Source organism: Grampus griseus (genome assembly GCF_964374135.1).
Source record: "Grampus griseus genome assembly, chromosome: 1".
NCBI classification, from domain to species: domain Eukaryota; kingdom Metazoa; phylum Chordata; class Mammalia; order Artiodactyla; family Delphinidae; genus Grampus; species Grampus griseus.
This window is the reverse complement of record NC_139017.1, coordinates 77,314,304-77,375,251: the sequence shown is the minus strand read 5'-3', so window position 1 is coordinate 77,375,251 and position 60,948 is coordinate 77,314,304. Positions and strand designations below refer to the sequence as shown.

General features: G+C 38.9%; 1 protein-coding gene across 1 annotated transcript; it reads left to right on the top strand.

Moving 5' to 3' along the window:
- Positions 1–24,988: 24,988 nt before the first annotated feature.
- LOC309839056 (flavin-containing monooxygenase 5-like) lies at positions 24,989–54,303 on the top strand. The gene is made up of 9 exons (XM_082680561.1): positions 24,989–25,096; positions 25,249–25,426; positions 35,809–35,997; positions 37,935–38,097; positions 39,651–39,793; positions 42,678–42,877; positions 46,597–46,949; positions 52,567–52,639; positions 53,795–54,303. Exons 2-9 carry the CDS (start codon positions 25,292–25,294, stop codon positions 54,138–54,140), a joined length of 1,602 nt encoding a protein of 533 aa, XP_082536687.1. The 5' UTR covers positions 24,989–25,096; positions 25,249–25,291; the 3' UTR covers positions 54,141–54,303.
- The last annotated feature ends 6,645 nt before the right edge of the window (positions 54,304–60,948 follow it).

Below are 60,948 nucleotides of genomic sequence, written 5' to 3'. Positions count from 1 at the left end.
TTGCGGTACGCGGGCCTCCCACTGCCGTGGCCTCTCCCGTCACGGAGCACAGGCTCCAGACGCACGGGCCCAGCTGCCCCGCGGCACGCGGGATCCCCCCGGACCGGGGCACAAACCCGTATCCCCTACATCGGCAGGCAGACTCCCAACCACTGCGCCACCAGGGAAGCCCTTCTGCTCATTTTTTGATTGAATTGTTTGTTTTTGATATTGAGTTGTGTGAGCTGTTTGTATTTTGGAAATTAAGCCCTTGTCAGTCACATCGTTTGCAAATATTTTCTCCCAGTCCATAGGTTATCCTTTTGTTTTGTTTATGGTTTCCTTTGCTGTGCAAAAGTTTTTAAGTTTGATTAGGTCCCACTTGTTTATATTTGCTTTTATTTCTATTGCCTTGGTAGACTGACCTAAGAAAACTTTGGTACAATTTATGCCCTAGAGTATTTTGCATGTGTTCTTTTCTAAGACTGTTATGGTGTCATGTCTTATGTATAAGTCTTTAAGACATTTTGAGTTTATTTTTGTGTGTTGCATGAGAGTGTGTTCTAACTTCATTGATTTACATGTAGCTGTCCAGCTTTCCCAACACCACTTGCTGAAGAGATTTTCATTTCCCCATTGTATATTCTTGCCTCCTTTGTCAAAGATTAATTGACCGTAGGTGTGTGGGTTTATTTCTGGGTTCTCTATTCTGTCCCATTGATCCATATGTCTGTTTTTGTGCCAAAAATACTATGCTGTTTTGATTACTGTCACTTTATAGTATTGTCTGAAGTCTGGAAGGGTTTTACCTTCTGCTTTGTTCTTTTTCCTCAGGATTGCTTTGGCAATTCTGGGTCTTTTATGGTTTCGTATAAATTTTAGGATTGTTTGTTCTAGTTCTGTGAAAAATGTCATGGTATTTTGATAGGGAACGCATTAAATCTGTAGATTGCTTTGGGTAGTATGGCCATTTTAACAATATTAATTCTTCCAACGAAGAGCATGGGATATCTTTCCATTTCTTTGAATCATATGCAATTTCCTTTACCAGTGTTTTATAGTTCTCAGCACATAAGACTTTCACCTCCTTGGTCAGGCTTATTCCTAAGTATTTTTTAATGTTATTTTACTTATTTATTTATTTTTGGCTTTGTTGGGTCTTTGTTGCTGTGTGTGGGCTTTCTCCAGTTACGGCAAGTGGGGGCTACTCTTTGTTGTGGTGCGTGGGCTTCTCATTGTGGTGGCTTCTCTTGTTGCAGAGCATGGGCTCTAGGCGCGTGAGCTTCAGTAGTTGTGGTGCATGGGCTCAGTAGTTGTGGCACATGGACTTAGTTGCTCCGCGGCATGTGGGATCTTTCTGGACCAGGTATTGAATCTGTGTCCCCTGCATTGGCAAGCAGATTCTTAACCACTGAGCCACCAGGGAAGTCCCTGATGTGATTTTAAAAGGGATTGTTTTTTTACTTTCTCTTTCTGATATTTCATTGTTAGTGTAAAGAAATGCAACAAATTTCTGTAGTTAATCTTGTATCCTGCAATCTTGCTGAATTCTTTCATCAGTTCTAGTAGATTTTGTGTGGAGTCTTCAGGGTTTTCTCTATATCGTATCATGTCATCTGCATATAATGACAAATTTTACCTCTTCCCTTCCATTTTGGATAACTTTTATTTCTTTTTCTTGTCTGATCGCTGTGGCTAGCACTTTCAGTCCTCTGTTGAATAGAAGTGGTAAAAGTGGGAATCCTTCTCTCATTCCAGATTTTAGCAGGAAGGTTTTCAGTTTTTCATCAGTGAGTATTATGTTGGCTGTGAGTTTGTCATAAATATCTTTTATTATGTTGAGATATATCCCCTCTATACCTACCTTGGTAAGAGTTTTTATCTGGAATGGATGTTGAATTTTGTCAAATATTTTTTCTGCATCTATTGAGATGGTCATGTGGTTTTTATCTTTTGTTTTGTTGATGTGTTGTATCACACTGATTGATTTGCATATGTTGAAACATCCTTGTGACCCTCTGATTCATCCAGCTTCATCGTGGTATATAATCTATTTTATGTGTTGTTGGATTTGGTTTGCTAAACGTTTTGTTGAGAATTTTTGCATCTATATTCATCAAAGATATTGGCATGTAATTTTCTTCTTTGGTATTGTCTTTGTGTAGTTTTGGTATCAGGGTGATGGTAGCTTCATAGGATGACTTTGGGAGTGTTCCCTCCTCTTCAGTCTTTTGGAAGAGTTTGAGAAAGATTGCCTAAATTCTTCCTTGTATGTTTGGTATAATTACCTAGTGAAGCCATCTCGTCCTGGACTTTTGTTTGCAGGGAGGTTTTTTTGTGTTTTGTTTTTTGTTTTTATTACAGATTCTATTTCACTTCTATTGATTGGTCTGTTTAAATTGTCTATTTCTTCTTGATTCAGTTTTGGTGGGCTTCATGTTTCTAGAATCTTGTCAATTTCTTCTAGGTTGTCAAATTTGTTGGCATATAATTGTTCAGAGTATTTTTTTTTTTTGGTATTTCTGCAGTATCAGTTTTTATTTCTCCTCTTTCTAAAGGTTTTTTTTTTTTAATATTTATTTATTTACTTATTTGGCTGCACCAGGTCTTAGCTGTGGCACAAAGGATCTTTGTTGCCACATGCAAGATCTTCATTGTAGTATGTGGGATCTTTAGTTGCGGCATGTGGGATCCTTTAGTTGTGTCATGCAAACTCTTAGTTGCTGCATTTGGGATCTAGTTCCCTGACCAGGGATCAAACCTGGGCCACGTGCATTGGGAGTGCAGAGTTTTAGCCACTGGACTACCAGGGAAGTCCCAGTATTCCTCATCTTTAATTTCTCATTTTGTTTATTTGGGTTCTCTCTCTTTTCTTCTTGGTGAGCCTGGCCAGAAGTTTGTCAATTTTGTTTACCCTTTCAAAGAACCAATTCTTGGTTTATTGATTATTTTTCTACTATTTTTTAAATCTCTATTTTATTTATTTCCTCTCTGATCTTCATTATTTCCTTCCTTCTGCTGACTTTAGTTTTTGTTTGTTCTTCTAATTCTTTTTTTTTTTAACATCTTTATTGGGGTATAATTGCTTTACAATGGTGTGTTAGTTTCTGCTTTATAACAATGTTTGTTCTTCTAATTCTTTTAGGTGGTAGCAAAGTATAACCCCAAGTCCTGTTTCATTCACTTCTCAGGTTATATAAGCGTGGCATTCATATTAATTCTTTGATTACACCACAGAGATGGTACACCCTCTGCCAACGGCAACCTGATAAGATTAATGGTATCCAAATCATGTCAGTGATGGGCTTTGGCATATGCCAACCCTACCAAAACATGCATGATCGAGCACAGGTTAGTGAACAAGTTGTGTTTGCTGTCTGTTATGTCCCTGCTCTGTTGGGTCACAGCAGGACACTAGCTGGCAACATCTAGTGAGTCAGATATGGAGCTTAAGTAAAAGTTGTGACCATGGGTGAAAATTTGTACAGACTTCTTCTTGAGTACATGGACTTAGACTTTTGGGCTCATGTTAGGATTACGTCAGTGTCCTAGGATAGAAAATCACTGCACTAGGATGAAAGAGGCTGCAATCTTAAGAACCCCCTTCTGCTGTGGTTGACAACAGCCCAAAGCCAACTCATGCTCTAACCCCACAAAGCTGGGTCTTAGGTTTGAAAAATGAGAACAACTGTTGCAGACATGTATTCCTGAGACACTGTTATAACACTGATGCAAGGGAGATCTCCCAACTCTATCCCTTCACACTACTCAAAATTGGCATGCACAATAAATATTCATAATCAAAGAGTTTTAACAATAAGAGAGTGCTTCTGGAAGGCCTATGATACACAGTAATTCATCATGAGGATAAAATAGCTACCCTATAATGGTGTTGTTAAAATTAAATGAAATAATTTTCTACAAGGAACAAAACACAAATTTGAATGTCCAGGATATTGTGAAGGAACAAAAACGTTAAGCTGGGAATGAGCCTGGTGATCACCTAAGTATCTACATCTTACCAGTGGAGACACAAGAAATCAGGATTTATCTCTCATTGTTGAGGTCCCATTGTAACCTCATTTGCTCGGGGAATCCACAGGCAAATGTTCCATAGTGTTTTTCTCATATGTGTGGCCATAGATACGGATTCTGAAGGTAAATAGAAAACACACACAGAGTATGGGATGCCTACTCAATGGTGGGGTCATGGATAGCCAGCTTTGATAGATTGTATTACTGTTCCCAACTATTCACTTTCTCCCCTGTAAGATGACTGTACATCCAGCCCTTAGGTAATAGACTTCAGTGCCTCCTAATATGCAGGGTCCGTATGATCTGCTTTGGTCAGTGGAATGCAAGTGGATGTGATGTACTCAATGTGAGCTAAAGCTTTAACTGTGCTTGTTAGATTGTCCCTACCCTTTGCCAAGAGAGCTACAGAAACCAAACAGGGGCTGTGCTGGTTAAACTCCTTGCTAATCTTTCCATGTCAGTACAATAAATTCACCTCATTCAAAATAAATTTTTAAAAATATACTTAAAAAAATATGTATATATTAGTCCAGGGATCCCAAATCCCCTGGCCGCTGACGGGTAGTGGTCCATGGCCTGTTAGGAACTGGGCCGCAGAGCAGGAGATGAACAGCAGGTGAGCCAGTGAAGCTTCATCTGCTGCTTCTGATCACTCCTCATCACTCCGCATCACTCACATTACAGCCTGACCCATGCTCCCCATCCGTGGAAAAATTGTCTTCCACGAAACCAGTCCCTGGTGCCAAAAAGGTTGGGGACCACTGTATTAGTCTCTAGTATGGTGTCCCATAATAGAGTCCTTGCCCATCTTGATGAACATTTATGAAGTTATTTCAAACTTTTCACTATTGGGCTTCCCTGGTGGCGCAGTGGTTGAGAGTCCACCTGCCGATGAAGGGGACATGGGTTCATGCCCCGGTCTGGGAAGATCCCACGTGCCACGGAGCGGCTGGGCCCGTGAGCCATGGCCGCTGAGCCTACGCGTCCGGAGCCTGTGCTCCGCAACGGGAGAGGCCACAACAGTGAGAGGCTCGTGTACCACAAAAAAAAAAAAAAAAAAAAAAAAATTCACTATTAATACCACCTGATACTTGAACTCAATGTGCCAGGCCATGTGCTGAGCACTTTACATGTATATTACTTTCTTTGTTCCTCACAACAATATACAGGGTAGGTAATATTCTATTCCTCATTTTACAGATGAGAAAACTGAGCCACAAAAATATTAAGTTGCCTGAGGTCAGAAAAGTAGTTAGTGGTAGAGTCCACATAGTCCGGCTCCAGCACCTAAGCTATACCCCAAACAATGCTACAATAAACATCTTTGTTCATACACATGTAACTATTTCTGCAGGAAATCCTGGAAGGGAATTGGTGGTAAAAGGAACTCACAGACCTGTAGCACGTGAAGGCTTAATCAATTTATCTTCCATCCACAGTAGATGAGCATGCCCACTTCCACCACTTCTCCAGTTCTGAATATGACCAGTCTTTTTGTTTTGTTTTCCAATCTGATGAGGAAAACAGATATCACATTACCTAAAATTTCTTTGGTTACATGTCTGATTGAAGATCATTTTATAAACTAATTGGCTGTTTTTAGCTCCTTCTATTTGAATGGCCTGTTCATATCATTTGCTTATCTTTCTATTGTCTTACTTGTCTTTTTTTAATAGTTGTGTGAAGCTCTTCACACATTTTGAATTTTAATCTTTTGTTGAATTCCTTATTTAGTATTATTTATATACAGAAGTTTTGAATTTGTATGTATAAGACTTTTCCTTCACTGTTCTTGGATTTTTGTGTCTTACTTATAAATGCCTTCTTTTTCTCCCAGATTATACAAATATTCTCTTATATTTTCTCCTAGTAGTTCTCTAGTTTTGTTTTTTATATCTATCTCTGGAATTTGATACAATGCAGAGTCAGGATCTAACCTTACCTTTTTCCCCAAATAGATAACAAGCATTATTTATTGATAATTCATCCTTTCTTACAATGATTAAAACTAACATCTTTATTGCAAACTAAATTCCTTTATGTACACGAGGCTATCTTTTTACACAACTATACCACACTTTCAATCACTATACTGCTAGTTTGTTTTTAAATATTTCTTTTCAATTTTTGTCTTTCTTTTAATTTTTTGACACATTTTCTTTTCCAGTATTCAATATAAATTTGAGAATCAACTCATCAAAGTCCATAAAAATTCAACTGAAATTTTGATTGGATTGCCTTGACATTACCAATTAATGTTGGGAGACTGGCAAACTTAATAATTTGTACAATACTAAGATTTCCTACCTGGGAAGAAGATATTTATTCAAGTCATATTTTATGTCTTTTAGTCAGGTTTTATTGTTTTCTTCAAATAGGTCTTGCATATTACTTTTTTGTTTATTCTTAGGAAATGTTTAGTTTTTCCTGCTATAGGTTTTATCCGTTTTTGTTTTTTTATAATTTTTATTTGAGCTGCTACTTTTTCCATTGCACCTGCAAAGATAGGGACTCTTTTTTTTGGCTGCACTGCACAGCTTGTGGGATTTTAGTTCCTTAACCAGGGATCGAACCCGGGCCCTCAGCAGTGAGAGTGTGGAGTCCTAACCACTGGACCGTCAGGGAATTCCAGGGACTCTTTTTCATTTATTATTATTTTGTTTGGCTGCATTGGGTCTTCGTTGCTGTGTGCTGGCTCTCTCTAGTTGTGGTGAGTGGGGGGCTACTCTTCATGGAGGTGCGCAGGCTCCTCATTGCAGTGGCTTCTCTTGTTGTGGAGCATGGGCTTTAGGCGCGTGGGCTTCAGTACTTGCAGCTCGCAGGCTCAGTAGTTGTGGCTCGAGGTCTCTAGAGTGCAGACTCAGTAGTTGTGGCACACAGGCTTAGTTGCTCCGCAGCATATGCGGTCTTCCCAGACCAGGGATTGAACCTTTGTCCCCTGCACTGGCAGGCGGATTCTTAACCACTGCACCACAGGGGAAGCCCCCTTTCCTGCTATTGTTAATGAGATCTTTTATTCTCTTACTTTTTTAACTGGTATATAGGAAAAAACGTCAATTTGTGTATGTTGATCTTATATTCTGCCCCTTTATTGAACTGTCTTTTTAGTACAAATAGTTATTCAGTTGATTCTTCTAGATTTTTTAAATTTCCACTTATAAAAAATGTTACTGCATGTTACTGTGACCTTTAGTAAATGGCTTAAAAGGTAAAATAAATGTGTTTTCAGCGTAAGAATGAGTCAGTAATGCCTAACAGAATGACAGATAACCATTAAAATATACTGGCATATATGGGGCCAGAGAGGATAAATAGCAACTATCTTATTTTACTGCACTACCAGCCATAAAATTGTAGGCTATTTGGACTTTCAGTCTGACCCAAGATGATGAGTCTAAACTCTCATGTTACCGAACCCACGTCCGACTGCTTGCCGCTTGAAAGCCAGTTCTTGAGAGACAAGTGTTGGTAGGAAAGGAAAGGTGCTTTATTTCAGAGCCCGGCAACCGGGGGAGACGGTGGGCTCCTGTCGGAGAACCAACTCCCGACTGCTGCTCAGGGGAAGGGGCTTTTAAAGGGGAGTTTCAGGGCTGTATAGGCAGAGGGAGGGAGCAGAACAGCACAGTCAGCTCTGTGACTGTCAGCTCTGACAGTCATCTTGAAACCGGTAATGTGCTGATCAGTGTCACCTTGGTTGTTTTAAGTACAGTTAGTCTTTAGTTCCAGAGTTTGCTCCCATTTCTTTGAGACCAGTTCTCGGAACTGTGGCAGCTTATGTCATGGCTTCAATTTGGTCATCATGTAGTCATCCTCCTCCACCTGGTGGGGGCTTTGGTATTTGCAAAACAGCTCACAGGACATGGCTCAGAGTATTGTCTATAGCCCTTAAGGAGGAACTAAAGGTCCTTGACTGTGCTTAATGATTAAACTATTATTATTTGGTCTCCTTTGACTGTTTTCCTTGGTTTCTGCATTTCCTCACTTCTCTGATCAAACCTATTATTTGGCTAAAGATTTTCCACAGACAAAAGGCAGGCTGAGGACAGGGAGTGGGGCAAGGACCATAGGGTCCTGCTCCGTTTCACTAATACAACTTATTTATCTATTAAGTATTTTAAAGTTTAGACACAGCAAATTCACTCTTTTTTTTTTTGGTTTACTGCTTTATGAGTTTTAATAATGCAGAGATCCTTATAACCACCACCACAAGCAAGATAAAGAACAATTCTAACACTCCTTAATCAGTCTCTCAACCCACCCCTAATCCCCAGAAACCATTGATCTGTTTGCCATTACTACAGTTTTATCTTTTCCTGAATGTCATATAAATGTAAATATACATTATATTAAATTTTGAGACTGGCTTCTTCCACTTAGCATAATGCATTTCAGATTCATCCATGTTGTTTGTGTATTAATAGCTTATTCCTTTTTACTGATGAGTAGCACTCTATTGTATGAATACACCACAGTTATTTATCTAGTCATCTGTTGAAGGCCATTTTGGGTTGTTTTCAGTTTTTGACAGTTACGAATAGTACTGCTATGAACCTTTATGTACAAGTTTTTGTGTGGACATGTGTTTTCATTTCTCTAGACTAAATACATAAAAGTAGGATTGCTGGGTCACATAGGTATTTGTTTAACTTTATTAGAAACTATCAACATGTTTTCCAGGATGATTATTCCATTCTTACAAGCAATGTAGGAGAGTTCCAGTTGCTATAGATCTTTACCAGCACTGGGTATTGTCATTATTATTATTATTATTTTTTTTTTTTTGCGGTACGCAGGCCTCCCACTGTTGTGGCCTCTCCCGTTGCGGAGCACAGGCTCCGGACGTGCAGGCTCAGCGGCCATGGCTCACGGGCCCAGCCGCTCCGTGGCATGTGGGATCTTCCCGGACCGGGGCACGAACCTGTGTCCCCTGCATCGGCAGGCAGACTCTCAACCACTGCGCCACCAGGGAAGCCCCCCCCCCGCTTTTTTTTAATTGTATTTTTTTTTTCACGTTTTAAGAGTTCTTTATATATTCTTGGTAAACGTTCTTTGTCAGATTTATGATTAGTAAACTTTTCTCCCAGCCCATGGCTTTTCTTTTCATTCTCTTAATGTCTTTTGAGAAGAAGAAGATTTAAGTTTCAACAAAGTCTAATTTATAAATTTGTTCTTCTATGGATTATGCTTTTGGTTTTGTATTAAGAAATTTTTGCCCCACCCAATGTCATGAAAATTTTCTCCTATAATTTCTTCAAAGAGTTTTATAGCTTTACATCTTACACTTAGGTCTATTGTCCATTTTAAATTCATTTTCTATGTGGTGTGAGATATAGGTCAAGGTTCACTTCTTTTGCATATGGATGTCTAATTTTTCCAGGATCATTTGTGCAGAGGACTGTCCTTTCTCCATTGAATTGCCTCTATATCTTCATTAAAAATCAATAGACTGAATTTATGAAGGTCTATTTCTGGAGTCTATTCTGTTCTACTGATCTATGTGTCCATCCTTTCACCAATACCACCGTCTTCTTTACCGTAGCTTTATGATATATCTTAATGTGTAATGTGTCTTCCAACTGTGTTCTTGTTTTTCAAAATTGTTTTAGATACTTCAGTTTCTTCACATTTCCATATGAACTTTAGAATTATCTTTTCTATATTTGCAAAGAATTCTGCTGGGATTTTAATAGGGATTCCATTAAATCTTTATATCATCTTAGAGAGAATTGACATCTTAACTGTATTGAATTTTTCAATCAATGAAAAGGGTATGTCTCACCATTCATTTAGATCTTCTCTGCTTTATTTCATCAACATTTTTTGATTTTCAAAATAAAGATCCTGCATGTCCTATTATAATTATACCTAGTGCTTCATTTATGATGAGCTATTGGTACCATTTTTAACTTTTGGATTCCAATTGTTTATTACAAATATATAGAAATGCAAGTTAATTTTTGTATGTTGACCTTTTTTATACTCTGACCTTGCTAATCACTTGTAAGTTCTAGTAGCTTTTTGTGTAGATTCCTTGGAATCCTCTACATGGACAAATGTGTTCTCTGCAAGTAGGGACATTTCTTCCTTTCCAGTTTAAATATCTCTCATTTCTTTTCCTTTTTAAAAAATATTTATTTATCTATCTATCTATTTCTTTATTTGGCTGTTCCGGGTCTCAGCCGTGGCACACAGGATCCTTGTTGCAGCATGAGGGATCTTCAGTTGCGGCATGGGGGATCTTCATTGCCATGTGTGGTATCTTTAGTTGAGGCATGCGGGATCTAGTACCCTGACCAGGGATTGAACCCGGGCCCCCTGCATTGGGAGTGCAGAGCCACAAGCACTGGACCACCAGGAAGTCCCAGTTCTTTTTCTTATTACACCATCTAGGATTTTTTGTACATTTATGTCTATAAATTGGAATTCGTATTTTGTAGAATATTAAGTAAGAATCAAGCTTTGTGGGGTTTTTTCCGCCTAACACCATTTATTGATAAGCTATATTTTCCAAGTGCTTTGCAGTGACAGCTTCATCATAAATCAAATGTCCTTGTGTGCATGAACCACTTTCTAGATTCTCTGTGGTGCCTTATTTCACCTACTTGACTATTCTTAAACCAACACAAGACAGTTGTAGCTTAGTACAGCAAGTCTTCCACCTTGTTTTTTTAACAAAAAGAATTACTGACAAAAATTTTTTGATTCCATTTTTTTAGGCTTTTTAAATTTTAGAGCAGTTTTAGTTTCAAGTTAAATTGATGGGAGGTACAGAGACTTCCCATGTACTCCCAGCCCCACACAGGCATAGCCTACCACATCATCAGCATCCTCCACCAGAGTGTTACATTTGTTACAATCAAAGAACCTACACTGACACGTCATTATCACCCAAAGTCCATACTTTACATTAGGGCTCACTCTTGGTGTTGTATATTCTATGGGCTTGAACAAATATAATATAATAACATAAATCCACCATTATATTATCATACAGAGTATTTTCACTGCCCTAAAAATCCTCTTTGCTTCACCGATTCATCCCTCCCTCCCCTCAAACCCCTGGCAACCAGTGATCATTTTACTGTCTTCATAGTTTTGCCTTTCCCAGAATGTTATATAGTCAGAATCATGTACTTTGTAGCTGTATTAGTCAGGGTTCTCCAGAGAAACAGAACTAATAGGATATATATACACATAGATAGATAGATAGATAGATAGATAGATAGATAGATAGATAGACAGATAGATAGATAGATAGGTAGATAGTAAGAGACTTATTATGAGGGATTTGTTCACTGATTATGGAATCTGAGAAGTCTCCTGATCTGCCATATGCAAGCTGGAGCACAGGAAGGCCAGTGGTGTAGTTCCAATCCCAGTTTGAAAGCCTGAGAACCAGGGAAGCCAATGGTTTAAGTCATAGTCCAGTTCAAAAGCCCAAGAACCAGGAGTGACCATGTGTGAGGGCAAGAGAAGATGGATGTCCTAGCTCAAGTAGAGAGTAAATTTGTCCTTCCCTCACCTTTTGGTTTTATTCAGGACGTTAATGGATTGGGTAATGCCCACCCACAAGGGTAAAGAGTGATCTTCTTTACTCAGTCTGCCAATTCAAATGCTAATCTCGTCTAGAAACACCCTCGAAGACACACTCAGAAATAATGTTTTACCAGCTATCTGGGCATACCTTAGCCCAGTCAAGTTGACACTTAAAATTAACCATCACAGTAGCCTTTTCATTTTAGTTTCTTTCACTTAGTAACATGCATTTAAGTTTCCTCCATGTCTTTTTATGGTTTGGTAGTTCATTTCTTGTTAACACTGAATAATATTCTGCTGTCCAGATGTACCACAGTTTATTTATCCATTTGCCTACTGAAAGACATCCAAATTGCTTCCAAGTTTTGGCAATTACAAATAAAGCTGCTATAGGGACTTCCCTGGTGGTCCAGTGGTTAAGACTCCATGCTCCCAATGCAGGGGGCATGGGTTCAATCCCTGGTCAGGGAACTAAGATTCCACATACAGCAACTAAGCCCATGCACCACATCTACTGAGTCTGTGCACTCTAGAGCCTGCGCGCCGCAACTAGAGAAGCCCACATGCCACAACAAAGAGCCCACGTGCTGCAACGAAGACTCAGTGCAGCCAAAATAAATAAATAATTGAAAAATGAAAAACAAACAAACAAATAAAGCTGGTATAAACATCTGTATCAACAAAAGACTCCAAATAGCCAAAACAACCTTGAGAAAAAAGAACAAAGCTGGAGGCATTACAAGTCCTGATTTCAAACTACATTAAAAACCTATAGTAATCAAAGCAGTATGATACAAGCATAAGAAACAGACACATAGACCAATGGAAGAGAGTGGACAGCCCAGAAATAAATGCATACATATACAGTTAACTAATCTTTGACATGGGTGCCAAGAATATAAAATGGGAAAAGGATAGTATCTTCAATAAATGGTGTTGGGAAAACTAGATATCCACATTGCAAAAGAATGAAATTAGACCCCTATCTTATACCACTCACAAAACTAACCTGAAATGGATTCAAGACTGAAATGTAAGACCAGAAACGATAAAACTCTTTGAAAAAAACATAGGGAAAAGCTCCTTGACATTGGTGTTGGCAATGATTTTTTTAGGTCATCCAAAATCGCAAGCAACAAAAGCAAAAATAAACAGCTGGGACTACATCAAACCAAAAACTTCTGTACAGCAAAGGAAACAAGGAAATGAGAAGACAACCTACAGAATGGGAGAAAATATTTGCAAATCATATATCTGATAAGGGGTTGATATCTAAAATATATAAGAAACTTATGTAACTCAATAGGAATAAAACAAATAATCCAATTAAAAAATGGACAAAGTACGTGAATAGATATCTTTCCAAAGAAAATATACAAATGGCCAACAGATGGATAAAAAGGTGCTCAACGTCAATAATTATCAGGGAAATGCAAATCAAAACTGATGAGATATCACCTCATACCTGTTAGAATGGCTATTATCATAAGAAATATATGTAAGAAATAACAAATGTTGACAAGAATGTTGCAAAAAGGGAACTCTTGTACATTGCTGGTGGGAATGTAATTTCATACCGCTATTATAGAAAACAGATTGGAGGTTCATCAAGAAATTAAATATAGAACTACGGTAAGATCCAGAAGTCCCACTTCTGGGTATGTGTCTGAAGGAAGCAAAATCAGCACCTGGAAGAGATGTGTGCACTTCCGTATTCGTTACAGCATTATTCACGATAGTCAAGATATGAAAACAGCCTAAGTGTCCACCAAAAGATGAATGGATAATGAAACTATGTTATGTGCACATACAATAGAATATTATTCAGCCATAAAAAGGGAATGCTGTCATTTGTGACAACATAGATGAACCTAGAAGGCATTATGCTAGGTGAAGTAAACCAGAAGGGAAAGACAAGTACTGTATGCTATCACATAAAGTAGGATGTGGAATTATTATGTGTGGAATCTGAAAAAAGAAAACAGCTGAACTCATGAAAACAGAGTAGATCAGTGGTTACCAATACCAAGGGCTAGAAGGTAGGGAAAATGAGGAGATGTTGGTCAAAGGGTATAAAATTTCAGTTATAAGATGAATAAGTTCTGAGAATCTAATGTACAGCATGGTGACTATAGTTAATAATGCTGTATTGGATACTTGAAATTTGCTAAGGAAGTAAATGTTAAGCTTTCTCACCACACACACAAAAAAGGTAACTGTGTTAGGTGATGGGTGTGTTAATTAACTTGATTGTGGTAATCATTTCACAATGTAAAAATGTAGCAAATCATTGTGGTGTACACTTTAAATATATATAACTTTATCAATTATACCTCAATTAAGCTGGGTGGTGGGGCATGGAAATCTGAGTGCAGGTTTATGTATGGACATAAGTTTTCAACTCCTTTGGGTAAATACCATGACTCACGATTGCTGGATGGCTGGATGTATGGTAAGAGTATGTATAGTTTGTAAGCAACCTCCAAAGTGGCTATACCATTTTGCATTCCCACCAGCAATGAAAGAGTATCTGTTGCACCATATAGCCTTGCCAGCATTTGGTGTCATCAGTGTTCTTGGTTTCTGGCCATTCTCATAGGTGTGTAGCGTTACCTCATTGTCACTTTAATTTGCATTTGCCTGATGACATATGATGTGGAACATCTTTTCATATGCTTATTTGCCATCTGTATATCTTCTTTGGTGAGCCTTGTTCTTCTTCAGGTGCCTTGGCTAAGATTTTTAAATCAGCTACACACATACAGACAGACACAGACACACACACACAGTTCTACACATTGAGATTTTGACTGGCATTGCATTGAATCTGAAGACTAAATTGCAGTGACCTGACATCCTTGCAGTATTGACTCATAACACATAAACATGGTATTTCACTCCATTAATTTAGGTCTCTTTAATTTCTTCCAATATTATTTCTCACTTTCTGCATAGAGGACTTGTATATCTTTTTTTAGGTTTATTTCTAGGAATTTGATATCTTGATATGGTATCAATGGTAAAATTTTAAAATTTTCACTTCATACTCTTTTTAAAAGACTATTTGCTGTCTAAAACAATAATACTGTCAATGTATTGTGGGGTTCATAACATTTGAAGTAACATATATGACAATGATAACACAAATTTCAGGAAAGATAAATAAAATTATAATTATACTGTTGTAAGGCTCTTACACTGTATGTGAAGCAATTAAGTACTAATTCAAGATAGGGCTTCCCTGGTGGCACAGTGGTCAAGAGTCCGCCTGCCGATGCAGGGGACACGGGTTCGTGCCCCGGTCCGGGAAGATCCCACATGCCGTGGAGCGGCTGGGCCCGTGAGCCATGGCCGCTGGGCCTGCGTGTCCAGAGCCTGTGCTCCGCAACGGGAGAGGCCAAAACAGTGAGAGGCCCGTGTACCGCCAAAAAAAAAAAAAAGACAGTAATAAATTAAAGATGTATATTGTAATCATTAGAGTACTAAATATATAAGAAATATATGTTAAAAGACAATAAAAGAGGAAAAATGGAGAATTAAAACATATTTGACTAACCTGAAACAAACTTGGAAAGCAGGAACAAAGAAAGAAGTAACATATGGAACAAATTAAAAAACAAATATTGTATACTTAAAGCTAACTATATCAGTAATCACAAAAAATTAAGTGGACTAAAAACTCTTTAAAAGAAAAAGATTGTCAGACTGTTTTTTATAAAACAACCAACAATATCCTGCCTGCAAGAGATACACTTAAACATAATTGATTTAAATATAAGTAACTGGAAATAAAACATGGGAAAAGATAGTCCGTGAAAACAGTAACCATATGAAAACTGATATGGCTATATTATTAATGGTCAAAGGAGGTGTTGAGGAAGAAGTAACAGAGAATAAAAGGAAATTCATAATAATTAGAAGATCAGTTCCATAGGAGAAATACATAATCCTAAATGTATATGCACCTAATAATATAACTTCAAAATTTATGAAGCAAAAACTTGACAGAACTGTATGGGAAAGACAAATATAGAATTAGAGTTGGAGATTTTAACATATCTCCTCAGTAATCAATAGACAAGCAGGCAAAATATTAGTAAGGATATAGGACATTTGAGCAACAATACTAAGCAACTTAACTGACACTTGTAGAAAACTGTACTCAACAGCTGTAGGTTGCTCCATCTTTTCAAGTGCTTATGGAACAATGAACAAAATATATGCTGAGCCATAAAACTAGTAATCAGTGTCAAAGGATTAAAATTATACAAAATATGTTCTTTAACCACAGAAAAATTAAACCAGAAATCAATAACAATAAGATATCTGTTATCAAACCAAAACGTGGGTCCACTCGCCTGGTGGGTTGTGGTGAGGGAAAGTGCAGCATTTATTGTAAGGCACCATATAAGGAACCCGGGACAACTAGTGCTCAAAAAGCCTGACCTCCCCAATGGGTTTCAGCAAGGCATTTTTAAAGGTAAGGTAAGGGAGGGGCATCCCAGTGTATGTGATGAGCTCCTGCCAAATTCTCTGATTGGTTGATGGTGAGGTAACAGGGTGGTGTCACAGGGGTTAACATTATCAATCCTCAGGCTCCAGTAGGTCTGCAGGCTATGTGCTCACAGTCATCAAGTAGTTAATTTCATCCATTTGGTGGGGGGTTTAGCATTTATAAAACAACTCAGGAACTGTGTGTCAGATACAGTCATCTAAGTACAATACTTCAGAGGAGCTAAAGCAGAGGATATAGGGAAGAGGTCTGTTAGGGGAAGGACCCATAGGATCCTGTTGGTTACATATCTAGAAAATCCCAAATCATTTGGAAATTAAGTAACTTACTTCTAAGTAACTGATTCATCAAGGATGAAATTACAATAGAAATTAGAAAATATTTTGAAAGTAACAGTAATGAAAATACAGCATATCAAAATTTGTGAGATGCAGCTATAGCAGCTCTTAGATGGAAATTTGATGAATTAAGTATCTATCTCAACAAGGTACAAAAAAGAGAAGGTAGAAAGAAAGAAATAAAATTAGAGATTTATGAAATAGAAAAGAGATATAAAACAGAGAAAGCCAGGGACTTCCCTGGTGGCGCAGTGGTTAAGAATCTGCCTGCCAGTGCCGGGGACACAGGTTGGATCCCTGGTCCGGGAAGATCCCACATGGTGCAGAGCAACTAAGCCAGTGCGCCACAACTATTGAGCCTGCACTCTAGAGCCCGCGAGCCACAACTACTGAAGCCCTCATGCCTAGAGTCCATGCTCTGCAACGTGAGAAGCCACCACAATGAGAAGCAAGTGCACCACAATGAAGAGTAGCCCCCACTCTCCACAACTAGAGAAAGTCCGTGCACAGCAAGAAAGACCCAATGCAGCCAAAAATAAATAAATTAAAAAAAAAACAACAGAGAAAGTCAATGAAGCCAAAAGATGGTTCTTTGAAAAGATTAATAAAATTGACAGAATTGATCAAGGAAAAGAGTAAGAGAGAAAACAGATATACCTAATATCAAGGATGACAGAGGCAACATGACTATAGATGCCACATACATGAAAAAAATAATATGAGGATTCATGAACAACTTTATGTCAATAAAGTTGACAACCTAGAAGAAATGGGCAACTTTTTAGGAAAACACAACTTACAGAAAATTTGAATAATCCTGTATCTTTTAATGAAATTAAATCCATAATTTATAACATTGCAACAACAAAAACACCAGATCCAGATGGCTACCCTGGTAAATTCTACCAAACGTTTAAGGAAAAAGATAAACAATTCTACACAAAATCTTTCAGAGAGGCCAGCATAACCTTGATACAAAAATCTATCAAGGACATTACAAGAAAAAAAAATTACAGAGTAGTATCCCTTTAGAATACAGGTGGAAAAAAAATCCAAATGACATAGCTGGCTTAACACTTAAAAAGTCATTCAATATAATTTTAACAATGTGATCATTTTAAAAGATACAGAAAAAGCATTTTATAAAATTCAAAACCCATTCATAATAAAAACTTAGTTGACTAAGAATAGAGAGAAACTTCCTCAATTTGATAAGATTATTTACCTAGGGCTTCCCTGGTGGCGCAGTGGCTGAGAGTCCGCCTGCCGATGCAGGGGACATGGGTTTGTGCCCCAGTCCGGGAAGATCCCACATGCCGCGGAGCGGCTAGGCCCGTGAGCCATGGCCGCTGAGCCTGCACATCTGGAGCTTGTGCTCTGCAACGGGAGAGGCCACAACAGTGAGAGGCCCATGTACCGCAAAAAAAAAAAAAAAAAAAAGATTATTTACCTAAAACATACAAATAATATCACACTTAATGGTGACATAGTGTATGCTTCGCCCTAAAAAGACAAGGATATCTGTTATCACCACTTCTATTCAACATTGTATTGGAGTTCCTGCCAGTGCAATAAGGAGAGAACAAAAAATGTAAAAATTGGAAAGGAAATAGTAAAACTGTCTTTATTCATAAATGACATGATTGTGTACATAGAATATCCAAGGAATGTACAAACTACTAGAAGTAATAAGTGAATTAAGCAAGGCCATGTGATACAAAGTCAATATACAAGTATCAGCTGTATTTCTTTATACTTGCAGCAAACAATTGAAATATGAAAATGTAAAAATAATACCATTTACAATAGGATTTAAAACATAATAAGGTACACAGGACTAAATAAAATGCATAAGATTCTACAGTGAAAATCATAAAACAAGGAGAAATCAAAGAAGACCTAACGAAAGAAGAAAGAGCCTATTTCACAGAGGAAGATTTAATTGTTATGATGTCACTTCTCCCCAGATGGTCTATACATTCAATGCGATCCTAATCAAAATCCCAGCAGGCTTTTTTGGTAGAAATTGATAGGCTAATTTAAAAATTTAAATGTAATTGCAAAGAAACCTAGAATCATCAAAATCATCTTTAAAATAAGCATAAAGATGGAAGATTTATGCTACCAATTTTCAAATTGATTTTACTATCAAGGTAAGTAATTAATACACTATGGTATAGGCATAAGGATAAACAAATAGATCAGTGGAACAGAATAGAGTCCAGATATAGGCTCACACAAATACTGTTACTTGACCAATGGAAAAGACACCAATGCAATTCTAGGGGAAAGAAAGACCTTAGAATAAATGGTGTTGGAAGAACACAGCATCCAGATAGAAAAAAAAATAAACCTTGACTCTTACACTCATACCTCTCACAAAAATTAATTTCAAATGGATTGCAGGGGACTTCCCTGGTGGTCCAGTGGTAAGCAATGGCCTTCCAATTCAGGGGATGCGGGTTTGATCCCTGGTCAGGGAACTAAGATCCCACATGCTGTGGAGGAAATACACTCGAATGCCGCAACTACTGCGATCGCAGGCCTCAATGAGAGAGCCTGCGTGCCTCAGACTACAGAGCCCACACACCCTGGAGCCCAAGCACCCACAACTAGAGAGAGAAAACCCACACGCCACAACTAAAGAGAAGCTTGCATGCCACAACAAACAGCCCGTGCCGCAAAGATCCCACATGCCTCAATGAAGATCCCGCATGCCACAGCTAAGACCAGATGCAGCCAAAAAATAAAGAAAATAAATTTTTAAAAAATGGATTGCAGATCTAAATGTGAAATCTAAGTTATAAATCTTCTAGCTGGAAACACAGGAGACTATATGAGCATGGCGTGGCAAAGATTTCTTATAAAAGAGCAAAAAGTACTAACCATAAAGGAAGAAAAGATAAAATAGATTTCATCCAAATTTAAAACTTCTGCTCATCAAAAAACACAATTAAGAAAGTGAGGGACTTCCATGGTTGTGCAGTGGTTAAGAATCTGCCTGCCAAGGCAGGGGACACAAGTTCCTGCCCTGGTCTGGGAAGATCCCACATGCTGCAGAGCAACTAAGCCCGTGTGCCACAACTACTGAGCCTGTGCTCTAGAGGCCGCAAGCCACAACCACTGAGCCTATGTGCCACAACTACTGAGGCTACATGCCTAGAGCCCGTGCTCCTCAACAAGAAAAGCCACCGCAATAAGAAGCCCACACACCGCAATGAAGAGAAGCCCCTGCTCGCTGCAACTAGAGAAAGCCCACGCACAGCAACGAAGACCAAACACAGCCAAAAATAAATAAATAAATAAATATATATTTTGAAATACATCTGCAAAGGATTTGTAACCAGATAGTATAAAGAACTCTTAAAACTCAATAATAAGACCACTCAGCTTTCAAAAACGGGCAAAACATTTTCACAAACACTTTGCAAAGAAGATATACAAATGGCCAAGAAATTAAATGGAAAGACATTCAGCATCATTAGTCATCAGGGAAATTCAAATCAAAAACACCATGAGAGGGGCTTCCCTGGTGGCGCAGTGGTTGAGAGTCCGCCTGCTGATGCAGGGGACACGGGTTCGTGCCCTGGTCCGGGAAGATCCCACATGCCGCGGAGCGGCTGGGCCCGTGAGCCATGGCCGCTGGGCTTGCACGTCCGGAGCCTGTGCTCCGCAGCGGGAGAGGCCATAGCAGTGAGAGGCCCGCATACCGCAAAAAAAAAACAAAAGAAAAAACACACACCATGAGATAATACCACACACCCACAAGAATGACGAACAGTACCAAGTGCTGAGAGGCTATGAAGCTACTGGAGCTTTCATATATTGCAGGTGAGTGTATAAAATGGCACAACCTCTTTTGAAAACTTTTTGGCAGTTGCAACTAAAGTTAAACCTACCCTATGACCAAGCAATTGCACTCTTAGGCACACAAGAAAAATGAGAGCAGACGTCCACAAAAAGGACTTGTTCAAGAATAAAACACCTTCATTACACCAAAAAGTGGAAATAATCCAAATATTCATCAATAGGAGAATGGATAAACAAATTATAGATTCATACAAATAAAAAGAGCAACCTACTGATACATGCAACTACCTGGATAAATCTTAAAAACACTACATTGTGTAACGATTCCAAGCACAGAGAGTATATACTATGTAATTCTATTTATATGAAGTTTGAGAACAAATAAAAGCATCAGATGTTAACTAGACTTATTTTGGTTATCATTTCACAATATACAAATATTCAGATGCACAAGTGTTGCACACCTGAAACTAATACGTTACATGTCAATTATACCTCAGTAATAAAAAACAAACAAAAACAAAAGGAAACAATGTTTACCTCTGGAGGTGGATATTGGCTGGGAATGTGCACAAGAAAACTCTCTGTATGACACCTCTGCTCCACATCCATCATTACAGTCATTCTACCTCTGAACCATACCTAGAATCATCTTCTTCTCATGATCTCCCCTGTCCTCACCCTAGGACAAGTCTCAACTGTCTCTGATGTGCAGGCCACAAGGACACTGTGCCTGAAGACTGAATGGGAGGACAAGAGCCCCCAGAGACTCATCAGATATGAGTGTTGTTCTTCTCAATGTGAATGAGCCATTACCACAAAACTTCCATTCCTACTGATCCAGAATTTTAACTGATTTTCTTTTGAGCTTCATTTGGTTTTTACAATATTTCTAGTGCCTTAACCATAAAAAATGACATTGGTTCTATGGGAAAATTGATTAGAATTGTTAAAATTGATTAACTTTTTAGAACCCAGTCATTTCTTCATTGGCGATTTTCCTCTTCTTTTTATGGTATTTTTAAGTATCTCTAAATCTATTTAGTGGGTTTATAGTCTGTATTTCCAATCATCTTTGAAAATCACGAAGGGCAGACTCTTCCATTACTTGTGTTTGTGTGTTAGAGCATGGCTTGCAGCACTGGATGCACAGGAAGCACAGCTGAAATGGAGCAGGACCCTATGGTCCTCCCCCCACCCCCCATGTCCTCTGTCTGCCTTTTGTCCGTAGAAAAACTTTAGTCAAAGTTGAGCCTGTATATACTCACTTGCAAATTTGCAGTTAGCCTAAACAGAGAGAAAATTTGAGTCAAGGTTTAAAACATTTTACAAGTAATTTTAAAACAACATAAAACATATTTGCCAAGTTTAAAAGTAATTAATTACAAAACACAATTAAAGTAGTGGAGCAGGGCTTCCCTGTGGCACAGTGGATGAGAATCCGCCTGCCAATACAGGGGACACAGGTTCGATCCCTGGTCTCGGAAGATCCGACAGGCTGCGGAGCAACTAAGCCCTGTGTGCTACAACCACCGAGCCTGTGCTCTAGAGCCCGCAAGCCACATCTACTGAGCCGATGTGCTGCAACTACTGAAGCCCACGTGCCTAGAGCCAGTACTCCACTACAAGGGAAGCCACCGCAATGAGAACCCTGCGCACCGCAACAAAGAGTAGCCCCAAATCATGGCAGCTAGAGAAAGCCCATGTGCAGAGACAAAGACCCAACAAAGCCAAAAATAAATAAATAAAATAAATAAGTTTATTAAAAAAAAGTAGTAGAACATTAAAATTATATTTTAAAATACTAAGTTTTAAAAGTAATTCTTGTATTGTTCTGAAATTCTAAAACCGATTCAGTAGGGAGATATTAATATTCAGTTTATAAAAGTATTCATCAGTTTTCCTATAACTAGGCATCTCTAGTACATTCAGAATTATCCAGTTTACAAGTAATTCATTTATAAGTTAAACTTCCAATATGTAAAAGGGTTGCATTAAAACACTTTTCAGAATTTTATTTTTAAAAGTACTATTATAATATAAGTTCACATTTATAACTGAAAACTTTTATGAAAGTTATCAGTCTAAAAAGTTACAGGTCCAAATAATATTGATACTAATATTAATTAGGGTTGTCTTAACTGCTGTAAAAAGCAAAATTAAAAATTCTATAGCATAAACAAAATAGCAATTTACTTATCTCTCATGTAAGAGTCCAAGATTAATAGATCCAGACTAGACTATCCAGTCATTTAGGGCCCCAATCTGATAGTGGACCTACTTCAATACATAGTTCCCAAACATCTCTCTGTTATCATTATTCTAGGCTACAGGAAACCATTGCCTTTTAAATGGGTTAGACAGAACTTAGTGAGAACTTAGTCATATGGCCACGTGCAGCTGCAAGGGAAACTGGGAAATACTGTTGCTATTTGGGCAGCCCCATGCCAGCTACAGTCCTATAATTCTGTAATAGGAGGAAAACAGATTTTAATGAAGAGCTAGCATTGTCTGACACCCCTCCAGCCACTAGAATTCTGTGTTCATCCTTCTCCTGATATGCTCATCCCCACCCCAAGGGAGACAACTCCAAATTCCATCCAGGTCCTACATCCAGCTCAGATTCTGGGATCTCTGGGTGACTTGCAATCATCTCCCTCAGACTCAGATTGGCTTTTTGTGGTCCAGCAGCTCATTAACTCAAAGGAAGTCACTAACTTCTCCAACACCCAATAACCCATGGTCTAATAGAAACAGGATGATTATATGAGAACTTCTTGTTCTTTAGTATTCAGTGGCCCTTCTGCTGCCATAAATCTTGGGGAGAGATAAGACAAGAGGTTAATATTTTTGAAATCTTAAGGGAGAGGCATTTAGGCAACTGGAAAAAAAACCCTGCTTTTTCTTTCTATGAGAAAGTAGCATTAGACAGAAGAAAAGATATTTGGTGACAAAAGACATTCTATTTCATGGTATTTGACGGTGAGGACACTAGTTAAATAAGGGATTTCTGGAGAAAAGTGAGAAGAGAATCCAGAACAAAAGTAAATAGTAGCTTTTTTTTTTAAAGAAAAATACGAACTTTTTGATTAGCTTGTCTTAAGATGACTATTGAGAGATTAATGACATTTTGATAATAAGAACCATATCAAAAAGACAGAACCACATCAAAACACAAAAACACTTTAATTACTGAGAAATATATATAACTCCATCCTTAAGCTTCTTTCCCTTTATTCTCTCATTAGGCTATGTTGATGTCATGTGTTCCCCACTGTGTGTGTGTTTACGTGTGTATGTGTGTGTGTGTGTGTGTGTGTGTGTGTGTGTGTGTGTGTTCATATAATTCAGACCATATTTTGAACAGGAGACTTCCTGATGGAGCCAAATGATTTCCCAAACCAAAGATCTATTTTTAAACACATTTTAAAGTAGTTGAAATAAGGCAACAGCTAAAAGCAGTTCAACTAAAGTGTAAACTGTAAAGGCAGGTGCTAGGCAAAGAAAGGGGATGCAATAGAGAGCTGAGAAATGGACAAAGGACTTGTGGCTAAAAAAGACGTAAAAATATCCTCATAAAGGAGCAGTATATATAGTGATTGAAGCCAGACTGCCAGGTGTACCTTCCTGCCTTTCCACTTACTTGCAAAAGATGTAGTTGATAGTACGTTCTTCTTGGGGTTGCTGAGAGGATTACATGTGTCCATTCCCATTGTATCTTTTGTACCATATAAGGTAAACCCTTGAGAAATAGTGACTGGTCCGGGAAGGATACTTTTGGGGTGATGTTAGTAAGTCAAAACCCAATGCTGGAATTATTGGCATCAAATCATCTTCAGCAAGGTTGACTCAGGGAGTAGTATGAGGTGCACAAAGATGCATGGCATCTGTCACAACCCAGCTCTCCCAGAACCCCTTACACCTGTCAAAATAAACTCCTGGGTTGAATAAGCCCTGATTCTGACCTAGTGTATGAAATCCTATATCCATTACATTGGTCTTTTCCGAATAATTTGAAAATTTTGTTACATTTTAAAAGTGTAATCACACGGGTAGCTGTGTGTTTGTAATCACACAGATAGCTGAGTCAGGAAAGTTCTTTTTTACAGTATTTTTATTTTTTTGAAATTATCTGTTTGTGTATCAGTCTTCTCTACTAAACTATAAGCTCCTCTAAGTAGGACATTTAATCCCCTCACTCCCCACTGTACCCCAGCACCCAGCTCAGTGCATGGGTATTTTAAAGTAAATTTCTTCCCGTAGCACGGAACCAAAGATCCGATTTGTGGGGTTGGGGGTTGGCTTGGAGAGGTGGACGAGGGGCCGGGATGTGTTCTGACAGATCTCCTGAAAGACAGATGTTCTCCGCTTAAGCTTTTGAGCAAGACTTGCTTCGGGGTTGTTGGTGACAGTTTCCCTTCACCAGTAGGAGTCTGTCACTATAAGACAACACCAGCAAGTTAAAAGTGAATGGGAAGGGCGGGTGATGGAGATTCCGGCCCCTAGGGTCTCCCCTGAGAGTAGCTGAGAGTGCGGGCAACTGCAGGTGAAAAACAGAGAGGTCATAGGGTTAATTATTTCTGCCCAGAGCAGGTTTGGCCCACGTTTTCTCCCCTCTGTGGGGGTAATGGGTACTGCTGAGTGGGCGGTGTGTTGGCTGAAAGGAGGTGGAGCTGAACAGCCCCTCCACATTGGCTATTGCTGCTGTTTGTACTTTGTTGTTTTACATTTCTTTGCAAAGAGCTGAAAGTGCAGTGCCCTCCAGATCGCAGCTGAAGGATCTGCCAGTGTTGGGCCAAAGGCAGCGAGGTCGGGTACCACAGCAGAGCTCTCAGCTCTGGGTCTCAGCTCTGGGTCTTCCAGGCACAGGGCTCACCCATCCAAGGTAGTAGTTCCCGGTGGTCCATGAGGACACTGGAATCTGGGTTCCCCAAAGGCACCTGCTGCTGCAGAATTTATCTAAATGCCACATTCAAGCTCTTCTTTGAAAGGTATTAACTGATGTGTGCTTTCTGTCTTTTGTCATCCTTTCTTTAGGACAGGTTACACTGACCCAGCCCGGTGAAGATCTCTGGAGACCATGACCAAGAAAAGAATTGCTGTGATTGGGGGAGGAGTGAGTGGGCTCACGTCTATCAAGTGCTGCCTGGAAGAAGGCTTGGAGCCCGTCTGCTTTGAAGGGACTGATGACATCGGAGGGCTGTGGCGGTTTCAGGTAAATCTTTTTCCTTAATACTTGGAACTCTTGCTGTAACTAGGTGCATAAGATATTTTACCTCGTGTCAGGAAGTATGATGGGCTTCACAGTGATTAAACCTGCCAGACTTCAACCTGCTGACCTCCTCTCAGCAGCCATCACCTCAGGTTCTATGCAGGTTCCTCTTTCCCTATGCTGGCAGCAAAATGGGACGCAGGTATCACTCGTTCTGTCCTTTACTGATGTCTGTGAAAATGGCACAGAGATCATTTTCATTTACAGATCTTCCTTGATTTACAATGAGGTTACATCTTGATAAGCCCATCGTAAATTGAAAATATCCTGTTACAAATGTATTTAATGCACCTAATCTACCTCACACTATAGCTGAGCCTAGCCTACCTTAAATGTGCTCAAAACACTTATGTTAGCCTACAGTCAGGCAAAATCATCTCACACAAAGCCTATTTTATAATAAAGTGTCGAATAGCTCATGTAATTTATTGAATGCTGTAGTGAACATGAAAAACAGAATGGTTGTTTGGGTGCAGAATGGTTGTAAGTCTATCAGTTGTTTACCCTCCTGATCCTTCCAGCTGACTGGAAGCTGCCACTGCCCAGCATCACCGGAGTATGTTACAAAATATCGCTAACCCAGGAAAAGATCAAAATTCGAAGTGTGGTTTCTATGGAATGTGTATTGCTTTTGAACCATTGTAAAGTCAAAAAATCACAAGTTGGGCACTGTCTGTAATGAGTTTTGCCGCTATCCAGAAAAGGGTAACAATCTTGGTAGGGGGGTGTAGCAGAATGGCATCATGTAAAGTGGTTGCTCTTGGTCTGCGTTCATCGGTAAGTAATCTAGAATACTGCTTACAACTCCTTCCAGGAATCCCCCTTTTCAATCTCTTCTAACCTTACTTTTTTTTTTTCTTTTCTTTCTTACCTTCCTTCCTTCGTTGCTTCCTTCCTTCTTTACTTTAAACAATTCTCTAATGATTCTAGTGCGTAAATAGGATATAAAATCTGGCTGCCTTCCTTGCTTTGCACTTTTCCTTCACTTGAGAAATCAAAGCAGTAGTCCCGTCTTCAGAGAAGGGCAGAGGGCACCTGCAACTGGGTTTTCTTGTCCTTGCACAGACTCAGTTTTAAAGTTGAGTTGCTTTAATATGCACACCGAGTCCTGCAACTTGTTACTAACAGTTAAGGTATCTTCTTACTTAAATGATAGTTAAGCTTATTATATGTCAAAGAATATCACCCTCCTTAACTGATCTCCAAAGCAACATCCATTGGGTTTGCTTTTCAACTCACTTTTTAAGCCAGTGAATGGTATTAAGGTGTCCAGATTTGTTTCATATTTCACAAAACGAATACGGTGCTGGCCAGCTACTTAAAAGTGGTTTCATTCATTCATAGCATTCCTTAGTAGAACAGCAGTACAGTTGTTTTGCATCTGGGCTCCATCCTGGGGACTAACTCTATTTGACAATCGTCCCTATTCGGATCTAGGGTGGATACTCCTTAGCACACCATGCATGCCTCGGTCATAATCAGTCTTGGGCATGGGCTGAAAAGACTGTTAATAAATATTTTGTAATAAATAGGAAATTTTACTTTTGAAATCCAGCCACAACATGGTGTAGATGTTAAGAGCACGTCTGGGTTCAAATCCTACTGTGACCTTGGGGAAAACCATTAACCCTCTCTGTACCTCTGTGTTGTCATCTTTAAGAAGGAGATAATATTGGCAACCACTTCATAGTTATTGTGGGGATTAAGTGAATGAATATTCATGTCATCACTAATAACAGTGGCACAATAATTGCTAAACATCAGTTATTATTCAGTACGCCTAGAGTGTGGCCCACACATTTGGTGTCTGGTAAGCATCCTAGCCAGGTCTGGCAACTACTGACCAGGCATGAAATTAGTGAAGGGTCCACCATCCTACCTGATTATCAGGTTTTATTTCCAAAGTGGTTTAAACTTCCTCTCTGTTAAAGACCCAATTTGGAGTGTTTTCTGATTATACTCTTGGCAAAATTTCAGCACCTTATAAACTGCTTTCTTGAAAATAAATAAGCTATATTTCATCATAATGCTCTGACTGCTGTTAAGACAGACCACATCTGTGTCTATTACATTATATATAACATACATATATTTTACATATATTATAAAGGCACACACAAACACCACTATATTTCTAGAGCCACGGGGGATGCCTGGCATATATTAGGCACCAAATATATTTACATTTTATAAATGAATCCTAGAGAAGCAAAATATCTTGGGTGGCTGCTTAGAATGCTTGTGAAATAGAGACCTTCATTCTCACATATTCCACAGTTACACAGTTGTGGAGCCTAATTGCAGATTAAACATGTTTTACATGCTGATGCTGGTTTCCTCAAGAATTGCCTCAGATCTGCTTTTCTGTGACCCCCTTGCTTGTTATTTGGAGCCTTCCTCTCCCCCATCCTACCCCCCCTAAATTTTCTGTAATTCATTGGGGGTTTCATATATAGGATCGTCCCAAGCACTTTGGAATTCCACCATTGCTACCGGGTGTCCAGTAAGCCACTGGCAACTCAGGGCTTCCATTTTCTCTTTCTTGTAACAGGTCTCAGGGACTCAATATAAATTTCTTTCTTCTTGATCTCCTCATTAATGTTAGACCAGACTGATGGTGAAAAGTCGGTAGTAATGTGAGACATATCACTTTAGTTTTCATACTGCAATATTACTTTATGAACGAAATAGCTTAAAATGATAAATCTCTTATGAAATGCTGAGGTTTTAATGAGCATGTATTGCTGGAAAATAATTTTTAATATTCTTTAGTCAATCTGAATTTTAAAAATCCTTAAAGCATACCAAAGCAGTGCTTCTCCAACTTTAATGTGCACATGAATCACTGGAGCTTTTGCTGAAGTATACATTCCGATTCATTAATCTGGGGTGGTGCCAAGATTCTATATTTCAGGCAAAGCCCCAGGTGATGTTGATGCTACTGATCTGATAACTACAGTTCACGTAGTGAGGTTCTAAAGTGTATATGTGATACAAAGATAGCACATGGATACAATATAATGTAAGATGGGCATATTTAGAACATTTTAATTTAAAATATGAAATTAAGTAATAAACACCCTTAGTTGAATCGGTGTTTAATTCTTAAATATCAACCCCCCCCCCAAAAAAAAAGACAACTGAATGGATACAAAAATACTTAAAAGAGGGTAACTGTAGAGCAGTGGCTGTCAGCTTTGGCTGCAACACTGAACAATCACCTGGGGAACTTTAACAAACTTTAACAAATACGGATATCAGTCCATCCAGATTCTGGTTTTATTGGCCTGGGGTGTCAATAAAGCTCTCCACTAGCTATTTCTAATGTGCAGCCAACATGGAAACCTTTGCCCTTCAGCTTTTACCCCAGCTTTCCCAGGTGATAAATGAGGATCACATTGCGTGTTGAAAACAAAATCGATAACAGTTCATTGAACAAACATTTCTGAAGCTCAGACTTTGTTAGATGGTGTGGAGACACAGAGTTATATAACTTCCTGCCACTGCCCTCAGGCATTCTGCAGTTTAGCTAAGGATGTGTGGAGAAAAGACTTCTGAGGTGGATGGGATAAATTCTGGTGCCCTGAGCTTTCCGGGGCCACCACACGACCTCTTACCAGCAGATCTCAACCTTGTCTACACATTAGAGAAGGAGCAATTAAAACAGGGTCCCTGGGCTTCCCTGGTGGCGCAGTGGTTGAGAGTCCGCCTGCTGATGCAGGGAACGCGGGTTCGTGCCCCGGTTCGGGAAGATCCCACATGCTGCGGAGCGGCTGGGCCCGTGAGCCATGGCCGCTGAGCCTGCGCATCCGTAGCCTGTGTTCCGCAGCGGGAGAGGCCACAACAGTGAGAGGCCCGCGTACCGGAAAAAAAAATAAAAAACAAAAAAAAAACAGGGTCTCTGGGAGTAAGGACCAGGCATTAGTATTTTAGAGTTCCCCAGATGAGTCCAGTGTGAGTACAACGCTGAGAACAACAGTCCTAAGACAGCTTCTGTCCCACGGGATTCTGAGAGTCTGTCAAAGGAACAGAAGATCCACACTGTTCTCACTCCTCCCACTAAAGGGGAGTCATTTTTCTCTTTTCTTCTGCCCTTACTATTGCCTCCAGTCCCTTCAGTTCCAATTATACTACCCTACGTCCCTGGTTCTCTCTTTTCTCATATGAACTTCCTACTCAATGCAAGTCATGTGCTTAGGCAGGAAATAGAATCAAGATATATCTCTAGAGGGCAGATTATTCGCCGATGGTAGGAAAAACTAAAATGCAGGAGCAGAAGCTGCTTCTTCCACTCACTGACCCAGTACTGCTCTGCCCTCACTCTCTTTTGTAAAATGGTGAGTTGACAGTAATGAACCCTACGTAGGGTCCAATCAGGTGTTTAGAAGGGCTTGAAGGTTTTTGTTGACACACAATAACACTTTGTTGTCTTAGTTGCTTGAAAAAGAATACAAATATATGATTATTGTCACAGGAGTAAGATCTGTGATTCATTTAGCTCAGTTACCCCAACATACCTGCTGTGGAAAGCATGACTCCAATCTGTGTACTAAATTTTGAACCCTTGGAAAACAGGGAAAGACTTGTATTTTTTAGCATTAATATAGTGTTTTTATTACAGAGAGACTTTAGAAATATCTACTGAATGAAGTCAAATTTGATAGGAATGTGTCTACCCCTGCCCCCTCAAACATCTTGGTTCCAAAAGGACCCTACCACTCATTAATTTAATTTTTTTTGAAAAAATGTGCTATGTACAAACAACATGTTTAAGTAAACTTTGAATTTTGGAACTGTGTTAGATTTACAGAATTATTAGGAAGATAGTACAGAGTTCCCATATACCCCATGCCCAGATATTATTAATATCTTACATTTGTCCTAATTAATGAACCAGTATTGATACATTATTATTAGTTGAAGTCCATGCTTTATTCAGATTTACTTAGGTTTTTCCCTAACGGCCATTTCCTGTTCCAGGTGTTCCCATCCAGAACACCACGATGCATGTAGTTGTCATGTCTCCTTAGGCTCCTCTTGGATGTGACAATTTCTCAGACTTTCCTTGTTTTTGATGACTCTGACAGTTTTGAGGATTACTGGTTAGGTATTTTATAAAATGTCCCTCAGCTGGGATTTGTCTGATGTTTTCATCATGGTTAGACTGGGGTTATGAATTTTGGGGAGGAAGGCCTTAGAGGTAGGGTGCTGTTCTCATCACATCGTATCAATGGTATACACTATCAAACTTATCACACCGATTGATGTTAACCTTGATGACCTGGCTTGAGATGGTGTTTATCAGGGTTTGCCACTTTAAAGTTGCTCCTTTTTTTCTCCCTTGTCATACTATACTCTTTGCAAGAAAGTCACTAGTCACAGTCCACACGTAAGGACAAAGTTGGCTATTCTAGGCCTTTTTTTCTTTCCACATAAATTTTAGAATCAGTTTGTCAATATCTACAAAATAGCTAGCTTAGATGTTGATTGGGATTGTGTTGAATCTACAGATCAAGTTGGGAAAACTGACATCTTAACAATACTGAGTCTTCCAATCTATGAGCACAGCATATCTTTCCATTTATTCATATCTTTGTTTTTCTTCTTCTGTGTTTTATGGTATCTGCATATAAGTCTCATACATATTTTGTTAGATTTTTACCTAAGCACTTAATTTGGGGGGAGTGTTATTATAAATGGTACTGTTTTTTTAATTTCAAAGTCCAAGTTTTCATTTCTGGTATATAGGAAAGTAAGTGACTTTTGTATATTAACCTTGTATCTTGCAACCCTGCTATAATTGCTTATTAGTTCCAGGAATTTTTATTTTTAAATCTTTGAGATTTTCTACACAGACAGTCATATCATCTGTAAAAAAAATCATTTTATTTATTCCTTCCCAATCTGTATACTTTTATTTCCTTTCTTATCTTATTACATTAGTTAGGATTTCTAGTGCAGTGTTGAATAGAAGTTGTAAGAGAGGGTATCCTTGCCTTGTTCTCAATTTTATGGGAGGGAAATTGTCCATTTTCTCACTATTAAGTAGGCTGTTAGCTGCAGGTATTTTGTAGATGTTCCTTATTAAATTGAAGATGTTTCCCTCTATTCCTAGTTTGTTGAAGTTTTTTATCATCAAGTTGTAGTATAAACAACATTTCTACAAAAATAAAAGAAAAAATCCTACCTCCTTAATAAATCAATTTGTTTTTCCTACTTTGAAGTTTTATTGATTTAAAATATACTCATATAACAGGGGAGAGATTATACAATGTATAATTATATAGACATGGATAGACATAGGTATACAATTGCCCTAGGCATACATAATATTATATATTTGGTTATTAGAATGTGACCTTAATTTTGTAATATTACTTTTTCCACTTAAAGTTATAGGCCATTTTCAGTGTTCCTATACAGATTTCAAAATCATAGTTTTAAGTATCTCCAAATTCAATCACTATAATTCACTCATTAATTCATTTCAAAGCATTTATTAAGCATCCACTATATATGAGGTACTGTCTTGATGACAGAGGTGCAAAAAGTAAGACACAAATCCTACTTTCGGGTATCTCACAGTCATAGAAACAAATGCAGAATATCGCGTGTTCTAATTTGCCTTGATGGCAATCTGAGCAGAGAGTTTTGGCAGCTTGGAGGTTGAGTGTGGCATTTGACTCAGTGCAGAGAACAAGAAATACTTCGTCAAAGAAATGACATTTGATGTGACTCTTGAATGATAGATAGGAATTTTCCAAATGAAGAAGCAGTACTATACTGTTACAAAAGTTTGAAGTCGTGAAAGAGTCTGGAATGTTTCAACAACAATTTAATGACTCAGAAGCTTGAAATTAATTGAGGAGAGCACTAAGTGAAGATACAAAGGTGCATTGGGATAGATTGTGAAATATGCTGAGTTTCCAAATAAGAAATTTGCTTTTCCAAGTGGAATCAGTAGAGCCCATTAAGCAGTGGGGTGACAGGATCTGCTTTGAATTTAGCAGGATACTTAAGGAGTGGTGTGGAAGGTAAATTCTTCATCATATTGAGATACCATAATTTACTAAACCCTTTTCCTATTGGGGGAGGGGGGCATTTTAAGTGGTTTCTAATTAATAGATATTTTAAATACTATAAAATGAATATCTCTATGCATTTGGTTTTATATTATTTTCAATTTTCCTTACAACAAATTTTTGTGAATAAGATTAAAATATCTTATTCAACTGTTTTTGTAATAAATTTTGATGTATTTCATTAGTTTGTTATGCATTTTGTGAAATTTATTTCCTTTTTCTATATGTACCTTTCTCAGTATAATTCAATGTACATCTATTAAATATCTACTACGTGCTATTTATAATTTTATATGCTGTGGGAAAGAGCATGAATACAAGTCAAGGGGCCTACAATCTAGTTGGGGAGATAAAGAATAGACTCTAAGACATTATGGAGGTCTTTGAATCCTAAGCTGAAAAATATAAACTAGAGAAAATGGGGCAGCATCTAAAATTTTAATTAGGGCAGAGATACAACCATACCCTAGAAAGAACACTTTGGTTGAAATAGGTAGGATAGATTAGAAGAGACCTGTAGAAACATTATTAGCAGCCAAAGGGAATGAGATCTTGAAGTATGGGGCAGAGAAATGGGAATGATCTACTCAGGATTCTGAAATTGAAAAATTCTTCTCTAAAAATGGGAGGAAAATCATCTCTAATGTGGGCAAAACCAAGGAACACTCTCCTTTGTGGCCATTCAATGTTCAGTAACATCCATATATCTTTTTCTGGAATAAAAAGAGAAGAGGGGGTCCAAATTGGTTAAGGTAATTTTCTATTATCAAAACAATTTTTAAAAATTCTAGTAGAGTTGAAAAGTCATCATTTATGATATCTCAGTGAGAGGCTAACATAACAATCTGGGTAGATATGGCACTATTTTATGTGATCACTACAACACCCCCATGAGGTAGTTAGTAGAAGTTTTTGAGGAAGCAAAGAAGTTAACCTTGATGGGGAAAGAACAGTGAACTGGGGTTTGATATCAGCTAGAGCAATGCTTCTCAGCTTTCAGATGCATCTGAATCACTTGAGGATTTTGTTAAAAGGCAGATTCCAATTCAGTAGGTCTGGGATGGGGCCTAAGATTCTGCATTTCTAACAATCTTCCAAGTGATGCCCCTGCTGCTAGTCCACAGATCGTACTTTAGGTAGCAAGGATCTGGAGCAGTGGTTCTCAAATTACAGTGTATTTTGTTGGGCATTAAATGGTTCTGAGACCAATTCCAGTGTGTGTATGTGGGTGGCGGGTGGTCCTCAGACACCAGCAAACAATTCTCAAACACTAGCAGGATGTCCAAGAATTCAACTCAATTGTGATCCCTATCTACACAGACACAGCGTCAGATTCCACAGATTGAGGGCTCAGTCCTACAAGACTTCACCCTCGACTCCACTTCAGACACCAGTCATAAGCCCTGGTTATTACCTGGGCTTCTGAACAACCACCTACAGATTGGAGGTTCCAACAACCCCCTCCTGGGATTTGGACTTCAGTTGCCATTCTCAAGTCCAGGTTGTTACCTATACTTCTGACCAACCGAGTATAAATCAGAAATTCCCACGAACCCCTCCCCCATTGGGTTTGATTAATTTGCTAGAGCAGCTACAGAATACAGGAAACCCATTTACTCACTAGGTAACTGGTTTGTTATAAAAGAATATAATTTAGGAACAGGCAAATGAAAGAGATACATAGGGAAAAGGACACTGAGCTTCCATGCCCTCTCCAGGCACACCGCTCTCCCCTAGTCTCTTCGGTTCACCATCCTGGGAGCTCCCTGAACCCCACTCTTTTGGGTTTTTATGGAGACTTTATGACATAGGCATGATTGATTAAATCATTGGGCATTGGCTATTGATTCAACTTCCAGCCCCTGTCGCCTCCCCAGAGGTCAGGGGATAGGCAACTGAAAGTTACAACCCTCTAATCACAGTGTTTGCTCCATTGGTAACCAGCCCACAACCTTAGTTGCTTTCTAAAGGTCACCATATTAACATAACAAAAGACACTTCGTGTCACTCTCAACAGTTAGGAAATTAGGAGAGTATTGGGAGCTCTGAGCCAGGAACTGTAGAAAAAGACCATATATGAGAATATATTTCGACCATCTGGATAACCAAATATATATTTCTTATAAATCACAGTATTGCAGCATTTAGCTTATTTCATTTTTATGTTATAAATAATGCTGTCATTCACATCCTTAAACATAAATCTTTGTCTACAATGCTGAATCTTTCTTTAAAAGGCTAAGTTGCAAGGGTTTCATATTCTTGTCACATTGCTGTCCAGAAAATATTGTACTAAGATCTCATTTCACCTCATTTTTGCTAACACTGAGTAATTGTCTTTGTAATTAGTAAAAACGAGGTAAAATGGGAACACATAGTGGACAGAATGTAAGTTAGTACAGTGTTTCCTGGAGAACAATGTGGCAAGTGTATGAAACTCTTGAAACTTCCCTAGGCTTTGAAATATATATACTATTTAAAAGACTCAGATGGGCAATTCTTACTTGGAGTCTTACGTCATGGCAATCAGGTGACAGCTGGGACTGGACGTGTGCTATGACCTCCCTGCTCACATATTTAGAACGTCAGCTGGGATAACTAGACCTTCTGGGGGCTGGCTGCACATCTCTCTATCCCAAACATGCTCTTCATCTGGCTAGCTCAGGCTTCCTCACAGGATGGTGGTCTCAGGGTAGCTGGACTTCTTACGTGGCTGCTGACTTCCACCACAGCAAGCTTTCTAAGAGACTCAGGCAGAAACTGCAAGTTTACTTATCACTTAGTCTTGGAAGCCATTCAGTATCATCCCAACTGCATGCTGTTGGTCAAAAGCAAGTCATAAAGACAACTTAGATTCAAGGGGAGGAGACCGCACGAGGGCACAAATACTGGGAGATGTGAAGGGTTGTGGGGAGGGGACTTTTTTCTTTTTATTTTGGCTGTACGCGGGCCTCTCACTGTTGTGGTCTCTCCCGTTGCGGAGCACAGGCTCCAGACACGCAGGCCCAGTGGCCATGGCTCACGGGCCCAGCTGCTCCGCGGCATGTGGGATCTTCCCGGACCGGGGCACGAACCCGTGTCCCCTGCATCGGCAGGCGGACTCTCAACCATTGCGCCACCAGGGAAGCCCGGGACTTTTTAAATTGGCATTTCTTTCAGAAAACATTTTCAAATGTTTGTTGGCTGTTTATAAACCATGACCTTAATTCTCAAGTTGCCATGAATGCTTTTTACTTACTGCAGGAAGAACCTGAAGAAGGGAGGGCCAGTATTTACAAGTCAGTGGTCATCAACACTTCTAAGGAGATGATGTGCTTCAGTGACTACCCCATCCCAGATCACTATCCCAACTTCATGCACAACTCCCAGGTCCTGGAGTATTTCAGGATGTATGCCAAAGAATTTGACCTTCTAAAGTACATTCGATTTAAGGTAGGGAATTTCGTGGGTATCTCTGTGTTTTGAGTTGTTTGTCAAGTAAATGAATAACTGGTCTTATTTACCAGTGCTTAGATCGGTTTGATATCCTCATGTATCTATTCTATCCAGAATCCACTCTTTGTCTTCCCTGTGTCTCAAAATATTCATGGAAAGGTCCCTCTTCTATGTATTTTGACTGCAGATCCAGGAAGCCACCTTCATTTCATTGCCTTCATTCTATATCATTTGATTACAATAAAACAATGAGGGGAACTGACAGGTATGGGAACTTTAAAAACTTCTGTTTCCACAACTTGCTGCTTAGCCCTTTTATACTTTCTGAAGTACTTTCCAGTGCATTATTTATGTGATCACAACAACCCAGTGAAGTAGGTATTGAAAAGTTACGAGGAAGCAAATAAGTTAACTCTGGCATAGAGGGAGGAACATTGAATTGGGAAGCAAAAACTTGAGTTCTAGTCTTTGCTCTACCACTAATCAACTTGTGACTTCAGACAAGTAAGTTCCTCAACGTTGATGTATCTTAAGTTTATTTGTAAAACAAGATGCCTGTACTAGATCACTTCACTGGTTCCTTCCTGCTGTAAAGTCTTCTGTGATATTCCTATCATTCTAAACCATGACCATAAAAGAATCAATACTCTGACAGCTGGCAAAAAGCCCAAATCTTCTACCTTCTGATCATTCTACTAAATCATGCCTCTTTCTCTTTCACAACAAAATTAAAATGGCAATATCCAGTGATGACTTCCAAAGTCAATCATTTACAGCCTAGCGGTCCTTCTCTTCACTTCTTTAAACACTTATTGAAGAGGTTTGTTACCATACTAAACAGTGAAGACACAAAAACAAAAAAAATTAGTGATTTCACAGTCTAGTTATAGAGATAGAAAAATGAAGAGAAATTTCACTGTAAATATAATTATTAAAAATGAAGAGTTAGTGATAAATGCCACAGAAATCTATACATTGCAGCTCAGAGGAGGGTTGCTTAACCCATCAGGGCATGAGGCATCAGGCACCAGGAAGGTTTTCTTAGAGGAGATAATCCCAAGCTAAATGTTGAAGGGTGAGTATCTCCAAATGAAGAAAGAATAAAAGGATGATCCAGGCAGAAGCACCAGCCTGTGTAAAAGTAAGAACATGATCGAGAGGAACAATAAATAGTATAGGATGGCTCGGGTATACAAGAGGGGTATCTCTATTAGTCAACCAAGACATTAGGGTCATAAACCCAGAAGCACATAGAACACATTCTTAATGTTTCCTTAACCTGGGTAGAGTAACCCATATTTATTACTATTTTTTAAAGCTAAAAATTGTGCCACTGCCTATCCCATCTCACACCTTCTTTCTTTATCGTTACTTGTAAAATGGGCATTTATGGGAGTCAGAGAGGTTCATTTACATAAAATATGAGCCACTGAGATGTTTCTCTACTCTATTAGGAAAGGGAGCCCTCTAGCTCAGTCACAAGTTTAAGGCCAGACAGTGAGAACAGGACTTGCGGTAAGAAGGCATCAGAGGGTCTCAGGATGTCTGGGGGTATGGGGAGGAATAGGCATTTCGTGCATGGAGTGTCTCAGAATCACAAGAGAAGCCCAAACTTTATTCAAGTATCACATTGCCCTAGGGTATGGTCCACGAGAACTAGTAATTTGCACTTCTCTAGAAGCAGAGGAGAGTGCAACATTAGTCTGCCAACTCTGTTTCATTTAGCTTGCCTCATGGAAGTTTTCTCACTCTGACCACAGCCCCAAACAAAAAAGTTCTGATTTGTGGAGTATGAAAATGAAATACCCCTGCATGAGGCCTGTTAGGCGGTATCAGCCCTTTGTTTACCCTCTGCAAGGAGAGTCCTGTCAGGGAAGATGTCCACTATATGGGCTGTGGTTATAGTGCCCTGTGGCTACCCCTTTACTTTTCAGACCACCGTGTGCAGTGTGAAGAAACAGCCTGATTTCTCCACTTCAGGCCAATGGGAGGTGGTCACGGTATCTGAAGGGAAAAAGGAGGTGAATGTCTTCGATGGAGTTATGGTTTGCACTGGCCATCACACCAATGCTCACTTACCCTTGGAAAGCTTCCCTGGTAAGTAGCCTACAAGGAAGGAAGACACTTGAACTATGCCTGTGACCTGATCCCTAAAGAATGGGAGGAATGTGGTCTGAGTGATTCCTATCTTGGGATGAAATAAAGCTTATCCTAATTCTGCATATTCTTCTGAAAGGTGATGGGGTAACTTGTATTAACGCTATTTAGGAGGTAGAGATACCAGTAATTTGGGGGACTAGAGGAAAATTAGAAGGCTCTATATTTAGTTTTACAATAATTTTAGTTTTTTAAGGATAAAAGTTGATCTGCATTAGATTGAATGACGGAATTTTTCTTCTTAATTTTTGTTGGAGTATAGTTGATTTATAATGTTGTGTTAGTTTCTGCTGTACAGCAAAGTGAGTCAGTTATTCATATAAATATATCCACTCGTTTTTAGATTCTCTTCTCATATAGGTCATTACAGAGTACTGAGATGAGTTCCCTGTGCTATACAGTAGGTATTTATCAGTTACCTATTTTATATATAGTAGTGTGTATATGTCAATCCCAGTCTACCAGTTAATCCCTCCCCCACACCTTTCCCCCCTGGTAACCATAAGTTTGTTTTCTACATCTGTGAGTCTATTTCTGTTTTTTAAATAAGTTCATTTGTACCATTTTTTTTTAGATTCCACATATAAGCGATATCATATGATATTTGTCTTTCTCTGACTTACTTCACTCAGTATGACAATCTCTAGGTCCATCCATGTTGCTGCAAATGACATTATTTCATTCTTTTTTATGGCTGAGTAATATTCCATTGTATATATTTACCACATCTTCTTTAACCTGAATGAGGGCTTTTTTAGCAATCGAGGAAATAAACAGAAATATTGAGTTTCTAAGGAAGAAAATAAAGCTTAAAGAAAGAGTTTAATTACAGTCTTTGGCCTGGATTTTCATTCTGAGAGGAAAAAAGCACTCTATGTATAGTTTAGTGTATATAAGAACATATATACTCCAATTAGAATGGAAGTAGGTATTTACAGATGATGAAAAGAGGGGGTGAGGGATGGGCAAAATAGGTGAAGGGGATTAAGAGATAGAAGCTACCAGTTATAAAATAAAAGTCACAGGGTTGTAATATACAGCACAAGGAATATAATCAAAAGACTGTAATATCATAATAACTTTGTATATTGCATAATCTATATAAATATCAAGTTACTATGTTGTACATCAGAAACTGATATAATATTATAAGTCAACTACACTTCAATTAAAAAAAATAAAGAGGGTGAAAAGACAAAAGAGAATGGAGGTTTTCTGAAGCAGTTTGGATTTGTGAGCCCACGGGTCTAAAATGCTAACAGATCCTGAGTTCAGCAGACTACTTATAATAAGGAAATCACAAGGTTCCACTCTGAGGTGATGGGAAAAGAAAACAGGCAAAAATATTCAGAAAGTCAACAGTGCACCTGAGTAAAAGGAGAACATACAGAGAATATATGCATAAACTCTACACACTGCAAAAAAAAATGAATGATTTAACAAATGATATCAGATAAACCATCACCCAGTAATAATTTTCCCTTCTCTTGCAGGAATTGAGAAGTTCAAAGGACAGTACTTCCATAGTCGAGATTATAAGAATCCAGAGAGTTTCACTGGAAAGAGAGTCATTATAATTGGCATTGGGAATTCTGGAAGCGATCTGGCTGTGGAAGTTAGCCACACAGCCAAGCAGGTTTGAATTAGTAAATTATTTACTTTGCTTCACCAAGGAAGCTGCAGGTGGACCCAGCAGAGTGTATGCATACCTGCACACAGCCCATCAGTGCCAATGGCAAATGCTGGGCTTGGTTTCACTGCCTCAGTTGGCAACATTATGATTGATGATGTGATGGAGACAAGGTTACAAGTTAGATTCCCATAATTCACTTGGCCTCACACTAAGGAATTTGGTCATGATCACAAACTGTGCTCATAATCTCACTCAGCTGTCTCTTCAGAGTGTGCCTCTGGCTTTTAAGAAGACCAAGTGATTGCTGGGAGAGCTTGTTAGAATGCAGCATTCAGAGTGTGGATCACCTGTTGGCCAGTAGAAGTGATAATGCTCTTATCTGAAGGAAAGTGTACTCAGTCACTGAAATCTTTTAACTCATAGGATGTTTGGGGAATTTTCCTCTTCATTATTCTTCACTCCCCAAATGGAAAACAGAAGCAGTCTAATCCTTCTAAAGACAACATGGGTATCAGAATGAAAAGCATCCACATTGTGGCACAGGCAAGCAGCTCTCCCCAGCCTTTGCATACAATTAGGTAACACAGAATAACATTTACTCTAAAGGAATTTCTATGTCCTTGACGTTTTTTGGTTTCCTAATTTGTTTTTTGTATCATAGATTTTTTAAAAAAATAAATTTATTTATTTTAGTATTTATTTATTTTGGCTGTGTTGGGTCTTTGTTGCTGCGCACGGGCTTTCTCTCTAGTTGTGGTGAGCGGGAGCTACTCTTCGTTGCAGTGTGCAGGCTTCTCATTTCAGTGTCTTGTTGCAGAGCACGGGCTCTAGCCACGTGGGCTTCAGTAGTTGTGGCACGTGGGCTCAGTAGTTGTGGCCCATGGGCTTAGTTGCTCCGTGGCATGTGGGATATTCCTGGACTAGGGCTCGAACCCGTGTCCCCTACATTGGCAGGCGGATTCTTAAACACTGGGCCACCAGGGAAGCCCTGTATCATAACTTTTGAACTGGGAAAAAAGTATCTTCATTATAAATTCCTAGAAACAGACATCATGAATATATTTTGTTATGCATGTCTTTATTGAATCATAATTTTGTTGGCAATAGGTAAATGCCTGGTTGTTCTTCAGTAACTTTAAGCTGTGCTTCTCCACAAATTGTTTTTAAATTATTTTTAAAAATAGAAGTTTAATGCCACAACTTTGTTAAATGAACTTTACCCACAAACTCCATTCAGTAACACTTCCCAGGTCTATCCTCATCTATCCCCACAAAACTGATTTCATATATTACTCCATGAATTAATTCAACAAGCATTTATTAGGAAATAGGTATATAAACAATAAAGGGTATGGGTGCTATGATAAAAGAATGTACCAGGTATGTGGTGGGGACCGAAGGCATGAGCTTTCTTTAATACCATTGGCTTGTTAAATGGTCAGTTATAGAGGAGCTGGGCCTTACAAGAACTGAAGAATTGTAAATTGCCAAAGAACAAGGCAGCAAGAGCGGGTGGAGGTAAGGTGGTTGTGTCTGAGAAAGCTTTGTGACGTATGTATTTTTGTCACTATTTTATACATAGAGAACTTTTTAACTGAAACTCTGAGCATTTACATTACTCATAACCTATATTTAAAAAGTTATCTAGACTGCACATAAAATCATTTGATTTCTAAGACCACACAGGCTCTTTCAATTGTGACACATAAAAGTGCTTATTTATGATAGCGGTTATGGTCACCATCGGTGAGAATATAGGTATGAAGTACATAATTAGCCCTCTATAGACAGGTCACCGTTTAACATGAAATGTTAGACAAAACACCATAAAACAATGTACTTATATAGCTTACAACCCGGGAAACTATCTCCAGAGAGTTTTATAATATAAAGTGATGCTTTTGCCAGGTAGTTGAATACCAAACTTTTTATCAGCTCTGAATGTGGACTTTAGCCAGCAGATAACAGAAAGACGGACCAGCTCCCTTTGTGCTACTTGCAATCTTCAGTATTTCCCTTAAATAATCGATGAAACATTACTTAAGCACAGGCTTTGGAGTCAGACTTAGGGCGGAAATTCAGCTCTACCACTTAGTGTTATATGACCTCAGGCAAGTTATTCATCCTCTCCATTCTTCTCACCCATATAAAGGACATAACAATACCTACCTCAAGAGGTTGTTGTATTGATTAAATAAAAAAATAGATAAAGGACCTAGTACAGCGATTTACAGGTTACAATTCTCAATACAAGGAAGTGATGCTGATGATAGGTAGGGGACTAAAGGATGTATATGCTCTACCTCCCACCTTGGAGAAAACATATTTGGAAAGATATAAAATAAGAATATATAATGTTACATGTCAATATAAGTAAGTTTTTTGTAATAATGTAAACAATGTCAAAGGCAAAATAAAGACTGAAGGTTTTGGATTAATGATGTCCAGTTGCTTTCAGCTTTACTGTTCCATGATTTTAAATGAGTTGGACAGGGGACAAGTGCTAGAGAAGTTCAGAAGATGGAGAGAAAATTATCAGCCAGAACAGTCAGTGGTATCTTCATGGAGGAGGGAGACTTGATCTGGATCTGAAAAATTAATAGGCTTTGGAGAATTAAGCTTTTCAGGGAGGCATAATGACATTAAACAGAAATGCACTGGTAGTTCAGAGCAAGACAGAGTCTTGGTCAGTGACTACCCCAATTTAATTGTAAGCTTAGTGTTTGAAAAGAAAATGGCAGGAAATTTTAAAATATATATATTACCAGGGAATGAAAAGCCAGACTAATGAGTCTGAACTTCATCTTGAAGAAACTGGGTTCCCATTCCTTCAGAGAAATGAGTCAGAGAACGGCAAAAACAAACATTTTTTTCCCCCATGCCTCAGGTTTTCCTCAGCACCAGAAGAGGGGCTTGGATCTTCAATCGTGTCGGAGATTATGGATATCCTTTTGATGTGTTGTTGACTTCTCGATCTCAACATTTTATGAGGAAGATTTGTGGTCAATCATTAGCAAATATATTTTTGGAAAAAAAGATGAACCAAAGGTTTGATCATGAACTGTTTGGCCTGAAGCCTAAACACAGGTATGTTCCCAGGCTGGGAGGTGGGCAGTAACAGCCAAGGCAAAGAATAAGGACTGTTCCCATAGGCTAATAGTAGGGTTACCTCTATGTTTACATAAAGCAAGTCCACAGAATCTGAGATTAGATTTCTACCTTTCCCCCACAGAAGTTGAAGATCTACTGGTCTATAATTTTCAGGCTGTAATTCTCCTTGGCATTAACCATTTTTATCATTCCCTGAGGTACCAGTTCTTTTTACATGATGCCCAACAGCAACAACAAAATGGTAATAGAGGGCAGGGCATCTTTCATTCATTCATCCAACAAACTGAGCATCTGTTATGAGCCAAGCATTATACTGGCATGAGAATACTGAGACTAAAGACCTAATAGTAATACTAATAGTAATAATAACACCCTACCTTTTTGAGGACTTAATATAAGACAAGCACAGTGCTAAATGAGTTACGCGCATTATCTCATTTAATCCTCACAGCAGCCCTATAGGTTGGTACTATTTTGATCTCCATTTTGCAAATATAAAAATTGACACTTAGAGAACCTAATTTGCCCAAGATCACACAAGTAACAAATGACAGACTGGAGAAATGGATATTTCCTTTAATACTCTACGAAGAAGACAGACAATAGAATATGATAAAGAAATGCATGGAGTCCTATGAGAGTATGAAGGATAGAAGTCCTCACACAGCATACAAGGTAGACTGTGATAGCATTTCCAAAGGCTGATTTTAAATGCTGTTTTCCCTTCCGACTTTTATTTTATTTTTCATAAATTTATTTATTTATTTTTGGCTGCATTGGGTCTTTGTTGCTGCACGTGGGCTTTCTCTACCTGTGGTGAACAGGTGCTACTCTTTGTTATGGTACTTGGGCTTATCGTGGTGGCTTCTCTTGTTGCAGAGCATGGGCTCTAGGTGCTCAGGCTTCAGTAGTTGTGGCATGCAGTCTCAGCAGTTTTGGCTCACGGGCTCCAGAGCGCAGGCCCAGTAGTTGTGGTGCATGTGCTTAGTTGCTCTGCAGCATATGGGATCTTCCCGGACCTGGACTCGAACCTGTGTCCCCTGTATTGGCAGGTGGATTCTTAACCACTGCGCCAACAGGGAGTCCAATGTTTAGGTTTACTTGCTATAAAATAGTAAGTACAATAAGCACCCATATACCCTTCACTTAGATTCACCTATTATTCACAGTTTACTATATTTGCTTTCTCTCTCTCCCTCTCTCTGGAGATAGATAGATCCATACATATATGGCATCCATATATACATACATGTAGTCATACATTTTTTTTTCTGAACCATTTGAGAGTAAGCTGCAGTCAGTAAGACACTTTACCCTACATTCTTTAGCATATATTGCCTAAGATAAAGGGCATTCTTCTACATAAACATAATTATCACACTTAGTAAATTTAACATTGATAAAAATACCATTACCTAATATATTGCATATTCAAATTTCCCACATTGTTTCAATAATATTGTAGCTTTTTAAAATTTTTAGCCGTGCCATGTGGCTTAAAGTGAAGAATCCTAACCATTGGGCTGCCAGGGAATTACCTGTAGCTTTTTTATTTTTAAATCCAAGATCCTGTCGGGTATTACACCATTGCATTTAGTTGTCATATTTCTTTAATCTCTCAGTCTGAAATAAATCTCTCTTTTTTTGACATGGATTTTTTTAAAGAATTGAAGCCATTTGTTTTGCAGAAAGTCTCTAAATTTGGACTTTCATAGCTGTTCTTCCTCTATTATATTTAGGTTAAACAGTTTTGGTGTGAATTCTCATAGGTTATGTTGTGTCTTCTTGGTGGATCACATCAGGAGCTGTATGATAGCAGCTTATTGCATATTAATGATGTAAAATTCGATCACTTGGATTAGGTGGTATCTACTAGGTTTCTTTACTGTAAAGATATTTTTTCCTTTGAAATTAATCAGTGGGGTGATATTTTGAGACTGTGCCTGCCAACAACCTTTCAGGAATTTATTTCGCCCAATTATGGAAACTGTAGCATCCATAACTTTGGTGATCACAAAATATATTGAGTTTATATGGAATAATAGAAGAGAGTCAAACAAATAGGGTAAGGAAGTAGCATTCTAATTATAAATACAAGGTCTTGGAATAGCAAAAAATACATTATGCTCTGAGACCTGCACACAGTTTGGTTTGGCTGGACTACAGGCAAAGATGGAAGAGTGACTGAGTACATCTCCTGGTTCACTGGGCAGATATATGAAAATGTTTGTATGCTCTGCTAAATAAAAAGTTTAGAATGAAGACAGCCCACAGCCACTGCAAGATTTTAAGCAGGTGAGTGACATAATAATAAACACATTTTGGAACAATCACTCCAAAAATGATGTAGAAGATAGACTGAAAGGGGATGGAGCAGGAGGCACTAGAGACAGCTGTAATGGCCCAGGTGAAACAGCACAAGTAAAACTATTCTGGGGGTGTTAAGAGGAGAAAGCGTGGCCTTGGTGACCAGATGTAAGACTCACAGTTTTGTGGCTTGGGCCACAAAATGTGGATGGTGGTACTGTTAGTGAACAGGAGTAAGTTTGGAGAGAAAGATGAAATGATGAGGGAATGAGAACAGAATCTGTACCTAAAGGTTTGCGTCAAAGAATTACTAAATGCAGCAAACCAGTAATACTGTTTAAACATATCTTGTTCCTAAGAAGAGGCCAGCTCTGTCTGAACATGATGGGCTGAGGATTCTCACAGCTGTTAACACAGGATCCAAGGATTCACACTGCTTTTAGAAAGGTTCTGCACCTTATCCTATGTTATTTCAAGGAAACACCACTTACCATGCCTAGAGTATCTCAAGGGAGTTCATAAAAAAACATTTGATATAAATCCTAAAATCCTAGGCTGTGTGACCTTGGGCAAGCCAGTTAACTTCTTTAGGCCTCAGTTTCCTCCTGTATAGGACCTGGATAATGACAACTGTCCTGCCTCCTTCATTGGGTTTGCATGAGATTCAAATACGTTAATGTACGTAAAAACAGTTTATAACTGTAAGTCACTATACATATGTAATTTATTATACCTTTTGGAAAATGATGGTCCAAGCCTGGCTCTTGGGCCTTTGAAGCGGAAAAGAGACTCAACAGAATGCTGATAGTCCAGTTCCGCAGATTTCTTGATAAATGGATAGAAGCTACTAGACTGTGGCCTTATCATATCACTGAGAGCTTTATTAGACCTTGAGAAACCATGCACGTACTCTTCAAATAAAACAATCCTTCCCTCACTTCTCCAACAGCTTCTCTTTCAATGCCATCGAGGGTCAAACTTTTTTTTTTTTTTTTTTCTGCGGAACGCGGGCCTCTCACTGTCGTGGCCTCTCCCGTTGCAGAGCACAGGCTCTGGACACGCAGGCCCAGCGGCCGTGGCTCACGGGCCCAGCCGCTCCGCAGCATGTGGGATCTTCCCAGACCGGGCCACGAACCCGTGTGCCCTGCATCGGCAGGTGGACTCTCAACCACTGCGCCACCAGGGAAGCCCCAGGGTCCAACTTTTACTCTGAGATCCTTACCTTTATCAAGCTGGTATACATTAGATCTTTCCCAAATTTCATGAATAAAGGGAGACTATTGGCATATTGATTAACCACCTCAATCAAAATAGAATTTTACTTACATGGTAATAATCTCTCTCTCTCATGATCTCTCTCGTTTTTCCTTCTTTATCATCTTTCACAGAGTTCTGAGTCAGCAACCAACCATAAATGATGATCTGCCAAACTGTATAATTTCTGGCTTGGTGAAGGTGAAATCAAACGTGAAGGAATTCACAGAGACAGCGGCCATATTTGAGGATGGCTCCAGGGAGGATGACATTGATGCTGTTATCTTTGCTACAGGCTATAGCTTTGCCTTTCCTTTTGTTGAAGATTCTGTCAAAGTAGTCAAAAACAAGATATCTCTGTATAAAAAGGTCTTCCCTCCTAACCTAGAAAAGCCAACTCTTGCAATCATAGGCTTGATCCAGCCCTTGGGTGCCATTATGCCCATTTCAGAGCTCCAAGGACGCTGGGTCACTCAAGTATTTAAAGGTAAGTGACCATGCAAGATGACTACCGAATTACTTAGTGGTTTGTTTAATTATGTTTATGTTCTTGCTTATAAATAGCTGAGACAGCATGTATGATTGTAACAGTGCCTGGTACAAAATTAGTGCTCAAAAATTAATTTTTGAGGGAATATAAAGTAGTAACTTATAATCATGGACATATAGCAGAATCTCCTAGGAAGTTTCCCCAAAACAGACATGTTTTTCCTGATGGTGTTTATTTAATAAGTCTGGTGTGGGACTGACATAAGATTGCTGAGAAAATGTTCCCCAGGTGATTCCAATATGCACTCCAGTTTAAAATCCACTCATCTAGATTTTAGATAACTGATACATATTTGTGAAGCAAAAGAATTTAATCTTCTTTCATTATAGTTAGAGAGAGTCACATATAGAAGTGCTGTGATTTCATTTCAGACAAAAATTAAGAGCTGGTTAAAGACTAGTCCAGAATGAAGAAGATTCAGCCACTCAAAGTCTTACTTTCCCCCCTTTATATTCCCTCTTTCAGAAAGTTTTGGCTAGGAAAACATGAGAAAAAACTTTGGGGTTTGGGATAGTAGGCTCAATATGAATCAGCAGAATGATGTGGCTTCCAAAAGACTTAACTATATCTGGCATCATTAAAAAACTGTAATGTCCTGGAATTTACAACTGTTCTTCCCTGAACTGCTGAGACCACACCCAAAGACATTTTAAAAGTGAATCTGGAGTACATTAAAAGGAGAGAGACAAGAGTGGTTAAGGGGTTTGAAAATGTGCCATTTGAAGTACAGCTAAAGGAGCTGGAGAGGTTTGGCCTGGAGAGGATAAGATTTTGGGGAGATATGGTTCAGATACCTGCAGAGATTCCCCATGGCAGAAGGTTTTATATATTTGCTTAGTATCACTTCAAAGCGTTGAACCAGAACCAAGGAGTGAAATTTTGAGGGTTTGTACAATATTAGCTTAACATTAAAAATAAACTTTGGTCAGGCCAGTGTGGAGTAGATTCAAGCCTCAGAATAGGGAGAAATCAAATGACTTTTAAGGTTCCTTCTAACAAAAAAGTTCTTTGTACAATTACTAACGTTTAATTAAAACTATTCACAGTTCTTGTTGAGGGACTTCCCTGGTGGTCCAGTGGCTAAGACTCCACACCCCCAATGCAGGGGGCCTGGGTTTGATCCCTGGTCAGGGAACTAGATCCCACATGCCAAAACTAAAGATCCAGCATGCTGCAAAGAGGATCCTGCGTAGCACATCTAAGACCTGGCACAGCCAAGTAAATAAATAAATATGTTTTTAGAGAGTTCTTATTGAAATTACAGATTCTTCTTCCCTAGTGAAGATCCTCATGGTAGCAGAGAAAAAAGAAGCAATGATGTTAGAGTTGATAGATTAAAAAACTTTTCCAAATTTCCCCAAAGTTCTTTCATTTCTTTTTTTTTTTTTTAATTTTTTGGCTGTGCCCTGAGGCATGTGGGAATCATAGTTCCCCAACTAGGGATCGAACCCACGCCCCCTGCAGCGGAAGCATGGAGTCTTAACCACTGGACTGCCAGGGAAGTCCCAAAGTTCTTTCATTTCTTAATTCATTTTAATTCTATCCAGTAGATCATGTACTCCTTGAGCACTGGACCAGCAATCCAATGCAAGTAACCCTTTAAGTTGGCTTAATTCCAGTCATATAAAGAGAATCTTTTAACTGGGTCAATTAAGTAAGAGGAAAAAGTTGCATTAAAATAGGCCACAGCATCTTGTATATTTTGAACAACTGAGACTCTTTTCCAGGACCAAGTGAACCATTGAGAGGATTAGGGAAAATGAGTTATTGGGAAGATTACGCATTATGGCTACGGGATTAGGGGATCTTAGGGGAAATGCACAAAAAGCCCAGTTTCCTCTGCTAGCAAATCTTAGTGCTAATCCCTCTAGCTTTCTTCTAACCCTTGGAAGGAAGGAATCATCAGAGAATCCCTATAACTTTATCAACTTTCCAAAAGGAACCCTGAGTTTATTGTTCTACTCTCTGCTTACCAAATCCTTGCTTTCTCATCACTGAATTCTGCTTTCACTGTACCAATTTTAAGACCTTAGAATCAGCTAGTTTCTCCCATTCTTTCAAACCTGCCCAACTCAGCCTGTCCTCTTCCCTGGCCTGTCCTTTACCCACCAAGCCACATTTCCCTTCCTCCTTTGTCCTCTAGAATTACTATTCTCTTGTCAAGAAAATATTCCACACTTTTATAGAACACTGAACCCACTTGCTTACCTTGACAGAAATCTAGTTTTCTTTTGTCTCATTTGTAGCCCTCTCAAGAGCCCTTGCAAGTGTTCCACTTTCATTTAGTAACTTTCTTCCCTTGCAAACCGTATGAAATGATACCAATTCTCCGGATCACAAGGAAGCATTATGTTATAGCATGGCATTCACATTCCTCCACAAATTGGATACAGGCTGCTTTCTCAGGCCTATCTTTTGCAGGTCTTTACCATCCATCCTACAATCTTCTAGATGCACTGAATGACTTACCCACTATGCAGCAAACACAGCAGGTACTCTTGTACCTTATGTCTTTGCTTCTGTTGCTCTCTCTGCCTGGTATGCCTCCCCTTTACTCGTTATTTGTGTGGAAAAAGCCTGTTTATTTCCTCCCTCTCTTTGTAGTATATTGAAAGCTCTTTAAATAAAAGAATAATGTTTATTTGCCTTTGTCTTCCAAGTCTAGACCAGTGCCTAGCACATGGGAGGTAGCTAATACATCTCTATTCAGTGAATGCAAGTTTAGTTTTGGAGGTTTTCTAAACTCTACAGTAGAAAGTTCTTATCTGAGGATCTCAGCTTATGAACTACCTTCTCAATTTCAGGTCATGGTAAAAGGCTGGACTGGACTGAAAGAGCAGAATGGCAGCCACACCTCCTTTCTCTTGTAACATAGTCTTTACATTTAAAGTGCAGGGACTAGTCAGGATTACATAAATACAATCTGACTTAGGCCTGAGAGCCGACTGAAAGACTTAGTTCCACAGAGTTAAAATTCAGGCTCACCCCCTTTGAACCTTGTCTTGGAACACTTAGGAAATCTCTGAACTTCAGTTCCCCACTGTTCTTCAACAACATTCTTCAGCTAACATTTACTGGCCTCTTAGTATATGCCAGACCCTCTGCTAGGTGCTGGAGATACAAATATGACCAAATAGAAAATTCCTATCTTTATGGAACTCAGAGTCAAGCAAGGGAGACAAGTAAACAGACATTTAATGTGTTCATTCATTCAGCAGGTATTTACTATATCCTAAACAAGGGTCCAATAACAATGTAGAGGAGCTGGCTATGGGAGCAGAAAGGAATAAGTACCCAATTCTCCCTACAACTGCAAATACACTGTAAAAAAGAAGAGTTTACTAAAAGGACAAGGCCATCTTGACCATCTTGACCAGAGAAGAGAATAATTAGTAATATTTATGCAAAGTTAGAGAAAATGACAAAATAAACCAACTCCTGAGAACTATAAGGAGTTCAGAATTCTGGAGAATAAAGTATTATAGGAATTAAAGAAAATGAAGCTGGAGATATTTATAGAGGCAAAACCAAGAAAAATCCTTAGGTGCCATGCAAGAAGTTCACATTCAATGTAGGCAATAGAGAACAATTGAAGGATTAACGGGCAGAGGGGGAGTCAAATCAGATTTGTAATTCAGAAGATGTGTTAGAGGGAAATGAAATGGGAAATAGGTCAGTTGCGAGCCTTTGACAAAAGTCCAAGAAAGGCGTAATGAGGGCTTTAAACTAAGGTAAAGGAATACAAGGAGACAAATTTGAATGAAATTTCATTGGTGAATTTGAAAAGATTTGGATGGAATGTATGTTGGAGATGAAAGCGAGAAAAAGAATCTGCTCAGGGCTGTGGCCATTGATGTAAACTGGTAATATAAGAGGAGGAGTAAGATAGGAAGGAGGGAGATACATATGGTAAAAATGACATGTGCCTGAACGAGGAAACACTGCAACAACAGTATCAATGAATTAAGAACTGCGCCACCTGATACAGTACACATCTTTATATATTCCTATCTATTTACCTATCTAATTTACAGTGATTTTTTCTTTGGTTGGGTTTTTGTTTTGTTTTGTTTTTTGGATGAATTGGCTGTGTCACAGGCAAGAAATGACCTCCTCCTCCATAATGTTTCTACTTAAGAGAAGTAAAAATTACGGTGGTTCTATGAGAAATAATTTGGAAATCAACTCTCAAACTGTGTTTCATGAGCGTCTTAAGACCTGTGATTAACTTCAAATGAAGCATTTCAGTGATTCCTCATTGAGTTATGAACATACGTAATAATTCCCAAGGCTAAAATGAAAAGAACACACGGCAAAACACAAAAGGCTATTTCTTGAGGGTTGAATTTGAGTCTCATGTTTTAAGAGGGACACACCAGGATAGTTACTAGAGTGTGCCTAGAGAAGGGTAACCAATGTGGCAGAAAATGTGAAACCTGTTATATGGGGAACTGTTAAGGCTTTAAGGCTGATAATGGGAAGACTTAAAGAAGTTATGACAGTTGTCTCAAATGGTTCAAACGCTGTCATTTGTTAATACTAGATTCCATGGCCCTAGAAGGCAGAGCTAAGTCCACTGGTGCCAGTTGCATGGAGCCAGGTTCTGGGGTCAATGAAAAGAATAATGTTCCAGCAAGTAGAGCAGCCAAACAATTAAATCATCTCCTCAGGTGATGAGATCCCCATCACCAGAGATATTTAAGGAGGAATGAGATAACCACTTGAGAGTACTTGTAGAGAGGATTGTATTAGGTAAGATATATTCCCATTCTAAAATTACACGTTCCAGAATTTTGTGGAGTAACACTTTAGAGTTGGGTGTGGCTAAAGTTTTCTACATGGCATAGTGCCTGTAAATCCGGGCATAAAGCTAATCATTTAAATTGAGAGTTGTCTATGTCAACTTAAATACTATTCTACCTTTGTCTAGCCATGTCCTTGGTGTTAAATTCCTGCTACTGGAACTGTTCATTGGTGCTTAAATTTATCTGTTAAGATTGGGTATTATGAGTTGCCCTTGACCTTACCCCTCACTCTCAGTAAATTAAAAAATTTAGAAGGTAAGGCTTATCTTCCATGGAACTGTAGGCATACAACAGGACTGAGAGTTTACTTTTACTTCCTTCTCCCTGTGGTATAAAGCCTCTTTGTTAATAAGAGTACAAGTACAGGTGTGTTTCCCATATTCCTCCCACCCTTTTACTTTGTACCTCATTTTCCATATACTTTTAAGGCCATTTATCATTTCCTCATGTCCAGATTTCATTTCCCAATTGAAAAACTATGTTAGGAAGGAGGCAGGTATTGGTTGGAAAGCAGATTCGGAGAAATATCTTCCAAAGACAAAGTAGAAAAGAGTAAACTACTGAGGTTAATATGATTATATTCTGGTGGTGGTAGGGTAAGGTGATCAAGCGAAGGTGTAACCTCCTTGGTACAGACAACTAGCCTGTATTCCTTTGAATTTTCCATAGCATGGTAATTGTTAATAGGGTTAGAGTTCATACTGAGGTAATTTTAATTTTACACTTAAAATTTTGATTTTTCTCTTTAGGGATAAAGACATTGCCCTCACAAAATGAAATGATAAAAGAAATAGCTAAGGTTCGAGAGGATATGGCCAAAAGGTAAGAATTCTCCTAGGAAGATAGGTGGTTATTTTTTCCCACTTCTTTCTTAATAAGAGCAATGTTGTACTGTATTCATTGTCCTCATGTCTGTTTAAGGATTTAGAGTATATGTTGAAGGAAAAGGAAATAATAGTTTGTGACAATAGAATAGAGAAATACCACCAAGTGGTTTGAATATGGATGGGAAAGGAGAGAAAAGCTTAAGAAAATTCTATGTTTAGGGCCTAAAAGAAAAGTCAAGTAGGAAAGAGCACATGGAGAGAAAACCAGGTATATTATTTTGGCAAGGATTACTTGAAGGGCTATTAGAGCTGCCAGAGAAAGGAAAGGCAGTGATGAATTAATGAGAGGTAGAGATGGTTAAATTACAAATCAGTAGGTAGATTTACAAATCTGCAGAGGCCACTTTGCTGGCTGTCATGTGACAGCATACTCAGGTCACAGTGGCTCTTGGTATGAGTAATCTATAGGATCTGGGAAGGTGGTACCATCAGCCAGTATTTTAGTGCTTGGGTGGACACATTTAGCAGTCTGAATTTCAGAACTTGTGCTTATTCACTTGGTGATCTTTATTTGAACAAAGTTGATGTTGATGAAGTTCCTAAATTTTTGTGGAAAAGTCAGAGGCACAATCATCCCATGCCCAAAGACGTGGTTTTCTTCAATTGATTATGCCAGCATAACTCTCCCTTCTGAAAGGAGGAGAAAACACTTTTTTATTTAACCCTGATACCCTTTCTAGGTGCTCTCCTATTTTCCTCCTTCCTTTCACTGCCAAACTTCTACAATATATAATCTACATTATATATATTGACTTGTAATCCTTTCCTCTATGTTCTCAGCTTATCTATTTCTTCCACATCCTTCAACGACTTATCATAGCTCGATTTTAACTACCCTCTTCTACATTTCTATTTAGGAGTCTAATACCACATGATTTACCAAAAGTCTTACATTCTTCTCTGTTTCATGTGTATCTATCTTATCGAGTCCAGTGGACTATAAGGCCCTTAAGGATAGAGACAGTGTCTTTCTTCACTATTTTCTGCAGCTCCTAGCTCAATATTGAGCCAAGAGCAGATAGGAAGCATTGATTAATTGATGGAGTGACTGAATTGTTAATAGGCATGGCTTCTGTCTTCTCTGCTTCAGGTACGTGGACAGCCAACGCCATACCATTCAGGGAGACTATATAGATACCATGGACGAGCTTGCTGACCTGGTGGGCGTCAGGCCCAATCTGCTGTCCCTGGCCTTCACTGACCCCAAATTGGCATTACAGTTATTTTGGGGACCCTGTACTCCAATCCAGTATCGGCTACAGGGCCCTGGAAAGTGGGATGGAGCTCGAAAAGCTATCCTCACCACAGAAGATCGTATCAGGAAGCCGCTAATGACAAGAGTAACTGAAAGCAACAATTCCACAACTTCAGCAATAACAATGGCCAGGTTTATGCTGGCTGTGGCTTTCTTTGCTATAATTATGACCTATTTTTAGCTGTTCCATTGTCACTGTCCCAGTTTTCTTTGAAAGCTGGATCTGGAGATGCCTTCAGAACCTGACAAGATTGAACAACTCTCAGCTTCACACTGCCCAGAAAGCTACTTTTATTTCTCTTTCCAAAGCATTAATCCTTTTTTCCTCTTTTCCCTACAGTGAAACTCAGCTTTTCATTTGTACTGACTTACCTCCCTTACTCTTATGACCCATCACTTTTTCCTTCCAGTAATTCCTGGACTGTGAGCTCAGGTACTCTGTTAGTCATCTTTGTTTGTCCTTAGCAGAGTTCCTGACATGTGGTAGGTGCTTTCTTTTCTTTTTTTTTTTGACATGTTTATTGGAGTATAAATGCTTTACAATATTGTGTTAATTTCTGCTGTACGACAAAGTGAGTCAGCTATGTGTATACATATATCCCCATATCCCCTCGCTCTTCAGCTTCCCTCCCACCCTCCCTATCCCATCCCTCTAGGTCATCACAAAGCATTGAGCTGATCTCCCTGTGCTATGCAGCAGCTTCCCACTAGCCATCCACTTTACATTTGGTAGTGTATATACGTCAATGCTACTCTCTCACTTCATCCCAGCTTCCTCTTCCCCGCTGTGTCCTCAAGTCCGTTCTCTAAGTCTGCATCTTTATTCCTGCCCTGCCCCTAGGTTCATCTGTACCACTTTTTTAAATCGCATATATATGCGTTAGCATACAGTATTTGTTTTTCTCTTTCTGACTTACTTCACTCTGTATGACAGATTCTAGGTCCATGCACCTCAGCACAAATAACTCAATTTCGTTCCTTTTTATGGCTGAGTAATATTCCAATGTATATATATGTGCCACATCTTCTTTATCCATTCATCTGTTAATGGACACTTAGGTTGGTTCCATGTCCTGGCTATTGTAAATAGTGCTACAATGAACATTGTGGTACATGACTCTTTTTGAATTATGGTTTTCTTAGGGTATATGCCCAGTAGTGGGATTGCTGGGTCATATGGTAGTTCTATTTGTAGTTTTTTAAGGAACCTCCATACTGTTCTCAATAGTGGATCTATCAATTTACATTCCCACCAACAGTGCAAGAGGGTTCCCTTTTCTCCACACCCTCTCCAGCATTTATTGTTAATAGATTTTTTGCTGATGGCCATTCTGACCAGTGTGAGGTGATACCTCATTTTGGTTTTGATTTGCATTTCTCTAATGATTAGTAACGTTGAGCATATTTTCATGTATTTGTTAGCTATCTGTATGTCCTCTTTGGAGAAATGTCTATCTAGGTCTTCTGCCCATTTTTGGATTGGGTTGTTTGTTTTTATGATACTGAGCTGCATGAGCTGATTGTATATTTTGGAGATTAATCCTTTGTCAGTTGCTTCGTTTGCAAATATTTTCTCCCATTCTGAGGGTTGTCTTTTCATCTTGTTTATGGTTTCCTTTGCTGTGCAAAAGCTTTTAAGTTTCATTAGGTCCCATTTGTTTATTTTTATTTCCCTTATTCTAGGAGGTGGGTCAAAAAGGATCTTGCTGTGATTTATGTCATAGAGTGTTCTCCCTATGTTTTCCTCTAAGCGTTTTATAGTGTCTGGCCTTACATTTAGGTCTTTAATTCATTTTGACTTTATTTTTGTATCTGGAGTTAGGGTATGTTCTAATTTCATTCTTTTACATGTAGCTGTCCAGTTTTCCCAGCACCCCTTATTGAAGAGGCTGTGTTTTCTCCATTGTATATTCTTGTCTCCTTTATCAAAGACAAGGTGACCCTATGTGCATGGGTCTATCTCTGGGCTTTCTATCCTTTTCTATTGATCTATATTTCTGTTTTGGTGCCAGTACCATACTATCTTGATTACTGTAGCTTTGTAGTATAGTCTGAAGTCAGGGAGCCTGATTCCTCCAGGTCTGTTTTTCTTTCTCAAGATTGCTTTGGCTATTTGGGGTATTTTGTGCTTCCATACAGAATTGTGGAATTTTTTGTTCTAGTTCTGTGAAAAATGCCACTGATAATTTGATAAGGATTGCATTGAATCTGTAGATCGCTTTGGGTAGTATAGTCATTTTCACAATATTGATTCTTCCAATCCAGAAGCATGGTATACCTCTCCATCTGTTTATGTTATCTTTGATTTCTTTCATCAGTGTTTTATAGTTTTCTGAGTACAGGACTTTTGCCTCCTGAGGTAGGTTTATTCCTAGGTATTTTATCTTTTTTGTTGCGGTGGTAAATTGGATTGTTTCATCAATTTCTCTTTCTGATCTTTTGTTGTTAGTGTATAGGAGTGTAAGATTTCTGTGCATTAATTTTGTATCCTGCAATCTTACCAGATTCATTGATTAGCTCTAATAGTTTTCTGGTAGCATCTTTAGGATTCTCTATGTATAGTATCATGTCATCTGCAAATAGTGACAGTTTTACTTCTTCTTTTCCAATTTGTACTGCTTTTATTTCTTTTTCTTCTCTAATTGCCATGGCTAGGACTTTCAAAACTATGTTGAATAATAGTGGTGAGAGTGGACATCCTTGTCTTGTTCCTGCTCTTAGAGGAAATGCTTTCAGTTTTTCACCATTGAGAATGATGTCTTCTGTGGGTTTGTCATATATGGCCTTTATTATGTTGAGGTAGGTTCCCTCTATGCCCACTTTCTGGAGTTTTTGTCATAAATGGGTGTTGAATTCTGCCAAAAGCTTTTTCTGCATTTATTGAGATAATCATATGGTTTTTATTCCTTAATTTGTTAATATGGTGTATCACATTGATTGTTTTGTGTATATTGAAGAATCCTTGGATCCCTGGGATAAATCCCACTTGATCATGGTGTATGATTCTTTTAATGTGCTGTTGGATTCTGTTTGCTAATATTTTGTTGAGGATTTTTGCATCTACGTTCATCAGTGATATTGGTCTCTAATTTTCTTTTTTTGCGATATGTTTGTTTGGTTTTGGTATCAGGGTGATGGCGGCCCTCATAGAATAATTTGGGAGTGTTCCTCCCTCCACAATTTTTCGGAAGAGTTTGAAAAGGATAGGTGTTAACTCTTCTCTAAGTGTCTTAGAGAATTCTCCTGTGAAGCCATCTGTTCCTAGACTTTTGTTTGTTGGAATATTTTTAATTACATTATCAATTTCATAACCTGTGATTGGTCTGTTTATGTTTTCTAATTCTTCCTGGTTCAATCTTGGAAAGTTGTACTTTCCAGGAATTTGTCCATTTCTTCCAGGTTGTCCATTTTATTGGCATAGAGTTGCTTGTAGTAGTCTCTTATAATCTTTTGTATTTCTGTGGTGTCAGTTGTAATCTCTCCCTTTTCATTTCTAATTTTATTGATTTGAGTCCTTTCCCTTTTTTTCTTGATAAGTCTGGCTAAAGGTTTAACAGTTTTATTTATCTTCTCAAAGAACCAGTTTTTAGTTTTATTGATCTTTGCTATTGTTTTCTTTGTTTCTATTTCATTTATTTTTGCTCTGATCTTACGATTTCTTTCCTTCTGCTAATTTTGGGTTTTCTTTGTTCTTTTTCTAGTTGCTTTAGGTGTAAGGTTAGATTGTTTATTTGAGATTTTTCTTGTTTCTTGAGGTGAGCTTGAATTGCTATGAACTTCCCTCTTACAACTGCTTAAGCTGTGTCCCATAGGTTTTGGATCATTGTGTTTTCATTGTCATTTGTTTCTAGGTATTTTTTTATTTCTTCTTTGATTTCTTCATTGATCTCTTGGTTATTTAGCAGCACACTGTTTAGCCTCCATGTATTTGTCTTTTACTGTTCTTTTTCCTGTAATTGATTTCTAATCTCATAGCATTGTGGTCAGAAAACATGCTTGATACGATTTCAATTTTCTTAAATTTTCCAAGGCTTGATTAGTGATCTATTCTGGAGATCATTCCATGTGCACCGCAGAAGAAAGTGTATTTTTCCACTTTCAGGTGGAATGTCCTAAAAATATCAATTAGGTCTCTTTGGTCTATTGTGTCTTTTAAAACTTGTGTTTCCTTATTTATTTTCTCTCTGGATGATCTGCCTATTGGTGTAAGTGGGGTGTTAAAATCCCCCACTACTATTGTGTTACTGTTGATTTCCCTTTATGGCTGTTAATATTTGCCTTATGTACTGAGGTACTCCTATGTTGGGTGTATAAATATTTATAGTTGTTACGTTTTCTTCTTGGATTGATTGCTTGATCATGATGTAGTGTCCTTCCTTATCTCTTGTAACAATCTTTATTTTAAAACTATTTTATCTTATATAAGTATAGCTACTCCAGCTTTCTTTTGATTTCCATTGGCATGCAATATATTTTTCCATCCCCTCACTTTCAGTCTATATGTGTCCCTAGATCTGAAGTGGGTTTCTTGTAGACAGCATATATAAGGCTCTTGTTTTTGTATCCATTCAGCCAGTCTGTCTTTTGGTTGGAGCATTTAATCCATTTACATTCAAGGTTATTATCAATATGGATGTTCCTATTACCATTTTCTTAATTGATTTGGGTTTGTTTTTGTGGGTCTTTTTCTTCTCTAGTGTTTCCGCTTAGAGAAGTTCCTTTAGCATTTTGTTGTAAAGCTGGTTTGGTGGTGCTGAATTCCCTTAACTTCTGCTTGTCTGTAAAGCTTTTGATTTCTCTGTCAAATCTGAATGAGATCCTTGGCAGGTAGACTAATCTTGGTTGTCAGTTTTTCTCTTTCATCACTTTAAATATGTCCTACCACTCCCTTCTGGCTTGCAGAGTTTCTGCTGAAAGATCATCTGTTAATCTTATGGGGATTCCTTTTTATGTTATTTGTTGATTTTCCCATGTTGCTTTCAATATTTTTTCTTTGTATTTAATTTTTAATAGTTTGATTAATATGTGTGTCAGCGTGTTTCTCTTTGGGTTCATCCTGTATGGGACTCTCTGCACTTCCTGGACTTGATTGACTATTTCCTTTCCCGTGTTATGTAAGTTTTTGACTATAATCTATTCAAATATTTTCTCACTTTATTTTTCTCTTCTTCTGGGACCCCTCTAATTCAAATGTTGGTGTGTTTAATATGGTCCCAGAGGTCTCTAAGACTGTTGTCAGTTCTTTTCATTCTTTTTTCTGCTCCCTGCTGTTATTTCCACCATTTTATCTTCCAGCTCACTTATCCGTTCTTCTGCCTCAGTTATTCTGCTATTGATTCCTTCTAGAGTATTTTTAATTTCAGTTATTGTATTGTTCATCACTGTTTGTTTGCTCTATAGTTCTTCTAGATCCTTGTTAAATGTTTCTTGTATTTTCTTCATTATGTTTCTGAGATTTTGGATCATCTTAACTATCATTGCTCTGAACTCTTTTTCAGGTAGGTTGCCTATTTCATCTTCATTTATTTGGTCTTGTAGGTTTTTACCTTGCTACTTTGTCTGCAACATATCTTTTGTCATATATTTTTTTTATCGGTGGGGCATATTCCAGTGTTACTGGTTGTTTGGCCTGCAGCGTCCAGCACTAGAGTTTGCAGGCAGTTGGATAGAGCCGGGTCTTGGTGCCAAGATGAGGACCTTTGGGAGGTCTCACTCCGATTAATATTCCCTGGGGTCTGAGGATCCTTGTTAGTCCAGCGGTTTGGATTCAGAGCTCCCACCACAGGAGCTCAGGCCCAACCTCCGGCCTGGGAACCAAGATCCCGCAAAACATATGGCATGGTTAAAAAAAAAAAAAAAAAAGAGAGAAAAGAAGGAACAGTACAATAACAATGAATAAAAAACAAAATAAAATTAGAAAGATAAAAAATGTATTAGGAAAAATAAAAATATAATTGAAACAACTGCAACAAGGTAAAACAAAACCACAACAGAAAAAAGAAAGAAAATAAAGGGGGGGAACAAGCCAAAAAGAGCAGAACAATAACAAAGTATAAAGAATAAAATAAAAAAAGAAAAATAAAAGATTTATTAGAAAAAATAAAAATATAAATGAATCAACAACAAGGTAAAACAGAAACCCAATCTAAAAGAGGAAAAAGAAAAAGAAAAAGAAAAAAAAAAAAGCCTTGGCTATGGGGGTCAGAGTTTAGGCAGGGGTGTAACTTAGGCAGTGGTGGGGGTGACTTTTGAGCATGGGGCAGGGCCTAGTCAGGGTTACGTTCAAGCGTGGGGTGGAGCCCTGCTTAGGACCTGCCCATGAAATGGGAGAGGTAGCGCCTCCAAAGAAGGGCCCTCGGAATGTGGAGTTCTGGAGTTTGGAGGTACGGCTGTGGGTGAGGGCGTGTGGATGGGGTTTAGGCCCAGCGTGGTTGGAGGGGCTCTCAGAGGGGCTCTCCAAGTGTAGAGGTAGGGCCCTGGGTGGGGTGTAGGGGCGGGGCTCGGGCTCTGTGTGGCAGGATTAGGCCAGGGAGCTCCCCGGTGCCCAAGTGCACAGGGAAAACACTGGCCAGGTTCCCTTCCATTCCTCCACGCCCCCCTCCCTGGGTCTCCCCCAGGCTCTCCCCCATCCCCACTTGACCCCTAACCGTGGGTGGGTCCCGCTGGGTGTAGGACTCCTCCCTTCCCCCAGCCACCCCTTAGGGGTGCCAGTTCTGCAGGTCTGGCCTTTACTTTTGCTCCCCTATCCCTCCCTCCCACTCCCTCAGGACCCGCATGGCTGGAGGGGGCCTCAGTGTGCAGAGGATCAGGCCTGGGATCTCAGCAGGCTCCCGGGAGCCCAAGTGGGCAGGGGAAACCTGGGCACGCTTCCTTTTGCTCCTCTGCCCTCCCAATGACCAATTTTCCCCTGCAGGAGTGGGATCCCTTCCCTTCCCCCAGCCGCCCCTCAGGAGTGCCAGTCCCGTCCCGCCTCCACTTCTCCTCCCCCC

What these genes read in the sequence shown, in the direction of transcription:
- LOC309839056 (XM_082680561.1), top strand. Translation starts at nt 25,292, where the DNA reads ATGACCAAGAAAAGAATTGCTGTGATTGGGGGAGGAGTGAGTGGGCTC. An exon ending in GGCCTGAAGCCTAAACACAG is followed by an intron (nt 42,878 to 46,596) that starts GTATGTTCCCAG and finishes CATCTTTCACAG; the next exon opens with AGTTCTGAGTCAGCAACCAA. An exon ending in GGTCACTCAAGTATTTAAAG is followed by an intron (nt 46,950 to 52,566) that starts GTAAGTGACCAT and finishes TTTTCTCTTTAG; the next exon opens with GGATAAAGACATTGCCCTCA.